Raw genomic sequence first — 72,089 nt, forward strand, 5'->3', positions numbered from 1 at the left:
AATTCCTTACATAGACAGATACAGCGCGCTGCACAGCGTTTTATGATATTAGAAGCATGCGGGCATGACGATATATGGGTTTCCGTAGTGTAGTGGTTATCACGTTCGCCTAACACGCGAAAGGTCCCCGAGACCGGGCGGAAACAGCTTTTGTTTAATTTCTGTTCCACGCCTCAGACGAACTTTTTTTCCCTAGAAGTTTTTTTTACCTAAAACTACTATTAGTATTAATACTTTAATAAGCAAATGGACTTAAGTACTGGGCTCAGGCCCCTCTAAGCCACTGCTTAATTTGTAAATAATAACTTGCCGGTGCCAAAAGCCCTCCATTTAAACACGTGGCTGATGCAATTAAATGTGGGAACACTGAGGCAGCGTTATCCTGAAGCCAGTGCTTTAAATGGAAAAAAATAAGTGCAGGTACTCACCAAAAAGAGTGGTGGACTGGGGTGGAGTTTGGGGTGGGCATAAGGGTGGGTCTAGGGGCGGTGCAAGGGGCGGGGCTAGGTTTTTGGACATTTTAAGCTTTGTATGCCAGAAATCTGCATGCACTGTGAAAATGAATGATGTATCTGTCCATGAGTTATTACACTAATGGCCATTTATATAGTACTTATATAGAAGTGGTGATTATTAACCAAGTAACCAAAGTAATCCTTCTTTAGCAGTCTTAGAATAACAATGTATTGAGGAAAAAACAGCAACATTCCCAATGTATGCCTTGCTGTTTTCATGTATTTCCTTGATACAGGTTCATGAATCATTAAGCTATATCCCAAGGATTTTAATGGCAGGTAAGACAAGGATCTCTGCAGCAAAAACAATAACCAACTGAGCTACCTACATAAACAAATCTGTGATCTGCATGTTTCATTCTGCGCATTATGGCAGACACTTTGATCCAGCCTTCCAGGGGGGCCTCTGATAGAGCCAGCTCTGTTCTGGAGAGAGTCTCGCCCTGATGACCTTGACTAATTCTTAAACAGATTGTTTTAAATAGTGTTTTCCTTTAGTATATTTTTAATGTAGGTGATGTTTGCATTTTACAGGCAAGTGTTGTGTTTATGTTTAATGCAACCTCCATAAAAAAGTTTATTGTATCTCAAAACAGTACCTCACACATGAGAAAAGGAAGGGTGTCACAGACATTATAGTAATAGGGAGCTGATGCTGTGTTACAAACTTAAAATCACGTCACTTTCCCAGAATACTAAATGTAAACACATTTAGAATTTTGCCGAGTGTGTCTGTGCACTGACAGTGTCCTGGCCAAAGAGGGCACAAAAGAGCTGAAACTGGATCATAAATTCAAAGCTGTTCCAAACAGGGGCACCTTAACCGGTTCTGTGCCTTGGACGAGATGATCTCGTCCAAGGCTACAGTTCCCCTGTGCCTTGGACGAGATCATCTCGTCCTAGGCACAGGGGAACTTGGGGGAGCGCTAGCGCGCCCCCCGTGCACCCCCTCCCCCCCTAGGCGGGGATGGAAGGGGAAGACCTTCCCCTTCCACCCCCCCCCCCACGGCAATCCGATGACGTGTGCGCGCGCTGACGTCATCTAGTGTTGCCGGGCGCGCTGGAAGCCATTTGCTTCCAGCGCGTCTTAGGAGAAGGACCCTAAAGGTGAGTCCTCTCCGTTTTTGGGGGGCGGGGGGTGGTGAAAACAGACACGGTGGGAAAGGAAAGGGTTTTTCCTTTCCCCCTGTGTCTGTTTTCACAAGATTCCTGCTCCACGATCGCGGGCAGGGCCCACGATCGTGGAGCAGGAATCTCCACTAGCCACCAGGGATTTTCTTTTTTGGTAATTTTGGGGGCGACCCCTTGGGCAAGGGTCGCCCCCCCCCGGGGGCAATTTTTATTTGTATTTCGCCCCCCCCCTGGGGGCAGATCCGCCGATTTTTCGGCGGATCTGCCCCCAGGGGGGGGCGAAAACCACTAGACACCAGGGATGTTTATTTATGTGTGTTTTGGGGGCGACCCCTTGGGCAAGGGTCGCCCCCCCCCGGGGGCAATTTTTATTTGTATTTCGCCCCCCCCGGGGGCAAATCCGCTGATTTTTCAGCGAATCTGCCCCCAGGGGGGGCGAAAACCACTAGACACCAGGGATATGTTTATTTATGTGTGTTTTGGGGGAGACCCCTTGGGCAAGGGTCGCCCCCACCCGGGGGCAATTTATTTTTGTATTTCGCCCCCCCCCCCTGGGGGCAGATCCGCCGATTTTTCGGGGGATCTGCCCCCAGGGGGGGGGGCGAAAACCACTAGACACCAGGGATATTGTTATTTATGTGTATTTTGGGGGTGACCCCTTGGGCAAGGGTCACCCCCCCAGGGCCATTTTTTTTTGTATTTCGCCCCCCCTGGGGACAGATCCACCGATTTTTCGCCGGATCTGCCCCCAGGGGGGAGGCGAAAACCACTAGACACCAGGGATATGTTTATTTACTTGTATTTTGGGGGCCACCCCTTGGGCAAGGGTCGCCCCCCCCGGGGGCAATTTTTTTTTGTATTTCTCCCCCCCCCCCCCCCTGGGGCAGATCTGCCAATTTTTGGGCAGATCTGCCCCCGGGGGGGGGGGGGGGGGGGGCGAAAACCACTAGACACCAGGGATTTTGTTTTTATTGTTTATTTTGGGGGCAACTCCTTGGGCAAGGGTCGCTCCCCTGGGGAGCTTTTTTTTTTCTGTTTCGGCAGACAGCCATTTTTTGGACGATCTGGCCCAGGGGGGGGGTGGAAGCACACTAGGCGCCAGGGATTGTGTAGTGTGTGTGGTGTGTGTTTGGGGGCACCCCTTGGGCAATGGCCGCCCCCCTAAGGTGGGGAAAATTTGTATTGGCCATCTCTGCCCGTAATTTTGTAGGCCCATCTGCCGGCAGGGATTTTTTTGTTTTGTTTTGTGTTGTGCTGGGGGTGCCCCCTTTGGGAAGGGTCGCCCCCTGAAAGGGGGCACAGAGGTGTTGCCCATTTCTGCCCCCCTTGGGGGCAGATTGGGCAATTTTTTTACGCCCATCTACCCCCGAGGGGGGCAGGATCCATTTAGGTACCAGGGACAACTTCTAAGTTCTTGGTGGTGGGGTGTTTGTCAACTGGCAAAGTATTTGTATTTGTGATTATAACAATTTATTTCTTCTTTTTCTTCTAGTTCAACGCTTTTGCTTCCTTTGCTGTGGATCTTTGCGGTTTTGGCAGTAGTTGTCCTGTGGTTTGCATAGTTGCATGTTTTAGGTAAGTGAAAGCAATTTACTCCAAAGGAGTATTGTTGACATGTTTGTAGGTGGTGTACTAAATGCAGTATTGTGTGTTTGACATTGTCCTTAGATTTGAGCACAGTGATGTTTGTGTTGTCATATGTCTAATTTTCTTTTTTCTTTTTTCTTTTTGGTGGGATATCATTGGTGATTGCTGTCTGTGCAGAGTAGTTGCATGGTGAGTAGCTATTTCAGGCAACTGAGTGGTATAGTTTTTTGTAGTACATAACTCTTTGTGATAAAGCTACACTTTGTTTATTACTTATTTAAGTGCTAGTTGTTGTTGGCAATCCATTTGTTATTAGGATCATGGCAAGCCGCAAAGTGACCGCTCAGCAGGTTGTTCGCATGCTCTTTGAGTCGTCTTCAGACCATGATTACGACACTGACTCTGCATCTGAGGCAGAGGAGGAAGCAGGAGATTCTGGAAGTGAGTTTTCTGTCCGAGAGTATTCTTCTGATGAGGAAGCTACTCTCAGTGCAGATGAAGGGCCTGTGTTAGAGGAGGACATTGATGTGCCAAGAGTGCAGAAGCCTGGGGCTGCAGGGTTTCCCATTGGAAAACCTGACACCTGGATTGCCCCAAACATGGAGCAGCCACAGTTACCTGCATTTACTGGTCTCCCAGGGTGTAGAGTTAATACGGAAAACTTTCTGCCTGTCCATTTCTTTCACTTGTTTATGGACGATGTATTTTTGGAAGAGATTGTGGAGCAGACAAATGTGTATGCAGAGCAATATTTGCGGGACAACGCTGCCAGACGTAAGCCTCAGTCTAGAGCTACTCATTGGGTTCCCACATATCTGGAAGAGATGAAAAGGTTTTTAGGTTTGTCTTTTTTGATGGGGTTGATCAGGAAGCCGTCACTGGCTTCTTATTGGTCTACTAGTCCCTTGATGGCAACTGCTATATTTCCTGCAACTATGACACGTAATCGGTATTTGCTTCTTCTTCGTATGCTGCATTTTGTAGACAATGCTTTAGCTTTGCCACGAGATCACCCTGACTGTGACCGCCTTTTTAAGATTAGGCCTGTCCTTGATCATTTTGTGGATCGTTTTTCAGAGGTCTATGTTCCAGGCAAAGAGATAAGTGTGGACGAGTCTTTGGTCCTTTTCAAGGGGCGTTTAGTTTTTAAGCAGTACATTCCTAGCAAGAGGGCACGGTATGGGATTAAATTGTATCTGCTGTCAGAAAGCAGTACAGGATATGTGTATAATTTCCGGGTCTACACTGGTAGGGATTCCAGTATTGACCCTCCTGGTTGTCCGGCCACTTTTGGAGTTAGCGAAAACATTGTGTGGGAACTTGCTAGACGGCTGTTTAACAAAGGTCACCATTTGTACGTAGATAATTTCTACACTGGAGTGCAGTTGTTCAAGGAGTTGTTTAGGGTGGACACTGTTGCTTGTGGCACAATCCGTTCTAACCGGAAAGGCTATCCAAGGGAGCTTGTCTGTAAAAAACCTGAGAGGGGACAGTGCAGTGCCTTGCGGAATAATGAGCTGCTAGCTCTGAAATTGTCAGACAGGAGGGATGTGTACATGCTATCGACCAGGAGAGTACTTCCCCTGTGGCTGTTTGGGGTCAGGTTGCGGAAGTGCGCAAACCTGCGTGCATTTTGGACTACAATAGGCACATGGGTGGTGTTGATAGAGTAGATCATAGGTTAGAACCTTACACTGCTCTTCGTAAGTCATATGTGTGGTATAAAAAGTTGGCCCTACATTTATTTCATTTGGCAACTTTTAATGCCTTTATTGTATACAAGGATTGTTCACCCGAGTCAATGATGACATTTGTTAAATTTCAGGAGTCGGTGATAGAAAGCCTTATTGTGGTGGAACCGGCAAGAGTTCCTAGAGTAGAAGTGGTGGAGGATGTGGCTAGATTGAAAGATCGGCACTTTCCAGATCACATTCCTCCCACTCCCAAAAAAGACATGCCCACAAAGAAATGAAGAGTATGTGCCCGGAGATTAATCCGGAGGGAGAGCCGGATGTACTGCCCCGAATGCCCTTCAAAGCCTGGGCTGTGTGTTCCCGGCTGTTACAGAAGTTACCATACCCCAAAAAAAATCTGGGAAATACCTTGAGCGTAAGCTGTCTGTTTTATATTTTCATATGTTTCACGGTTGGCATCTCTGTCATGTATTTAGTTAGAGCTTTTGTGTTTGTAGTTTTGTGCTTATTTTGTAATTAGTGGTTTCTTTGTGGTTTATAAACAAAAAAAGTGATGGTGGTGTGCTTGGGGTGGCGCTTGGCTGGCGGTGTGCGTGGGGTGGTGCTTGGCTGGCGGTGTGCGTGGGGTGGCGCTTGGCTGGCGGTGCCAGCCAAACGGCAGTCCACACTCCCATCAGCTGGTGTGATTCTTGTATCAGGCATGTGGGCGTAGGTAAGTGATGGGCCCTTGAGTGGCGCGGTCTGTCGATGTGAATGTTGTAATGTGCTGGGCCCGTGGCTGGCGGTGTGAATGGTCTTGTGCGTGTCATGTATGAAAGGTGTGTGAATGGACTGTAAAGCGGTTGGTGCCTTGTCGTGGCTTTACAGCTCACGAGCTGTGAGTCATTGGTTCACTTTTTTGCCTTTCAGTTATTAGCAGTGCATTTCATTTTTGTGAAATCTCTTGTTAATAAAATTTGATCCACTGAACCATCACTCACCCTCGTGCCAAATCCAACCAGTATGTGTTGTAAAAAATGACAAAACCTGCTCCGCTGTAATCAGGCGTCGCAGCACACCTGTGACACGCTAGGTGCCTCGGCTGGGACCCCGATGATGAAGCATGCCACCAACTTGGTTGGTGGGTGAGGGGTCTTCTTCACATAACCTAAGTGTGTTTCTTTTCACAATTTTAGTGTTTGGCACATCACGGACGTATGTGCACACATCAAAGTGATATATTCCAAAAATACCTGTGTTTGGGGGGGAGGGCCCACCTATGTTTTTGGTCCTGGGTGCGGCCTTCATGTACGGAAACCTACAAAACCCAGAAACTTTTTAAAACTAGGCACCCCAAGGAGTCCAGGGAGGTGTGGCTTGCGTCGCTCCCCCTCCTCTGTAAACCTCAAAATTTGCATAAAAAAGCATATTTTCCTGATTTTTCTTAGTAGGATCACCGCTCCAGCACAAAATTCCTACTCCCCAGTTTTCCCCTCAGTCTCCCAAGTAAAATGACACCTCACTTATGTGGGTCCCCAAAGCAGAGTCAGTCTAAAGATGTATAAAAGAAAATGCCCTTATAAACTTGCTGTGCTATCCCTTCTATCCCTTCAGGTTTTCGGCCTTATTCTGTTGCAGGCACCTGGCCCACCCACACAAGCGAGGTATAATTTTTATCGGGAGACTTGGGGGAACGCTGGGTGGAAGGAAAATTGTGGCTCCTCTCAGATTCCAGAACTTTCTGCCACAGAAATGTGAGGAACATGTGTTTTTTTAGCCAAATTCTGAGGTTTGCAAAGGATTCTGGGTAACAGAACCTGGTCCGAGCCCCGCAAGTCACCCCTCCTTGGATTCCCCTAGGTCTCTAGTTTTCAGAAATGCACAGGTTTGGTAGGTTTCCCTAGGTGCCGGCTGAGCTAGAGGCCAAAATCTACAGGTAGGCACTTCGCAAAAAACACCTGTTTTCTTCCAAAATTTTTGATGTGTCCACGTTGCGCTTTGGGGTGTTTCCTGTCGCGGGCGCTAGGCCTACCCACGCAAGTGAGGTATCATTTTTATCGGGAGACTTGGGGGAACGCTGGGTGGAAGGAAATTTGTGGCTCCTCTCAGATTCCAGAACTTTCTGCCACAGAAATGTGAGGAACATGTGTTTTTTTAGCCAAATTTTGAGGTTTGCAAAGGATTCTGGGTAATAGAACCTGGTCCGAGCCCCGCAAGTCACCCCTCCTTGGATTCCCCTAGGGCTCTAGTTTTCAGAAATGCACAGGTTTGGTAGGTTTCCCTAGGTGCCGGCTGAGCTACAGGCCAAAATCCACAGGTAGGCACTGTTTTCTTTCAAAAAATGGGATGTGTCCACGTTGCGTTTTGGGGCGTTTCCTGTCGCGGGCGCTAGGCCTACCCACGCAAGTGAGGTATCATTTTTATCGGGAGACTTGGGGGAACGCTGGGTGGAAGGAAATTTGTGGCTCCTCTCAGATTCCAGAACTTTCTGCCACAGAAATGTGAGGAACATGTGTTTTTTTAGCCAAATTTTGAGGTTTGCAAAGGATTCTGGGTAACAGAACCTGGTCCGAGCCCCGAAAGTCACCCCATCTTGGATTCCCCTAGGTCTCTAGTTTTCAGAAATGCACAGGTTTGGTAGGTTTCCCTAGGTGCCGGCTGAGCTAGAGGCCAAAATCTACAGGTAGGCACTTCGCAAAAAACACCTCTGTTTTCTTCAAAAATTTTGGACGTGTCCACGTTGCGCTTTGGGGTGTTTCCTGACGCCGGCGCTAGGCCTACCCACGCAAGTGAGGCATCATTTTTATCGGGAGACTTGGGGGAACGCTGGGTGGAAGGAAATTCATGGCTCCTCTCAGATTCCAGAACTTTCTGCCACAGAAATGTGAGGAACATGTGTTTTTTTAGCCAAATTCTGAGGTTTGCAAAGGATTCTGGGTAACAGAACCTGGTCCGAGCCCCGCAAGTCACCCCTCCTTGGATTCCCCTAGGTCTCTAGTTTTCAGAAATGCACAGGTTTGGTAGGTTTCCCTAGGTGCCGGCTGAGCTACTGGCCAAAATCCACAGGTAGGCACTGTTTTCTTTAAAAAAAATGGGATGTGTCCACGTTGCGTTTTGGGGCGTTTCCTGTAGCGGGCGCTAGGCCTACCCACGCAAGTGAGGTATCATTTTAATCGGGAGACTTGGGGGAACGCTGGGTGGAAGGAAATTTGTGGCTCCTCTCAGATTCCAGAACTTTCTGCCACAGAAATGTGAGGAAAATGTGTTTTTTTAGCCACATTTTGAGGTTTGCAAAGGATTCTGGGTAACAGAACCTGGTCCGAGCCCCGCAAGTTACCCCTCCTTGGATTCCCCTAGGTCTCTAGTTTTCAGAAATGCACAGGTTTGGTAGGTTTCCCTAGGTGCCGGCTGAGCTAGAGGCCACAATCTACAGGTAGGCACTTCGCAAAAAACACCTGTTTTCTTCCAAAATTTTTGATGTGTCCACGTTGCGCTTTGGGGTGTTTCCTGTTGCGGGCGCTAGGCCTACCCACGCAAGTGAGGTATCATTTTTATCGGGAGACTTGGGGGAACGCTGGGTGGAAGGAAATTCGTGGCTCCTCTCAGATTCCAGAACTTTCTGCCACAGAAATGTGAGGAACATGTGTTTTTTTAGCCAAATTTTGAGGTTTGCAAAGGATTCTGGGTAACAGAACCTGGTCCGAGCCCCGCAAGTCACCCCTCCTTGGATTCCCCTAGGTCTCTAGTTTTCAGAAATGCACAGGTTTGGTAGGTTCCCCTAGGTGCCGGCTGAGCTAGAGGCCAAAATCTACAGGTAGGCACTTCGCAAAAAACACCTCTGTTTTCTTCCAACATTTTGAATGTGTCCATGTTGCGCTTTGGGGTGTTTCCTGTCGCCGGCGCTAGGCCTACCCACGCAAGTGAGGTATTATTTATATCGGGAGACTTGGGGGAACGCTGGGTGGAAGGAAATTTGTGGCTCCTCTCCGATTCCAGAACTTTCTGCCACAGAAATGTGAGGAACATGTGTTTTTTTAGCCAAATTTTGAGGTTTGCAAAGGATTCTGGGTAACAGAACCTGGTCCGAGCCCCGAAAGTCACCCCATCTTGGATTCCCCTAGGTCTCTAGTTTTCAGAAATGCACAGGTTTGGTAGGTTTCCCTAGGTGCCGGCTGAGCTAGAGGCCAAAATCTACAGGTAGGCACTTCGCAAAAAACACCTCTGTTTTCTTCAAAAATTTTGGACGTGTCCACGTTGCGCTTTGGGGTGTTTCCTGACGCCGGCGCTAGGCCTACCCACGCAAGTGAGGCATCATTTTTATCGGGAGACTTGGGGGAACGCTGGGTGGAAGGAAATTCATGGCTCCTCTCAGATTCCAGAACTTTCTGCCACAGAAATGTGAGGAACATGTGTTTTTTTAGCCACATTCTGAGGTTTGCAAAGGATTCTGGGTAACAGAACCTGGTCCGAGCCCCGCAAGTCACCCCTCCTTGGATTCCCCTAGGTCTCTAGTTTTCAGAAATACACAGGTTTGGGAGGTTTCCCTAGGTGCCGGCTGAGCTAGAGGCCAAAATCTACATGTAGGCATTTCGCAAAAAACACCTCTGTTTTCTTCCAAAATTTGGGATGTGTCCACATTGCGCTTTGGGGTGTTTCCTGTCGCCTGCGCTAGGCCTACCCACGCAAGTGAGGTATCATTTTTATCGGGAGACTTGGGGAACACTGGGTGGAAGGAAATTTGTGGCTCCTCTCAGATTCCAGAACTTTCTGCCACAGAAATGTGAGGAACATGTGTTTGTTTAGCCAAATTTTGAGGTTTGCAAAGGATTCTGGGTAACAGAACCTGGTCGGAGCCCCGCAAGTCACCCCATCTTGGATTCCCCTAGGTCTCTAGTTTTCAGAAATGCACAGGTTTGGTAGGTTTCCCTAGGTGCCGGCTGAGCTAGAGGCCAAAATCTACAGGTAGGCACTTCGCAAAAAACACCTCTGTTTTCTTCAAAAATTTTGGACGTGTCCACGTTGCGCTTTGGGGTGTTTCCTGTCGCCGGCGCTAGGCCTACCCACGCAAGTGAGGCATCATTTTTATCGGGAGACTTGGGGGAACGCTGGGTGGAAGGAAATTCATGGCTCCTCTCAGATTCCAGAACTTTCTGCCACAGAAATGTGAGGAACATGTGTTTTTTTAGCCAAATTCTGAGGTTTGCAAAGGATTCTGGGTAACAGAACCTGGTCCGTGCCCCGCAAGTCACCCCTCCTTGGATTCCCCTAGGTCTCTAGTTTTCAGAAATGCACAGGTTTGGTAGGTTTCCCTAGGTGCCGGCTGAGCTACTGGCCAAAATCCACAGGTAGGCACTGTTTTCTTTAAAAAAATGGGATGTGTCCACGTTGCGTTTTGGGGTGTTTCCTGTCGCGGGCGCTAGGCCTACCCACGCAAGTGAGGTATCATTTTAATCGGGAGACTTGGGGGAACGCTGGGTGGAAGGAAATTTGTGGCTCCTCTCAGATTCCAGAACTTTCTGCCACAGAAATGTGAGGAAAATGTGTTTTTTTAGCCACATTTTGAGGTTTGCAAAGGATTCTGGGTAACAGAACCTGGTCCGAGCCCCGCAAGTTACCCCTCCTTGGATTCCCCTAGGTCTCTAGTTTTCAGAAATGCACAGGTTTGGTAGGTTTCCCTAGGTGCCGGCTGACCTAGAGGCCAAAATCTACAGGTAGGCACTTCGCAAAAAACACCTGTTTTCTTCCAAAATTTTTGATGTGTCCACGTTGCGCTTTGGGGTGTTTCCTGTTGCGGGCGCTAGGCCTACCCACGCAAGTGAGGTATCATTTTTATCGGGAGACTTGGGGGAACGCTGGGTGGAAGGAAATTCGTGGCTCCTCTCAGATTCCAGAACTATCTGCCACAGAAATGTGAGGAACATGTGTTTTTTTAGCCAAGTTTTGAGGTTTGCAAAGGATTCTGGGTAACAGAACCTGGTCCGAGCCCCGCAAGTCACCCCATCTTGGATTCCCCTAGGTCTCTAGTTTTCAGAAATGCACAGGTTTGGTAGGTTTCCCTAGGTGCCGGCTGAGCTAGAGGCCAAAATCTACAGGTAGGCACTTCGCAAAAAACACCTCTGTTTTCTTCCAAAATTGTGGACGTGTCCACGTTGCGCTTTGGGGTGTTTCCTGTCGCCGGCGCTAGGCCTACCCACGCAAGTGAGGTATCATTTTTATTGGGAGACTTGGGGGAACGCTGGGTGGAAGGAAATTCGTGGCTCCTCTCAGATTCCAGAACTTTCTGCCACAGAAATGTGAGGAACATGTGTTTTTTTAGCCAAATTTTGAGGTTTGCAAAGGATTCTGGGTAACAGAACCTGGTCCGAGCCCCGCAAGTCACCCCTTCTTGCATTCCCCTAGGTCTCTAGTTTTCAGAAATGCACAGGTTTGGTAGGTTTCCCTAGGTGCCGGCTGAGCTAGAGGCCAAAATCTACAGGTAGGCACTTCGCAAAAAACACCTCTGTTTTCTTCAAAAATTTTGGACGTGTCCACGTTGCGCTTTGGGGTGTTTCCTGTCGCCGGCGCTAGGCCTACCCACGCAAGTGAGGCATCATTTTTATCGGGAGACTTGGGGGAACGCTGGGTGGAAGGAAATTCATGGCTCCTCTCAGATTCCAGAACTTTCTGCCACAGAAATGTGAGGAACATGTGTTTTTTTAGCCAAATTCTGAGGTTTGCAAAGGATTCTGGGTAACAGAACCTGGTCCGTGCCCCGCAAGTCACCCCTCCTTGGATTCCCCTAGGTCTCTAGTTTTCAGAAATGCACAGGTTTGGTAGGTTTCCCTAGGTGCCGGCTGAGCTACTGGCCAAAATCCACAGGTAGGCACTGTTTTCTTTAAAAAAATGGGATGTGTCCACGTTGCGTTTTGGGGCGTTTCCTGTCGCGGGCGCTAGGCCTACCCACGCAAGTGAGGTATCATTTTAATCGGGAGACTTGGGGGAACGCTGGGTGGAAGGAAATTTGTGGCTCCTCTCAGATTCCAGAACTTTCTGCCACAGAAATGTGAGGAAAATGTGTTTTTTTAGCCACATTTTGAGGTTTGCAAAGGATTCTGGGTAACAGAACCTGGTCCGAGCCCCGCAAGTTACCCCTCCTTGGATTCCCCTAGGTCTCTAGTTTTCAGAAATGCACAGGTTTGGTAGGTTTCCCTAGGTGCCGGCTGAGCTAGAGGCCAAAATCTACAGGTAGGCACTTCGCAAAAAACACCTGTTTTCTTCCAAAATTTTTGATGTGTCCACGTTGCGCTTTGGGGTGTTTCCTGTTGCGGGCGCTAGGCCTACCCACGCAAGTGAGGTATCATTTTTATCGGGAGACTTGGGGGAACGCTGGGTGGAAGGAAATTCGTGGCTCCTCTCAGATTCCAGAACTATCTGCCACAGAAATGTGAGGAACATGTGTTTTTTTAGCCAAGTTTTGAGGTTTGCAAAGGATTCTGGGTAACAGAACCTGGTCCGAGCCCCGCAAGTCACCCCATCTTGGATTCCCCTAGGTCTCTAGTTTTCAGAAATGCACAGGTTTGGTAGGTTTCCCTAGGTGCCGGCTGAGCTAGAGGCCAAAATCTACAGGTAGGCACTTCGCAAAAAACACCTCTGTTTTCTTCCAAAATTGTGGACGTGTCCACGTTGCGCTTTGGGGTGTTTCCTGTCGCCGGCGCTAGGCCTCCCCACGCAAGTGAGGTATCATTTTTATTGGGAGACTTGGGGGAACGCTGGGTGGAAGGAAATTCGTGGCTCCTCTCAGATTCCAGAACTTTCTGCCACAGAAATGTGAGGAACATGTGTTTTTTTAGCCAAATTTTGAGGTTTGCAAAGGATTCTGGGTAACAGAACCTGGTCCGAGCCCCGCAAGTCACCCCTTCTTGGATTCCCCTAGGTCTCTAGTTTTCAGAAATGCACAGGTTTGGTAGGTTTCCCTAGGTGCCGGCTGAGCTAGAGGCCAAAATCTGCAGGTAGGCACTTCGCAAAAAACACCTCTGTTTTCTTTAAAAACAAATGGGATGTGTCCACGTTGCGTTTTGGGGCGCTTCCTGTCGCGGGCGCTAGGCCTACCCACACAAGTGAGGTATCATTTTTATCGGGAGACTTGGGGGAACATAGATTAGCAAAACAAGTGTTATTGCCCCTTGTCTTTCTCTACATTTTTTCCTTCCAAATATAGGAGAGTGTGTAAAAAAGACATCTATTTGAGAAATGCCCTGTAATTCACATACTAGTTTGGTCACCCCGGAATTCAGATATGTGCAAATAACCACTGCTCCTCAACACCTTATCTTGTGCCCTTTTTGGAAATACAAAGGTTTTCTTGATAGCAATTTTTTACTCTTTATATTTCAGCAAATGAATTGCTGTATACCCGGTATAGAATGAAAACGCACGTCAGGGTGCAGCTCATTTATTGGCTCTGGGTTCCTTGGGTTCTTGATGAACCTACAAGCCCTATATATCCCCGCAACCAGAGGAGTCCAGCAGACGTAACAGTATATTGCTTTCGATAATCTGACATTGCAGGGAAAAGTTACAGAGTAAAACGTAGAGAAACATTTATGTTTTTTTCACCTCAATTTCAATATTTTTATTTTTCAGTTGTTATTTTCTGTAGGAAACCCTTGTAGGATCTACACAAATGACCCCTTGCTGAATTCAGAATGTTGTCTACTTTTCAGGAATGTTTAGGTGTCTGGGATCCAGCATTGGTTTCATGCCCATTTCTGTCACTGACTGGAAGGAGGCTGAAAGCACAAAAAATTGCAAAAATGGGGTATGTCCCAGTAAAATGCCATAATAGTGTTGAAAAATTGGGTTGTCTGATTCAAGTCTGCCTGTTCCTGAAAGCTGGGAAGCTGCTGAGTTTAGCACCGCAAACCCTTTGTTGATGCCATTTTCAGGGGAAAAACCACACGCCTTCTTCTGCAGCCACTTTTTCCAATTTTTTTGAAAAAAACGAAATCTTCACTGTATTTTGGCCAATTTCTTGGCCTCCTTCAAGGGAACCCACAAAGTCTGGGTACCTCTAGAATCCCTAGGATGTTGGAAAAAAAGGACGCAAATTTGGCTTGGTTAGCTTATGTGGACAAAAAGTTATGAGGGCCTAAGCGCGAACTGCCCCATATAGGCAAAAAAAGGCCTGGCACAGGAGGGGGAAAAGGCCTGGCAGCGAAGGGGTTAAATACGCTTGGCCAAGGGCCATGAAAACCTTAAGATGTCCCTGACTTAAACATCCATTTCATACTCTGAATCACGTTCAGTTTCACACAAACACAAGTTCCACATTTCATTCTCACAGGCATAACTGTGCTTGCAAACTCGCACACTTTTGGCTTTTAATTTCTATCTCTCACATGCTTTCTGCTTTCTCCCATTGAGAAGCATTTTCATTTTTCTCTTCCTCCGTCTTTCCCATGTGTCTTATGCTTGCAGTAAATTCTTGAGGCAGAAAAATAAGTAGCGGCCCTCAAAAATAAGTGCCGGTGCTCAGCACCGGAGAAGAAACCACTGGCTCAAATTAAGCACTGCTCACATGTTGTCTCTATACACATACTCTTCCGGACAGCAGCAGCTCTCAAAAATGTTGTAGATCCTGCACCATCAGCAGTGCCCTGAAGGATTCAGTATTCACCATAAAAAATACCAAAAAATGGTCATTGCTGATCTTTGTTCTATGCATAACGTGTGTGGACTCCCACAAAATATGTGAGCAGAGGCTGGTAGTTCCAAGTGGCCTCCTATGTAACATTTTAAATCCATCCCTGATTTTTACAATACATGCTTTATTGCTGAGATTTGTTTAATCTCTTGCGTAGAATGAAAAAAAGTACTACAAATCTCAGAATGCACAGGTTTGGCGTCTAAATTAAAAAAAAAATGAAAATGTCACATCTTCCATGGAACATCTTTCATGTAACAATTGGTTTGGATCTGGTTTTCCATCTAAAGCAAGAGGTTGCCACTTGTAGAACGCTAAAACAAATCATTTATTTTGCCTCTAATGTAGTTTTTCTTTGAGGTTAATCAGGAAAGATGGTGGAGAGGGCAGGGATTTTCTTTCACGCAAAGGCCTTCACTATAAACGCTGATGGGTGAAAATGTGCAGGCATTTTAAACAACGGGCTTACTAAACAAGCTGCCCTGAAAAATGCTTGCCACACCCCTGCCCCTTAGGTTTCACAATCACCTTGGAAGCTAAAGATAGCGCCCTGCAGCCCTCCCCTGGTAACTTCCACAGCAGCTCAGGTAGCTCACTAAGGCCTACACACAAGAGCCGCTGCTCCGGCGCTCTTACAGCAGCTCAGCCCCGGCTTCCACCCTCTGAGAGGCATTCAAAACTGAGACTGCTGCCGAGGCAGGAATTCATGAGCAGCACCACTTGCGTCAAAGCCAGGACCCCCGTGAGTACCGGTACTCTCCTTTTCAGAGGAAAAGTTCCGGTACTCAAGGGGAGAAAATAAAAAGGTGCCGGTACTCCGTACCGGGTAGTACCGGCCCATTTAAAGCACTGCCTGAAGCCATCTCGGGACTCTTCAATCCATTTAAAGCCACTCCCTGCCCCTTCAGCTCACTCTAGCAGCTTTCTGCTTTCTCCCATTGTAAAGCTTTTTCGTTTTTGTCTTCCTCCGTCTTTCCCATATTTGTCTTTTGCTCGCAGCAAACGCTTGAGGCAGAAGAATAAGCCCCGGCCCTCAATAATAAGTGCTGGTGCTCAGTACCTGAAACAACAAGCACAAATTAACCACTGCTCTAAGCACTGGCTAGTCTCTTCTACATTACAATGGTATGTGGTCAGACGCTCCTACTGGAACATAGAAGGTAATTTACTGTAAAGTGACAGTGTACTGATAAATAGGAAAGCAATGTGACAACATAGTATAGAACTTTATTTAGACAGATAAAAGTATTTTTACACATTTCAAGACAGTAATAGGTAATAAAAATGAGGGGTGGGTTTCATTTGTGTAATTCAGTGTAGCGTAATTGCGCAGAATTACCTAAATATTACATAAGATTCCACTTAAATGACGAGAAAAGAGTAATTTTGCATTTAGCACTATTTCTTAGCGCAAAATGCGTCCTTGTGTCCAAAATGGACACAAGGATGCATTTTGTGCTAAGAAATAGTGCTAAGTGCAACACAACCAACAGCAAACTGAAGTTACCGCTCACGCTTGCTAAATGTGCCCTAGCATTTTTCCCCCAAATTACTCTTAAACACGTGTGGAGTAATTGTATAATTATCAGTAATTTCACTTCAAAGAGTAACGTGAAATTGCAGAAATTTCTCAAATAGCACAATCAATCAATCAATCAATCAATCATTCAATACATTTGTAGAGCGCACTACCCACCCATAAGGGTCCCAAGGCGCTTGGGGGGGGGTGCTGCTACTGCTCAAATAGCCAGGTTTTGAGGTGCTTCCTGAAAGTCAGCAGGTCTTCGGTCTGCCGTAGGAGCAAAGGAAGGGTGTTCCAGGTCTTGGTGGCAAGGTGGGAGAAGGATCTGCCTCCGGTGGTTGCTCTTCGGATGCGGAAGATGGTGGCGAGAGCGAGGTCGGCTGAGCGGAGTTGGCGGGACGGGCTGTAGAAGGTGAGTCATCTGTTGAGGTAGGCTGGACCGGTGTTGTGGAGCCTCTTGTGTGCGTGTGTGAGGAGCTTGAAGGTTATCCTTTTGTTGACGGGGAGCCAGTGTAGGTCTCTCAGGTGGGGACTGATGTGGCTGTGGCGGGGTGCGTCGAGGATCAGGCATGCAGAGGCGTTTTGTATGCGTTGCAGTCGTTTGAGGAGTTTGGCTGGGGCTCCTGCGTAGAGGGCGTTTCCGTAGTCAAGTTTGCTGCTGACGAGGGCCTGGGTGACTTCTTCTTGTACCTGTGGGGATCCATCTGTAGATCTTGCGGAGCAAGTGGAGGGTGTTGAAGCAGGATGAGGAGACGGCGCTTACTTGCTTGGTCATGGAGAGTGCTGAGTTGAGGATGACGCCCAGGTTGCGTGCATGGTCAGTGGGTGTCGGGTCTGCTCCCAGAGCGGTCAGCCACCAGGAGTCGTCCTAGGCTGAGGGGTTGGCGCAGAGGATAAGGACCTCCGTCTTATCTGAGTTTAACTTCAGTTTGCTGTTCCTCATCAATTCGGCGACAGCCTTCATTCCTTCATGGAGGTTGGATTTGGCAGATAGGGGGTCCTTGGTGAGGGAGAAGATCAGTTGGGTGTCGGCGTAGGAGATGATGTTGAGGTTGTGTAGCCAGGCAACGTGGGCCAGCGGGGCCATGTAGATGTTGAATAGTGTAGGGCTGAGGGACGATCCTTGGGGACGCCGCAGATGATCTTGGAGGCTTCGGATCGAAAAAGGGGGGAGGCGGACGCTCTGGGTTCTGCTGGAGAGGAAGTAGGTGGTCCACTACAGATCATTGTCCCGGATCCCTGCGTTGTCGAGCCATGTACGTAGGGTGCGGTGGCAGACGGTGTCGAAGGCGGCAGAGAGGTCCAGGAAGATGAGGGCCGCGGTTTCGCCGTTGTCAAGCACGGCCCTGATGTCATCGGTGGCGGCGATGAGGGCAGTTTTGGTACTGTGGTTGCTGCGGTACACTGACTGGGATGGGTCCAGAATGTTGTTTTCTTTGAGGTAGTGGGTCAGTTGTCTGTTGACGATCTTCTCGATGACCTTGGTCGGGAATGGGAGCATGGAGATGGGACTGAAATTCTTGAGGTCTCTCGGGTCCGCCATGGGTTTATTGAGTAGGGGATTGATCTCAGCTTCCAGCTCTCGGGGTAGGTCGCGGTCTCGAAGGAGATGTTGATGACTTTGCGGATATGGGGTGCGATGGTGGCACTTGCTTTGTTAAAGATGTGGTGCGGGCATGGGTCTGTCGGTGATCAAGAGTGGATAGTGCTCATGGTTTTGATTGTGTCGTCTACGTTCATGTTGGCCCAGATGAGCAGGGAGTCGTAGTTGAAGGTGGGTGGAGAGTCTGAGGAGTTGGTGGTTGACGGGGTGGTCTGGCTGTTGAAGCTGTCATGGATGTCTGTGATCTTGTGGTGGAAGAAGGTGGTGAGAGAGTTGCACAGGTCTTGTGATGGTGGGATGTTGTTTGTGATGGAGCTGGGGTTGGAGAGTTCCTTCACGATGTTGAAGAGATCCTTGCTGTTGTGTGCGTTGTTGTCAAGGCGGTCTTTGAAGGAGGTTTTCTTGGCAGATCTGATGAGGTGATGGTGTTTGTGGATGGCGTTCTTGATGGCAGCATGGTTGTCTGGTGTCTGTTCTTGGAGCCATTTTCTATCCAGTTTCCAGCAGGTTTGCTTGGAGGCTCGAAGGTCCGAGGTGAACCAGCTGACTCTTTTGCTGGCACCTCGGTTTATTGAGTGGGGCGAGAGTGTTGGCGCAGTCTTTGATCCACAGCCCGAGGTTTCAGGCTGCGAGGTCGGGATTGGTGGGTTCGGTGGGTGGTTTTAGGGCGATGCTGGTGCTCAGCTGTCTTGGCTGACTTTGCTCCAGTTGCAGCGGGGGTCTGTTGGGTGCGGTGGTGCACGGTGGTGCGCGGTGGTTTTCCGGAAGGTTAAGTGGATGCAGCGGTGGTCGGTCCATGGGAGTTTGGTGTGGCTGAATGTGACATGGGGGCTAGCGGAGAAGACAGGGTCCAGGGTGTGGTCGGCGGAGTGTGTTGGTGGAGTGACGAGTTGTCTAAGTCCGAGGTGGCGAGGTTGTCGATTAGGGTGGTGGAGTTGGAGTCGTTGTTGTTCTACAGGTGAAAGTTCAGGTCGCCGAGGAGGATGTAGTCGGAGGAGGCTAGGGTGTGCCTGCTGACGAGGTCAGTGACGGAGTCGCAAAACTGAGGCCGTGGTCCGGGGGGTCTGTAGATGAGAGTTCCTCTGAGGGTGGTGTTGGGGTTGGTGTGGATCTGGAAGTGCAGGTGTATGGCTGTGCCAAGGGTGTCATCAGTACAGGTCGTGACCCTGATGGTTTTCTTGTGGACAATGGCGATTCCGCCTCTGACTCCGTTGGTGCGATCCCTGAGGGTGATCTTGTAGCCATCCGGAATGTCTATGGCGATGTCCTGGGCCAAAGAGGCGGTCATCCAGGTCTCCGTCAGGAAGGCGACGTCTGGGGTGGAGGTGTCGAGCAGGTCCCAGAGTTCGACGGCGTGTTTGCGTGCGGAGCGGGTGTTTAGTAGGATGCATCAGAGGTAGTTGCTGTCTGACTCAGCGGGTAGTTTGGCGATTTGGAGGCTGGTGAAGCTCCAGTTCCGGCAGGTGAAGGGTCCCTGGGTGTGCTTCGGGGAGGCCAGGAAGCAGGCATGTGATCGTCCGGTGTCGTCCGGTGTTGAGTGCGAGGAGGGTGCTGGCAGTGTAGTGACGTTGGTTGCTGTGGCAGTCTCGGGGACCAGAGGTCCTGGCTCTGGGCGCGGTACGGATGCGGACGGGCGCAGACGGGCACGCCAGCGATGCATCTGCTGCGCGACCGTGCAGCGGCTGCCATATAAGGGGAGGTGGGAGGGAGGGGCAGCTGAAAGGTGGGAGTGGGGCAGCGAATGGGCAAGCAGGGGGCGGGCCGCAGGAACGCAGCGGCGGGAAACAGGAAAATTCAAGCAGAGGGAGGGGGCGGGGCCACACGGATGCAGCGGCGGGAGACAGAAAAATTCAAGTAGAGGGAGGGGGGCAGGGCCACCCGGATGCAGCAGCGGGGAGAAACGAAGCCTGGAGCAGCGGCAGACCAGCACAAGGTGCAGGGGAGCGACCTGCCTGAAAGCAGGGTCAAGGGTTGCTCCCTTCACTGTGCAGCGGATGCCATATAAGGGGAGGTGGGAGGGAGGGGCAGCTGGGAGGTGAGAGCGGGGCAGTGAATGGGCGAGCGGGGGACAGGGCCGCAGGGACGCAGCGGTGGGAAACAGGAAAATTCAAGCAGAGGGAGAGGGTGGGGCCGCAGGGGCGCTGCAGCAGGAGACAGAAAAATTCAAGTAGAGGGAATGGGACGGGGCGGCAGAGACACAGCGGCTGGGAAAACTGAAGACTGGAGCAGCGTCAGAACGGCACAAGGTGCAGGGGAGCGACCTGCCTGAAAGTGTAATTGAAATTCTACCCAGACCTAATACAAATACACTGAGAACTAAAGATGCATAAACAAACACACATTTTATTGCTTTTTAGGTTAAATTCTTATTTAGAGATACATTACACTGGGAAACAACTATCACACTATAGATAAAATTGTTTATTTTTGAAACACTACTTAAAACACAAGTGTAAGTTTACTAGTTTTCAGTATTCACAAAGGTAAAATTAGACTAAAAGTCTAATTTTACTACTTTTCAGTATTCATAACGGTAAACTTAGACCAAAAGTCCAACTTTATTACTTTTCAATATTCACAAAGTTAAACCTAGACAAGAAGTCTAACTTAAGCCAAAAGTCTAACTTTACTCATAGTAACATACCTTTGTGAATACTGAAAAGTAGTAATGCTAGACTTTTGGTCTAACTTTACCTGTATGAATCGGGCCCTGTGAGGGTACTACTTTTTGGTATTCACAAAGGTAAGTCACTACAATTAAAGTTAGACTTTTGGCATAAGTTAGACTTTTGGTCTAAGCTTACCTTTGTGAATATCAAAAAGTAGTACACTTACACAAATGTATAAGGTTACATTTGTGAATTGGGTCCAGGGATACTTTCCATGAGGTAATACTTGGGCCCATGGTATCTCTGGATTAAATAAAAGTCCAGAGTGGTAACTAATCTACTATGGATTTTGATGTGCCCAAGTCATTAAAAGCATATCAGAATAATTGCAGACAAGCAAAGTCCGCTCATTTCATTGAGAAAATCACAGAAACCAAAAACTGTCCTAAGACCGTCTATAACTTGGTGAAGTCATTGGCGGACTCGTGTAAGCGAACCCCCAACATCTCTCTCTCACAATCACAATGCAAGGAGAAATCTGACTTTTTTGTCAATAAAGTTGAGGCCATTAGGAACACCTTTTTATCCACAGGAAAGACTTATGATTTTATATTACTTTTTAGCACCAGCACTTTCATAACTCATTTTGAGCCTATTGATGTATCATTTGTACTGCTTGCATTATTAACCTTGAAATCAGGCTCCCCCCTTGGATACCTGCCCTCATGATATCCTAAGCAAGCTCTCACAACAAAATCTAGATCCAATTGTCCATCTACTAAATCTATCGTTATCCAGTGAGGAAGTTCCTAGTTGTTGGAAAATAGCTTTTGTCACCCCGTTGCTGAAAAATCCTAATGCCGACCCATTGGTTTGGTCCAATTTTATCCCTATCTCCCTTTTATCTATTTTCCCCAGATTGTTAGAAAAACATGTGAATCTGCAATTAATAAGGCTTATAGATTTGAATGACTAACTCCACCCCTCTCAGTCGGGCTTCTGAACAGTCTGTGAATGATTTCCTCATAGTCTTGCGCTAAGCAACGACCAGTTATAATTTTGTGGATTTAGAGTTTTTGACTCATGAAATTACTTGACTATAAGATAGGTAGGCACATTTGTAGAAATATTTACTTACTGGTTTTAATTTCACTGTTATGAAATGTTTAGTTTATTTGTTCATTAATATGCACTTTGTACTTTCACAAATCACATTTTATTTTTTTTATTTGCCTGGGTCAGACCTCTGGAAAAACGCATTTTGCTTAATAAAGCTGCTTATAGTAACAATACATTTATACCATTACTAAATATCTTATAAAATACATAAACTAAGAAGTAAACTGAGCACAGTGAACTTCTGAAACATTTTTCAAGGCCAATGGAGACACACATCAAGTACTACTGAACAATGCTTTCGTGTGGAAGGTTACAATCAACAGACACATCGTGTTGTCTGTCACAAATGAAGGATGATGTTATGAACTTCTACATGGAAATTTTGTCAGAACAGAAAACAAAAACAGAAAAAAGAGAGAATATTATGTAGTGAACATTTGGCTGAAGAAAAAAAACTCAAGAAATAGTATTTGAATGGGATTGTACTTCTATTTGCAATAGACAAAAAAGATCCAGGGGAAAGATAAGGCTATTTCTGATGACATTTAGAAAATCAAGACTAAGCAAGACAATTAAAATGCTACAGAGCATAGATCTTTGCCCATCTAGACTCATTACTAACTTACAAGGCCATTCCTTATCTTGTCTGAAAAATAATATGTGTGGCACCACATTTATTCTCATTGAGATGAATTCTACACATCATTCAACAATTAGAAAACTGGTGCGCACATTATACTTTGAAAAAATACCATCATTACAGTTAGAGCAAATAAATTATGTTATTGAACTCTAATGCAGTGCAAGTCAATACATTAATAGACTACATACAGGATACATACATATGAGACATTTCTGAAAATAGTGTACACCCCCAGGTTGTTTTCAGTCTTAGTGAACCACAAAAACATTTAATGGACTTCACTAATTACCAAATTAATATTATACAATTTCAAGACAAATTATCAGAAATACCAAATAAGATTGGCTTTTGGTGCTGAAGAACTCATTATAACAAGCAAGTTCAAATTATTGATCTTGGTGACAAAACTGAAAATGAGGACAAGATTCAGAGGAGAAATATCACACTCTATGTATGGAAGGAAAATATAATATTTGTGAATATCAGATTTTGTGCAATTACTGGGTAGTAAAACTAGACCATAACTAGACCAGAACTGGATGCCTTCATGTGGGATTCACAACAATTTGGAAGTCTATGCTAATTCATCAGAACAAAGACAACTTAATTTGTGTAAAAGCAAACCATTCATGCTTTCCAAACTGTTCTTAAATTGCAACCTCAATCAGGAATATTCCAGCCACAAGGAAGGGTGCAGTCTATGTTAAAGGTGGGACATGACTTATGTATTTTACATGTCTTAACAGTGAAATACTGCCATATTCGTTTTTCACTGTTGCAAGGCCTATCTCTCTCATAGGTTAACATGAGGGATGCCTTTAATTATCTTTCAAGTGCTGTTTCCCTTTGGGAGCAGATAGAAATGTGGAGTTTAGTGTCTCTGAACTCACAATTTAAAAATACATATTTTGGTAATGTTGATTTTTAAATTGTCAGTTTGAAAATTGCATTTTCGTGCTTAAACAATTCTGTGACTCTGCCTGCTTGTTTATTCCCTGTCTCGGTCAGACTGACAGTTGGGCTGTTTGTGAATCCCCTCTAGACAGTGACACAAGGGATCTGGGGTGTAGCCTGCAAATCTTGATGGGCCATCTGAGCTAGAGTGGAGGGAGGAGGGGTTACACATTGCAGTCTCCAACCCCCTGGTCTGAGTCTGGAGCCAGGCCTGGGCAAGGCAGTATCTTGTGAACAACAGAGACTTTCTTTTGAAGTTTGCCTACTTCAAAGGCAGAAAGGGGTATTAAGTAGCGGACCCAAAACCCCTGATTTTTAGATTACTTCTGGAATCAAGAGGAGCCTCTGACAAGGAGAAGAGCTGAAGAGCTAGAGGAGGAGGACTGATCCTTTGCATGTGACTGTGCTTTGCTGGGTTGGCCTGCAGTTGCTGCTTCTGCTTGAAAGAGGACAAAGACTTGACTTTGTGGTATATTCCTGCTTGTGAAGAATCTCCAAGGGCTTGGATTGAGCTTCCCTCCTGTTTTGAAGTCTCAGGGCCATCAAAGACTTCCCCTGCCAGCACCTGGACTCTCTGCTAAGACTCCTGCCAAGCAGTGCCCCATCCAGTCCCTGGGCCCTTGAGAGGTGAAGTTGGCAAAACAAGGACTGAAATCCACATTCAGAATACCGTGTGAGGACAATTTTGACACACTACCTGCCACGTGGCTGAAAAACAACACGCCGCACACTTTGCAGCTAAAATCTACGCTCCACCTGCATCGCGACTGGGAGATTGATGCATCGCGGCTGGAGAAATTATGCAACACCCACTTGTGGCTGCTTATAGTGACGCAAACCCCACACAGCACGATTTTCCAACACTGTGCAGCCGGATTCATCACACATCATTGCTGGGCATCAACAGTCAACGCAAACCTGCGCAGATCAAAGGTGCCTGTCCGGAAATCGATGCATCTCTCTCGTGCGGGGGAGAAAAACGATAAATACCCGACCGGACCAGAGAAGAAATGAAGCGCTGCCTCACTTGCGAGTAAGGCATCGACGCATCACTGACTTTTCTGCGGCTTTATTTTTTATGGAAAGCAGGTACTTTGTGTAAAATCAACATTTCCATTGTTTTTTATGGAGTAAGACTCTTATTCTTTTGAAAATTCATTCTTGACTTGTGTATTTTGGATTTTTGACATTTTGGTCCTGTTGGATTTAGATAAATATTCCCTATTTTTCTAAACTGGTGTGGTGTCCATTTTGTAGTGTTTTCACTGTATTACTGTGTGTGTTGGTACAAATACTTAACACAATGCCCTTAAGATATGCCTGACTGCTTGTGCCAAGCTACCAAGGGGGTGAGCAGGGGTTATCTTAAGCGTGTACCTCCATTACCCTGACTAGAGTGAGGGTTCCTGCTTGGAGTGCAAACTTACTGCCAACCAGAGACCCCATTTGTAACAGTGGGTGACTGTCTTTTGGGGTGGTGACTGCAGGTATGGTAGATGTGGTGCATGTAGGAGTGTCAGTGTTTGTGGTGTCTGTGGGTCTGGTGACTGTGGTGCATGTCCAAGGGTCTGCTATTGTGCTGACTGTGGGTAGAATAAGTGTGGTAGCTGGATCTGGGAATGTTGGTGTGGTGTCTAAAGGTGTTTCAGGTGTAGTGTCAGTGATGGTGGTGAAGGTATCAGGGCAGGTAGTGACTGTTGCTGTGTCTGCATCTGTATGTTGCTTGTGTGCATGCCAGTGGTGTGTCTTGTGGTACCTATGTTTGTCTGAACTACAGTTGGATCTTGAGGTGGATGCATGCCTGTCTGTCTGTGTGCTTTGGCCAGGTTGGTGAAGGGGGGGTTTGAGTTTAGGAAGAGGAAGGTGGAGGGGGACAAAGGGTGATTGGCCGCCGTCAATGTGGAGGCCAGAGCCTGAAAGGATCTCTGTATGCCAGCCAGTGCACTGTGAATGCCCTCCAGGAATGCATTACTCTTTTGGACTTGAGTTGCTAGTCCCTGGATGGCATTCACTATGGTCGACTGACACACAGAGATCAACCTCAGGAGTTCAATAGACTCCTCACTGAGGGCAGCAGGGGTGACAGGGGCAGTGGTACGTGTGGCAAAGGAGATGCCCACCCTCTTGGGTGAGCGGGCACAGCCAACTGGGTGGGGAGCTACAGGGAGGGCAGTGGTAGTAAGGGGGTGGTGGACTTGGATTGTGCTGGGGTGGTCCCAGATGGGTCCACCACCGCCAGAGACTGTCCACTGGAGGCGGATTCTGAAGATGAAGAACAGGATCATGTCTCCCCTGTGGCACTCCCCTTGCCCTCCGGGCCTCTGGATCCCTCGGTGTCAGTGGTATCATGACTTCAGACCCCATGGCCAGCAGCTTCCTCACTCAGCTGTGCCCTGTCTCCTTCACCTGCAAATGCTGATGCTGAGAAAGAGAGGTAGGGTCATCACATTATTTACATACACATACTTTACACCATACACAACAGCAACATCACATCTATGTGTAAAACACCTCCAGGTAGAAACAACATACTTTCCACAACCCTATTTGACAAGAATGTCACACACAATATTAGCCAAGTATCTGACCACTATATGACCATCCTATCAGTACAACTACAACACAAACTATACCTGCACAAGACGATTTGTCAACATTAAAAGTGTGGCCCTATTCATAGCATCACTGTGAAACAACAATCCATCAATGGGAATTAGTGTTTGCTTTGATATCACATGCATACATAGTCCAAATCTACACTTGCTCAGTCTGTTACCTATGTCATGTCCTATGAAAGTTACCTCATCACATTCCAATTACAACACAGCATCATGTTCCCAATCGCATTCATAACTTGTAACTGTGTCTATAACAATTACAAAGGCAAAAACCACAGATGCACCTACTCCATTTGGTAACTCCAAAGTTGGAGTGTAATACATTTCAAATCCATTTCAATAACACATGTATCAATAATGTTTTTACAAAGGATGATACATACTTTGTGGACCTACTCATCTTAGTAAGTATCACATAGTAAACAAAGTCATGTACAGCAACAGGGGCCTACTCAGCACATAGGATTTACCCACAGACAACCCTGTGGACCATACCAACACCTTCAATACAATGGACATCTGTCATGTGCATGAAGGCCACAAACAGTTCTATTAATACTGATGATGATCAACCTCACATCAATAATATCAAAATCCCAACATCACTGTCAGCACTTCAGACATTAGTAACCTTACATCTTTGGAGTAAAGGTACACTGACATAAACAACCTCTTAAGTGACCATGATTGAAACATACATCTAGAGTGCAGCAAATTGACTGATAACATAAACCATTCCATCAACATATTAATGTCAACTACACAACGAGCAACACAATGAAGTCAGTGCAAATTGAGCTTAGCCATACTAACATCCATCTAAGCAGATTCAGAATACCAAAAGTAAGATTGCCAAACTTGGATCAGAATGCTTGAAAATGGCAGGACTACCAATGTACACATGATGTTGGCAAAAAAACAATGTATATTGTACCATTAAGGAGATGTCCTGACCTATGTAGCATGTATACAATACATTGGCTAAGGAAATAGCAGGCTAGCCACTTACCTTCATAATACCATGTACATGGGACAACTAGTCTGAACTTGCATTTCAATGACATGTCTTGCACTTGGAATGTAGAAATACCACCATGCTTTTCATCATTTAGGATGTCTACCCTGATTATACATCAAAGTTTTCCAATGTACAGTCCACACTTAACAATGGGGACACCTCTGACTAAGTGTAGCAAGTATGCCATGTGAAATTTCAGATTGAGATCACACACTCACATGAACTTTACATCTAGTTCTATCACCATCTTTCACAGAGACCAGGGAAGATTTTTTTTTTTCAAAATAAGAGGGTGTGGGTATTGCCATACCCCCACCCCAAAGAAATGGGGCCAAAGTTGTTCTGCTCACCAGTGAGCAGATGGGGCAATTACCCACGATCCACATCCCAGGGGGGCAGAGAGTCTACTAGATGAGAGGAATTAAAAAAAAATAAAAAAAATAGTGTGGTGGTGGCTACCAACCAGTATGGGCATGGTTATGTCCCCACCCCAACTGATGGGGGTAACAGTCTTTCAGCTCTCCCCCTGCATACTAAAATATCCTATCCCATGGCAAGCAAGAGGACATTTGATCATTTTGGGTTTTGTTTTGGGCCATGAGAGCTTGGCTAACTCTCAGAATCGTCCCACTTGGAATGGTGAGGGCTGCACTTTTTGGACTTTGGGACACTGCCATGTAGAAAAACCCACAAGACCTAGACACATCTGAAAACTAAACATCTGGGTGAGTCCAGGCTGGTGTGTTTCACGTGCACCCTGCACCATTTTCTCACCCACAATGCCCTACACACCTCCAACTTTGCTGGAAATCGCAATTTTTTCTTCATTTTTGTGATGGAACCTTCCGGAATCTGCCGGAATCCACAAAATTCCTACCCCCCAGCATTGTCTCATCTATACCGATAAAAGTTCTGCCCCACTTGTCAGCCTAGAAGTATTTTTTCAAACTGCCCTTTTGGTCCCGCTTTAGTTCCCCCTCAATTTCGACATGTTTTTGGCTCTTCCCTGTCACAGGCACTTGGCTCACCTACACAAGTGAGGTATCATTTTTATCAGGAAACTGAGGGGAACGTTAAGTGGTAGGAAATTTGTCCCGGTGCGGTGATCCCACACAGAAATGTGGGAAGATTTTGATTTTTTATCTAAATTTGAGGTTTGCTGAGGATTCTGGGTAAGAAAACACTGGGGGATCCACGCAAGTCACACCTCCCTGGACTCCCTCGGGTGTCAACTTTTCAGAAATGTCTGGGTTTGGTAGGTTTCCCTGTATGGCTGCTGAGCCCAGGACCAAAAATGCAGGTGCCCCCCACCACCGCAAAAACAGGTAGTTTTGTTTTTGATAGTTTTGATGTGTCCTGATAGTGTTTTGGGGCATTTCCTTTCGTGGGCACTAGGCCTACCCACACAAGTGAGGTACCATTGTTATCTGAAGACTTGGGGGAACGCTGGGTAGAAGGAAATTAGTGGCTCCTCTGAGATTCCAGAACTTTCTGTCACCGAAATGTGTGGAAAAAGTGTTTTTTGGGCCAAATTTTGAGGTTCACAAAGGATTCTGGGTAACAGAACCTGTTAAGACCCCACAAGTCACCCCATCTTGGATTCCCCTAGGTGTCTAGTGTTAAAAAATGCACAGGTTTGGTAGGCTTCCCTATGTGCCGGCTGAGCTAGAGGCCAAAATCCATAGCTAGGTACTTTGCAAAAAACATCTCTGTTTTATTTGGGAAAATGTGATGTGTCCACATTATGTTTTGGGGCATTTCCTGCACCGGGCGCTATGCCTATCCACACAAGTGAGGTACCATTTTTATCAGGAGACTTGGTGAAATCGTGGCAGGAAGGAAATTTGTGCCTCCTCTCAGATTGTAGAACGTTCCATCACCGAAATGTGAGGAAAAAGTGTTTTTTTGGCCAAATTTAGAGGTTTGCAAAGGATTCTGGGTAACAGAACCCTGGTGAGAGCCCCACAAATCACACCATCTTGGATTCTCCTAGATGTCTAGTTTTAAAAAATGCACAGTTTTGGTTGGTTTCCCTAGGTGCCGGCTGAGTTAGAGATCAAAATCCACATCTAGGCACTTTCCAAAAAACACTTCAGTTTTCTATGTAAAAATGTGATGTGTCCATGTAGCGTTTCCTGTCGCGGGCGTTAGGCCTACCCACGCAAGTGAGGTCAATTTTTATCAGGAGACGTCAGGGAACACAGAATAGCAGAACAAGTATTCTTGCCCCTTGTCTTTCTCTACATTTTTTCCTTCCAAATGTAAGACAGTGTGTAAAAAAGATGTCTATTTGAGAAATGCCCTGTAATTCACATGCTAGTATGGGGACCCCGGAATGCAGAGATGTGCAAATAACCACTGCTTCTCAACACCTTATCTTGTACCCATTTTGGAAATACAAATGTTTCCTTGATACCTATTTTTCACTCTTTATATTTCACCAAATGAATTCTTGTATACCTGGTATGCAATGAAAACCCATTGCAAGGTGCAGCCCATTTTTTGGCTCTGGGTACCTATAGTTCTTGATAAACTTAAAAGCCCTATATATTCCTGCAACCAAAAGAGTCCAGCAGATGTAAGGGTATATTGCTTTCACAAATCTGACATCGCAGGAAAAAGTTACACCGTAAAACGTGGAGAAAAATGGCTGTTTTTTTCAGCTCAATTCCAATATGTTTTCATTTTAGCTTTTATTTTCTGTAGGAAAACCTTGTAGAATCTACACAAATGACCCCTTGCTGAATTCAGAATGTTGTCTACTTTTCAGAAATGTTTAGCTTTCCAGGATCCAGCATTGGTTTCACACCCATTTCTGTCACTAACTGGAAGGAGGCTAAAAGCACAAAAAATAGTAAAAATGGGGTATGTCCCAGTAAAATGCCAAAATTCTGTTGAAAAATGTGGTTTTATGACTCAAGTCTGCCTGTTCCTGAAAGCTGGTGATTTTAGCACTGCTAACCCTTTGTTGATGCCATTTTCAGGGAAAATGCCACAAGCCTTCGTATGCAGCCCTTTTTTCCCATTTTTTTTTAAACTAAAGTTTTCCTGTATTTTGGCTAATTTCTTGGTCTCCTTCAAGGGAACCCACAAACTCTAGGTACCTCAAGAATCCCTAGGATGTTGGAAAAAAAGGACACAGATTTGGAGTGGGTAGCCTATGTGGACAAAAAGTTATGAGAGCCTAAGCGCAAACTGCTTCAAATAGCCAAAAAAAACGCCTGTCACCTGAGGGGGAAAAGGCCTGGCAGCAAAGGGGTTAAGTCAAATCTACCAAGCCATGGAACCCCACCTTGCGTGGCCCTGCCTGGCTTGGTAAATCCAGAGTAATGCAAGGCAGAGCAAGTTGTTGCCTTGGATTGCTCTACCTTGGGACGGTGTTTCATGTGTGGCGCGTGGGAGTTTCCTTGCATCCACCTATGGATGTTGTCACATTCTCAGATTTAAAGACACTAGTAAACCTGAGAATGCATCAAAATGCTATGCCTTCCCAGGGAGGAAGAGCGAGGTGAAATATGTGTATTTCTTCTTGTTTCCTCTTTCTATGTGTCCTGCATTCTGCAGCACACTTAGAAAGAGGAAAATGCCTCAGAGCATGGACAGCATTTAGGGGTCCTGTGACCCCTGGCATGCACTTTGTGGCCCCTGACCTCAGAGGTGGCAAATTCAATATAAGAAACACAGTGGCAGCTCGTCCTTATGGACATCAGTTGGGGCTCCGCTCTCTTTGTTTTCTTTCACTTTTTATTACACTAATAGTGAACAATAATATATTATTCACTATCAGTGTAATAGAAATGGAGTACAATTAGTTAGAATATGCCGTTTCCATGGCAGCGGAAGTAAGTAAAAATGTATTTAAATGTATGTTGCGTGCGTGCTTGGGGGTGTGTGTGTCTATTTTGTGAGCCTCTGTGCATCTCCCCTGAGTCCTGATACAGCCCAGTGTTCAAGGATTGCAAAAAGACCTAGGTAAGGAGCCCTGAGATTTTTCTGGGTAAATAGTATTATTTGTTCAAAAGTGTTTGTTTCAGCTACCTGTGTCTGTTTTACTGTGGACTCCCTGTGTTTCAGGCAGCTTGGCCTCTTTTAAAGTGGTGTTTTTTTTTATTCATTTTTGCCGTGACTGTGTGAATTGCCTTGCTAGTTTGTGGCACCCAACCCCCCACCCCTTTTTTCTCTTCTAAGTAAAAAGGCTACATACATCTTGCAGAGTGTGTTTTTAGGAGACTGTTTTAATCTGTTTCTGTGATTTAAATTGTGCTTAAAAACTGTCTGCCCCCCCTGTATTTTTGTCTTTAAAAAGCCCGATTTCAGAGTGCGCGCCCAGCAGTATTCCAGTGTTTGTTTCTTAAACAATCTCTCCCTTACCTGGAAAGTAGACTCTGCTAGCTTGGAAATGTGGATTCAGCCTGTCTGTATCCAAGGAGATTCTGAATAGAGCAGCAGTTGCCTTTCCCCCTGACCACAGGGACTGGACTTCAGTTAACTTGCTCCTTATATAAGTTCCTATTGGTTGTTGCATATGTTGTTGTGATAGGTTGTTGGGAGATGGTCTTTAATTGGTTGCTGGCTCCAGGGCTGCAGTTATGATTGGTGGATAGGGCTGGGAATCTGATTGGCTGTTGGTTCTAGGGCTGATATTCTGATTGGCTGTTGGTTCAAGGGCTGTGATTGGTGGATAGGGCTAAGATTCTTATTGGTTGTTGGTTCTAGGGCTGTGATTGGTTGATAGGGCTGAGATTCTGATTGGCTGTTGGTTCTAAGGATGTGGTTGGTGGATAGGGCTGAGATTCTTATTGGCTGTTGGTTTTAGGGCTGTGATTGGTGGATAGGTCTAGGATTCTGATTGGCTGTTGGTTCTAGGGCTGTGATTGGTAGATAGGGCTGGGATTCTGATTGGCTGTTGGTTCTAGGGCTGTGATTGGTGGTTAGGTCTGGGATTCTGATTGGCTGTTGGTTCTAGGGCTGTGATTGGTGGATAGGGCTGAGATTCTTATTGGTTGTTGGTTCTAGGGCTGTGATTGGTTGATAGGGCTGAGATTCTGATTGGCTGTTGGTTCTAGGGCTGTGATTGGTGGATAGGGCTGAGATTCTGATTGGCTGTTGGTTCTAGGGCTGTGATTGGTAGATAGGGCTGGGATTCTGATTGGCTGTTGGTTCTAGGGCTGTGATTGGTGGTTAGGTCTGGGATTCTGATTGGCTGTTGGTTCTAGGGCTGTGATTGGTGGATAGGGCTGAGATTCTTATTGGTTGTTGGTTCTAGGGCTGTGATTGGTTGATAGGGCTGAGATTCTGATTGGCTGTTGGTTCTAGGGCTGTGATTGGTGGATAGGGCTGAGATTCTTATTGGCTGTTGGTTCTAGGGCTGTGATTGGTGGATAGGGCTGTGATTGGTGGATAGGGCTGAGATTCTTATTGGTTGTTGGTTCTAGGGCTGTGATTGGTTGATAGGGCTGAGATTCTGATTGGCTGTTGGTTCTAGGGCTGTGATTGGTGGATAGGGCTGAGATTCTTATTGGCTGTTGGTTCTAGGGCTGTGATTGGTGGATAGGGCTGTGATTGGTGGATAGGTCTAGGATTTTGAGTGGCTGTTGGTTCTAGGGCTGTGATTGGTGGATAGGACTGGGATTCTGATTGGCTGTTGGTTCTAGGGCTGTGATTGGTGGTTAGGTCTGGGATTCTGATTGGCTGTTGGTTCTAGGGCTGTGATTGGTGGATAGGTCTGGGATTCTGATTGGCTGTTGGTTCTATGGCTGTGATTGGTGGATAGGGCTGAGAATTCTGATTGGTTGCTGGTTTTAGGGCTGGGGCTGTGATTGGTGGTCAGGAATAGGGCTATGATTGGTGATTAGGGCTGAGTCTCCTATTAGTTGTTTGAATCAGGGCTTGAAATTGGATTGGCTAGGGTTAGGACCATATTCTTATTGGCCAGTAGGGCTATAAAAGGCTAGGACTCAGGCAGTCTCAGGGACAGGTAGGGACTAAGGACTAGGACCAGAAATGCTGCCCAATTCTCAATTGACCAGGAATGGTTTCAGGCCCTACACATCCCTCAACATGCAAACACATATTCTACAAAGACATCCAACTCATGCATCACAAACTGACCACAAACAGATTGCATTGCCCAATCACCCAACACAATACCCTTTATACAACACACATACACATATCCCCCACAACTACTACAGTCAAACACCTGCATTCTCACAGCCAACACTACTCTGTCCACTCCCACTAACACAACCTGACATCACCCACACAATACAAAACTACAGTATACATTTCTCTCAGCCTTCCAGATACACACTCTCTGCTCATACTAACCAACAACACTATAGGCTGTTTGCTCCACACAGACCACCTGTCATCATAACAACGCCCAAACCCTGCCTTCAAACACACCATCTACAAACACTCTTCCCCTCTCTTCACCAATTACACACAACCATACAATCCCCACATTTCACTCCACCACACATATTACCTCTTCCAGTCATCGCAACTAATACTAACTCCCCTGACACACACCCATCACCTCTTACACACCTCGTACATTCATCTCCAAAACACATCAACACCACATCTAACACTCAAATTCCACTTACCAGCACTCACATACAAATCCCTCACCAAAAACAACTACACCAATATCCCTTCTCACTATTCCACAAAAACAATACCGACCACAAACATCAGCACATCAAAGCAACACAAACTTACATTACACTTATCGTCATACCTACTCCCACCCTCAGGACTACACAAAGAATACAAATTCCTTCCTATCTCCACCCCTACTTTCTTACTCTTCACAAACACCGCCCACAAGCACCCCAACCCAGCAACTTTCATTCACTTGCCTCTCCTCCATTGCACAATTTGACGCCTTACATCATGATCCACATGCTCCTCCCCCATCCATAACCCATACTCCATCCACACTAAACAAACGCAAACAAAATAAAAAACATGCCACTCATAGCAACCTTGCATCCCCTTGTCTGTTACATAATAAAACTACCCCACAAAAAACAGTACACTTCTCATGGCTCCCTCAGCCACCAAGTCCACCACCCACACACACAGACCCAACAAAATGCCTCCTTAACTTGCTGGAAGAGGAACACAATATTGAAAAGCAAGACTATTGTGAGCCTCAAACAGTTATCACTACTAGCAAAACTCCTGCTTCAAGCTCACATTATACTACTTACTGTTCTCCTAAACAAAACAACACTACCACTAACACATCTTTTCTAAACTGCCAGCTCGTAAATGCTCGGTCACTATAAAAAAACAAGCACCACATCTACGACCTGCTCACAGACACACAACCTGACTTACTATTCATAACTGAATCCTGGTTGGGAGATGACATGGCACCAGTGTTGCACAAAGCCGTTCCTCCGGGCTATCAAACCATCACTGAAAACCGTATAGGCAAGAGAGGAGGTGAACTAGCTTTTATATTCAAACAGGCATTGAACCTCAGTAAAACAGACAACATCTCCATACAAGGTTGTGAAGCCCTCCTTACCAGATGCCACCCTACTCCAACTTCCTCCTGTAACTTTCTCCTCCTTTACAGACCTCCACCTAACAACTCCCCATTCCCAGATGCTTTTCTAGACACAGTCTCAAACCTAATTACACTATACTCGAATCTATGCATTCTTGGGGATCTAAACATTTGGTTTGACAAACCCAATATGCCCCACCCAAAAGCTATCACCACTGGCCTAGTCGCATTGAACCTACATCAGATTGTACACAATCCCACACACATCGCTGGTCACATCCTAGATGTCATTTTTGCCAAGCCTGAACTAGTTACTATTCATAGCATCACGCCAATCACTTGGTCAGAACACCATATGATAACTTTCTGACATACAACTCCACAAATCAACACACCCCACAACTACTTACATACATACACCTATCGACCATGGAGCAAACTCAATTTGGATCACTTAGAAACACAACTAACAGCAAACACAGATCAAGATACAATTAATTCTGTGCCAAAACTTTATGAGTGGCTACAGGAAGCTTTTGATATCCTAATACCTCTCAGAAAAACTAAACACGACAAAAGAAAACCAACACCTTGGAGAAACACAAAACTTAAAAAGATAAAGCAACAAATCAGAAAGTTGCAGCGGACCTGGCTCAAAACAAACAATAGTCAAGACAAACTGCAGCTACACAAACTTAACAAAAAAGATACTACTCAGACAGAATTCAAAATGCTCAATCTACAACAAAGGAATTTTATAAAATTCTCAATGAATTTCGAAAACCTACATGCATGGAAGGAAGTCATCCCACTACTCAGGATTTCACAAACAAATTGGCAACTCACTGACAACCAAGGCAGACACATTGGACTCCTATTTAAATCAGAAGAAAACCATCAGCACCAACCCCTTTCCTAAAATACCATTTAAAAATAAACCAACCCAACCTCTACAGTCCTTCAAACAAATATCCCAGGATGAATTTATGGATTTGGTCAAAGCAAGCAGACCTTCTGGTTGCCCTTCTGACCCTTGCCCACCACAAATCTTCAAGAACATTCTTCTATCTACTTCTGCTGCCACACCTGTAAGAAGGATCATCAACTCTTTAACTTCAGGAACTTTTCCTGCAGACCTGAAAAAGGCGAACATACGACCTTTATTAAAGAAAACAAACCTAGACCTGCAAGACCCCAACAACTACAGACCAATCACAAATGGACCTTTCCTGGGCAAATTGATAGAAAAAGCAGCATTCGCCCAGATGTCACAATTCATTGAAGACAATTCCATACTTTCAGACTTCCAAACTGGATTTAACCCCCAGGAAGAAGCACTGAATCGGCACTCATAGCAATCTGGGATGATCTTAAAAACACCGTCGACCACAATGGAGTTGCTGCACTACTTCTCTTGGACCTCTCGGCTGCCTTTGATACGGTTGACCATGACACCCTGATTCAAAGACTCCACGAAGCTGGCATACAAGGGATTGCTCTCAACTGGATTACTTCCTATCTTCAAAAAAGATCTAATATCATCCACTCGCCCCCCTTCTCGTCCGAACCCTACCTCACAAAAGCAGGGGTCCCCCAAGGGTCAATCATCTCACCTTTGCTTTTCAACATCTACATGATATCTTTACCAGAACTGATCAATGATTTCCATCTCACATGCTACAACTATGCAGATGACACACAAATATTACTTAAATTAGAATGCCTCAAAAACATTGAAAACTCACAAATCTTCAGTTGCCTCAGAGCCGTTGATCAGTGGATGACCTGGAGCCATCTCAAACTAAATACCTCCAAAACAGAAATACTCATATGTGGTAACTGGAAACATTATGACCCTCTGTGCGTCTGGCCTGACGATCTCGGACCACCTCCTCAATTATCCAAGGAAGTTAAAAACCTAGGAATCACCATGGATTCCAAGTTAACTATGAATGCCCCAGTGGACAGATTAGCACGAACAAGCTTCATCACCTTGAAGACTTTACGAATCTTCCCCCACCTTGGATTTCCACACAAGGTGCAAGCTACTATCTTGCTTGTACTATCCAAACTGAATTATGCCAATGGCCTCTACCATGGATCATCTCTATCTATTATGAAAAAACTACAACGTATCCAGAATTCTGCAGCCAGGCTACTATTACATGTAAAGCCGCAAGCCCACATCTCCCCTGCCTTGAGAGCACTACACTGGTTACCCGTTGCCAGAAGATGCACTTTCAAGCTGCTTTGTATCACCCACAAAGCTATACATGGAACAGGACCGCTTTTTATCAGAAAGAAAATTACCAAATACATCCAACAAAGAACCCTCCGCTCAAGACTGGCACCCCGCCTTAGAACACCACCATACAAGAAAAAGACTATAGGTGGTACATCCTTCTCCGTCCAAGCAGCCAAACTATGTAATTCATTACCCCCAACTATAAGAGCCACAGATAACTTTCTTGTCTTCAGAAAACTACTCAAGAGTTGGCTCTTTCCTTCATAACCACCATATTCAAACAGCTATGAACTGCATATGTCTATGTGGATAAATATTCTTTCATATTATGTGTATATTTCTATTTATTTATAGTTTCTTTAGAAAATATGTATTGCTACTGTGTCATAACAATAAAATACACACACACTCTTTAAACCTGTTTGACTAAGTATTTTTACCCATGGTTCTTATTATGTATTGTATGTGCATATGTGTATGTATTCATGTGTATGTATATATATATATATATATATATATATATATATATATATATATGTGTGTGTATATGTTGTTTCTGTGCTTGCCATGTTCATAGGTCATTGCATGGCTCCTGGGTGGGTTGTTATACTAGATATCTATGAATTCCTGCTCTCATCTTATCACACTTATCTACTCATCATCATATGTCATGTCTCTAACAAATTATCCTCCATTCTCATTCTGACTCATCCCAAATCCCTTCTACTACTTTCATCTCCTAAATAACTCTGCCTAAGCTCTTCCCTCCGCTTCCACATCTAACGCACCAAACCTCACTACTACCATGACCTCCCACACAACCCTACTAAATTCTCCTGCATTCATCTCACCCTGCTACTATGCTCTCCCTAACCCTTCCACATACCCTTCTCCCCTCCACCCCCCTTTACTCATCCCAAGCCTTTGGGATGAGTAAATTAGGGATATACTCCCAATTAACACTTCTGGATTTCTTTCCCCCTCCACCCTTCCATTACTCCAGTCAATCTAACTAACAAACTCTCATGTCCGCGGCTCAAATTAACTCATAATAATACTAAAACTGTATTCATTATTTCCCGATACTAATCCATCACTAATTCTTGTTGGGTTCCAGAGTAGCGTGCTACTCATCGAAAAGCCGTTTGACGCCTCGGCAGGGGTAGTAAGCGCTATATAAATACGATTACAATACAATACAATACATGAGAGAGAGTGTACATAAGGGTACATTTGTGTGTAAGTATGTGTGTGTGAGTCAAAGTGGAGGTCAAAGGGCGTGTGAAGTCCCTTCTGCTACCCCTGGCATTGCGGTGACTTGACGTCCATGCTTCAAGGTGTGACTTCCAGCACAAAAAAAATCCTGCCTGCAATGCCGACCCCCTTACACCATGGAGCAAAGACACCTCCGTTAGCGCCCGCCAGCTGCTAGAGCGCCCACAGAGAGGGGGAGCAGGAACGCACCGCATCTTAGTAGATATCACGCATTCCTGCTCTCCACCTTTCACGTAGTGCGGCAGCTTCTCTTGCAGCATTGTGCTGCATTCAATATTGATAAAACTTCCCCTTATTGTGTAGGGTCGAGTTACTACAGAGATAGAAAGGGGACTGTTCCACTGCAGAGTCAGCTAACAGCCCTTTCTGGAAATAATTTAAGTAACAGATAATACTTTGTGGGGGAGTTGCATTTAATTACCCTAAATGCCTCGTTCTCTCTGCTTCCTAAGTTCTGTGCTCATCCGGAAATGCAAAATTGTAGCTCTGTTTCTGTGTTTGTGGAACGCCCCAGGTTTTTGTTTTATAAATCGGGTCACCTTATCGGAGAAGCACTCATTCATTTCCGTCTGGTAGTTTTTTTATGCTTTTATAACTTTGGTTTCCTATTAATTAAATTGAAAAATTGAATAACTTTATTGATTCCATACAATTCTTAATATACGATTCTTAATCGGGTTGTGCGATTTGGTAATTTTGTAATGTTTTTGAAATGTGTAAATCTGCGGCTATCACAGTTTCCCTGGACTTCACCCAAGTGCATCGGGATTGTCGTTCCGAGTAACAGATAAACTCCGATGAGACAGTAGGTGGCGCTCCTGAGTCTTAATCAAACACCTGGTAACAGAGGGAAAACATTATCAAAAAAAGACTGAGGATCCAAGAGTGAAAACCTGACATCTTATCGTTGCTAAGGAGGCGATAGGAAATTGTCGTCATAGCAAAGAAAATAAAAACTATAAATTATTGTATTTAAAATTGGAGATTGCGCCCGAACAGGGACTTGAACCCTGGACCCTCAGATTAAAAGTCTGATGCTCTACCGACTGAGCTATCCGGGCTCCCGACCAATTCCAAAGAATCAGTGATGATTGGGAGAGGTCTATGAGATTGTATGTGAGTTCAGTTTGTTTAGGTGTTTACACGCTATTGTCGCCTCAACTTCGCAACCTACCTTAGACTCCACCTTGGAGGGCTTTTAAGGATTTTTCTTCACTTTCAGTTTCTCAGGTGTCTGACCTCGAGCGCAGCAGTGAAACCAGCGCAGCAGTGTTTACAGCACAGCAGTGAAACCCAGGACACAGCAGCCATCTGCCCCTGGCCCCTGGGTTTGTCTCCTGCCCTCTCAGGGTCAATGTCCTCACTCGTCCACCCCCCCCCCCCAGCTCTGGCTCTCATTCCTTAATCCAACCCCTCTCCTCTTCACAGGTGAGCAGCTTCCGTCCCCCCTCCAATCTGGTACAGGTTGTGCTCTTTCTGTAATTACAGAGATGAGCAGCTACTGATAGTGCAGCAGGTGCAGTGGCACCCATGCCCAGAAGTGTGAGAGTTCCACTTCACCTCAAGTCGCACCTGATTTTTTTCTAGCCGGGGATGCATTAGGAGGACTCACTGTGCCTTTGCAAGACCTCTGCATTTACACCCTCATCTTCCACCTCGTTGTCAAGGGTGTAACAAAGGCCCCCGCAGCCCTCGCTGTGCAGGGGTTTTGGAGAGGTGCGAACTCCAAGGTCCCCCACGGCACGTTACGTGGCGTGAGTGAGTGCAAAGCCCGCCCTCCATGTTCTGTGTAGGGGGAGCTTCTAGTTTCGTTTCGCCGGGGCTCATTGTACAATAAAGTGCACAATTATCGAGGTCCGTGCAGGCTAGGTGGGGGCCTTAAACTGCCCTGCCTGGGGGAGGTGTGGGTGCATCAGTCACTTCCCGCGAGAACTCATCTGCAGTCATTGTATCGTTGAATAAGTAACTGGAAGTGGGGTGTATGTGTGTGTTGGTGGGGGGAGGGGGTGCTTCCTTAGTGAGAAGGTAATTTGCGGGGGGCGCGGCAGTTGCTAATGTCCTCACTGTAGGTTTGGTAAATTAATCTCTCCAGTGGAGGGACTGTCTTCATTTCTCTGCTACACGAGTTCTCCTGCTTTTGGCAAACCCGGTACCTATACATTCTAGCAGTTGCCAGCGGGTAGAGTGTTGGTCTTAAGCGCTATACACAAGACTGGACATGACATGTTTCGTGGCACCTCTGGTGTAAATGGATACTCTCTATAAAACAATCTGCCGCTCGGATCAGCTACCCACCCCCTCCCATCTAACTCTCAACACATGTGAACTGACGCCCATGGACTGACTTCCAACGAGAGCAACTCCAAGTATATTTTAGCTCATCAGTCCGCGAGGAGGGTGTTTATTTCTAGTTTCTGTGTCAAACCTGAGCAGCATCGGGCTGTGTGAGCAGCACTGTGAATACAAGACTTCGAAGCGCTTTGTTGCAGAGTATGTCTAGGGATGCTCAGCAGCATTCTGAGCTCACCTGCGCCAGTGGTGTAGGGGTATCATGCAAGATTCCCATTCTTGCGACCCGGGTTCGATTCCCGGTTGGCGCACTCCCTTTTAACTCTAAAATACTCATATTTTGCTATTTTACCGAAACCCGAGGAGGGTAGGTATCTGAATTTTGGGGAGACCAGTCATTCGCCAGCTAAGAGCGAGATTTTACAGCAAATTTCTCTCACACAAACTTTTTGAGTGAACGGAAAGTAATGACATATCTGGGACTGAGGGCTCTGGACGTCTTCTCTGGTCTGATTAAAACATAACCTTTACCTGAAGGGCAAATATAGAACAATATACTTTATGTGTAGGGCGGTGTTAGACGCTCTTGATTCGGGTCCACACTGTTGTGGGGTGACCAGGTGTCCCGGATTTGCCGGGACGGTCCCGGTTTTTCACCAGGTGTCCTGTAAGATTTCGGCACATTTCACTCATGTCCTGGTTTGCAGCGACGGTGACTGCACCGAGAACGAGGCAGGTTTATTCTGGGCCCGAAGCAGGGCTGCCTAGCAGTTTATCTGAAAGCAGTTTGGTTTTGGGTTTAAAACTTGCAATTAATCTACTCCCAGTGTGTTGTTTGTCTGTTTCTTTGATGATGAGCTCTGTCGTTCTCTGCCCCGCAGACGCTGTAAATTTGTATCCCTCTTTTATTTTTCTTGAAATGTCCCAGGCTTTTAGTTTCCAAAATCTGGTCGCCCCATAACTGTTGTAGCTTTCACAACCCCCTGCACGTCCCGAGCAGCACTGAACACAGACAGAATATCACCCGAAAGAGAGAGTCCTTGGCTGTGGGCAGTGGTGGCTGGCTACGGGGCAAAGTGGAGGAACGGGGGCAAAGGGGGAACAAAACCAAAGCATCGTCCCTACATTGGTTGGGGGAGGGGCTCTGCCCGCCTTGTGTCATGGGACACAGGCTATCCTCGTTAATGTCTGCTCCCCGAGGACACAAAGCGCTGAGAGGCGCAGCGCCTTGAGGCCGGTTTCAGTGAGCCAGCAGCCAGGCCCTCCAGTCGGATAATTTCTCAGCCAATGATCAGGGCTCAGGACCCTGAATTTAGCAAATGCTTGTCAGAGCTACGCAGGGACCCCATGTTCGAAAATAGACTGAGGTCAGAATCAATCAGCCTGAGGTATCTCATCACTTCCCCTCCACCCCCTCCCCTAGCACTGAAATCTGCATGTGGGGGCTCCAGAGACGGTGGTTCCATGGTGTAATGGTTAGCACTCTGGACGCGATCCGAGTTCAAATCTCGGTGGGACCTGAGGGTTTTAGTTTCTCAATAAATTCCACTTTACCCTTTTCAGTCATTTAAATTTAACAGCAAATATTAGCACCGCTCTTAACGCGTCATCTTGTCTATGTTTTAATCTCGCTCAAGTTGAACACGGCGTCTTTTTGAAGATGAGGGCTTTATGAGGGGGTGAATAGCGCTTCTGGGCCTCAGGTGTGATTTGAGAGGAATGAGGATCCTTTGGGGTTCAGTCAGGGTTCTGTGATTTCTAATGGTTTCTTCTTCGACACCAAAGCCTCCTGCTGGGCCCTTGACTTGTGGTTAAGATGCAGTAACGCCAGTTCATCCGCTGGAACACCTCCCCTGGGAGGGCCTCACAGGAGCAGTCTAAGCCAAGCACTGGCATCAGGAGATTACAAGTGATTTATAGTTTCATCTACTTCCGTCTCAACTTCCTCTGTCCGTTCTTCTTGCAGCCCTCCTCTCCCCCTCTATCCTCGCTCTCTCCATCCTCAGGGCCGACTGGAAACTAAAGCAACTTTAGGAAAAATGTACGAACCCGTCCTGCTCGCTCCCTTCCATCTCTCTAGTACAGCCACCCTCAGCTCTCACCTTCTCTCCGCCCAAATGTCCTCTCACCAGGGGACGACTAGACTCAAACTTTGGGGGTGGGGGGGTTTGGGGGGGTGGGGCGGTTCTACCTCCTCTGGCAGAGTCATCTTCAAAACCAAGTCAGAATTAGTTGGGGGGGGCTTCATGTTTTCTTGCAAGCTGTGTTCTATGTGTGGACTTTTCATGGATAGGGGCCGGTGGTCCAGTTTTAAGCCCCCTGGGCTCTGTCCGCACTCATCAGCACAACTGGAAAATTGCATTTGGCTCAGGTCAAAATATTCCACCTTCAAAAACATTTAAATCATATTCGGGATCCTTCTCCCAAAGGATGTTTAGGGACATTGATAGAAAATGGTGCAGATCAGGAACATTTCTTAATTATTCTGTTGGGGTTGCATTCCCGAGTGCGCAATCTCTTTACATTATTAGCAGAACAGCGCAGATATCCTCCTTCACGGGGAAGGATGCGTCGCTTCCAGGCTGTATAGCACATAGAATGCAGAAGCTTCCATCCATGGTATTACCTGGTGACCTGGAGTTCCTGCTTCTAATAGATATCCACAGTTTTAATACGCCTGAGACCTCCTGCGGCCTGAAGTGCCACCCTAGTGTAATAAGACAGCAGCACTTGTAACACACAACGCGTAGAAACTGAGCACAAAGAGTGATGATCCATGGGGTCCCCACAGTACAGGCAGTGTGCAATTACAGCCAGTCAATGTTAGAAGATGCTCGATCAGGGTAAACAGTCGGGCCCTCATTTATGGGGATTTGGCGTAGGCCAGAAAGTCTCCTTGCAGCGCTGCCTCCGTCAAAGTGAAAGGGGAGGAATGCACCGTATTTATCCAATAAAGTGCATTCTTGCCCCTTCCCCGTGCGCTGGCACAGTTTCGCAGCCTAGTGCTAACGCAGGCATGGTGCGAGGGGGCTTGTGTTGTCTGCAGGATCTTTGAACTGCAGGAAGAGGAACCTTCCTGCACAGAAACAATCCGTACAGGCACTTTCCTCTTTCTATGTGTGCTGCATAATGAAAGAGGGACAAAGGAGTAGAAATAATGATATTTCTTCTCGTTACGACTTTCCTGGGGAGGTGTAAGATTTCGATGCATTCCCAAGTACCGGTAAATCTGGGAATGTATCAAAACCCAAGGGAACTACGTGGGAACAGCCCCCGCAACATCCATGGAACGCCTCCCTTGTGCAGACTAAGGCAGCACAGCAATTTGTGCTGCGTTTCCTTACTCACGTTTTACGTGCCTATTCAGAGCCACACTATGGGGGTCATTCCTACCCTGGCGGTCATGGACCGCCAGGGCAGGCGACGGAGGAAGCACCGCCAACAGGCTGGCGGTGCTTCAGGGGCAATTCTGACCGCGGAGGTAAAGCCGCGGTCAGAAAAGGGAAACCGGCGGTTTCCCGCCGGTTTTCCCCTGCCCCAGGGAATCCTCCACGGCGGCGCTGCAAGCAGCGCCGCCTTGGGGATTCTGACCCCCTTCCCGCCATCCTGTTTCTGGCGGTTTTCACCGCCAGAAACAGGATGGCGGGAACGGGTGTCGTGGGGCCCCTGGGGCCCCCTGCAGTGCCCATGCCACTGGCATGGGCACTGCAGGGGCCCCCTAACAGGGCCCCATTAAGATTTTCAGTGTCTGCAAAGCAGACACTGAAAATCGCGACGGGTGCCACTGCACCCGTCGCACACCAGCAACTCCGCCGGCTCCATTCGGAGCCGGCTTCATCGTTGCTGGGGCTTTCCCGCTGGGCGGGCGGGCGGCCTTTTGGCAGTCGCCCGCCAGCCCAGCGGGAAAGTCAAAATGACCGCCGCGGTCTTTTGACCGCGGTACGGTCTTTTGCCGGTCACCGCCTGGCGGGCGGCGCCCGCCGCCTGCCGGGGTAGGAATGACCCCCTGTGTGTCTTCGTGTGGCTTCATAAATCTGACTCAGAGCTTGCGACATCATGTACCACTTTGTGTGGTGCAAACATAGCGCAAGGCTCTCATAAATAATGCAAGGCTCTTATAAATATGCCCCGTTGTGTCTCTGCCACTGTCCCTGTTTACCCTGGAAGCAGTGGCATAAAAAGACAATGAATGCAGATCTAGGCATCATTTGCCTGTAGCTGTACAGTGAGCAGCCATGGCCTTTGCAGCCCCTGACCTCAGAGGTGGCAAATTCAGTGCAAGAAACACAGTGGCAGCTCATCCTTATGGACATCACTTGCGGCTCCACTCTCTTTGTTTTCTGTCACTTTTATTACACTAATAGTGAACAATAATATATTATTCACTATCAGTGTAATAGAAATGGAGTACATTAGCTAGAATATGTCATTTCCATAGCAGCGGAAGTAAGTAAAAATGTATTTAAATGTATGGTGTGTGCGTGCTGGGGGTGAGTGTGTCTACGTGAGAGAGAGTGTATGTAAGCGTAAATGTGTGTGTATATGTAAGTATGTGTGTGAGTGAAAGTGGAGGTCAAAGGGCATGTGATGTCACTTCCGCTACCCCTGGCATTTCGGTGACTTGACGTCCATGCGTCAGAGGTGTCACTTTCAGCACAAAAACAATCCTGCCTGCAATGCAGACCCCCTTACACCATGGAGCAAAGACACCTCCGTTAGCGCCCGGCAGCTGCTAGAGCGCCCACAGAGAGGGGGAGCAGGAACGCACCGTATCTTAGTAGATATTACGCATTCCTGCTCTCCACCTTTCACGCAGTGCGGCAGCTTCTCTTGCAGCATTGTGCTGCATTCAATATTGATAAAACTTCCCCTTATTGTGTAGGTTCGAGTTACTACAGAGATAGAAAGGGGACTGTTCCACTGCAGAGTAAGCTAACAGCCCTTTCTGGAAATAATTTAAGTAACAGATAATACTTTGTGGGGGAGTTGCATTTAATTACCCTAAATGCCTCGTTCTCTCTGCTTCCTAAATTCTGTGCTCACCGGAAATGCAAAATTGTAGCTCTGTTTCTGTGTTTGTGGAACGCCCCAGGTTTTTGTTTTATAAATCAGGTCACGTTATCGGAAAAGCATTATTAATTTCCGTCTGGTAGGTTTTCTTATGCTTTTATAACTTTGGTTTCCTAATAATTAAATTGAAAAATGTAATAACTTTATTGATTCCATACAATTCTTAATACACGATTCTTAATCGGTTTGTGCGATTTGGTAATTTTGTAATGTTCTTAAATGTGTAAATCTGCGGCTATCACAGCTTCCCTGGACTTCACCAAGTGCATCGGGATTGTCGTTCGAGTAACAGATAAGCTCCGATGAGACAGTAGGTGGCGCTCCTGAGTCTTAATCAAACATCTGGTAACAGAGGGAAAAAATTATCAAAAAAAGACTGAGGATCCAAGAGTGAAAACCTGACATCTTATCGTTGCTAAGGAGGCGATAGGAAATTGTCATCATAGCAAAGAAAATAAAAACTATAAATTATTGCATTTCAAGTTGGAGATTGCGCCCGAACAGGGACTTGAACCCTGGACCCCCAGATTAAAAGTCTGTTGCTCTACCGACTGAGCTATCCGGGCTCCCGACCAATTCCACAGAATCAGTGATGAATGGGAGAGGTCTATGAGATTGTATGTGAGTTCAGTTTGTTTAGGTGTTTACACGCTATTGTCGCCTCAACTTCGCAACCTACCTTAGACTCCACCTTGGAGGGCTTTTAAGGATTTTTCTTCACTTTCAGTTTCTCAGGTGTCTGACCTCGAGCACAGCAGTGAAACCAGCGCAGCAGTGTTTACAGCACAGCAGTGAAACCCAGGACACAGCAGCCATCTGCCCCTGGCCCCTGGGTTTGTCTCCTGCCCTCTCAGGGTCAATGTCCTCACTCGTCCACCCCCCCCCCCCCAGCTCTGGCTCTCATTCCTTAATCCAACCCCGCCCCCCACCTCTCCTCTTCACAGGTGAGCAGCTTCCGTCCCCCCTCCAATCTGGTACAGGTTGTGCTCTTTCTGTAATTACAGAGATGAGCAGCTACTGATAGTGCAGCAGGTGCAGTGGCACCCATGCCCAGAAGTGTGAGAGTTCCACTTCACCTCAAGTCGCACCTGATTTTTTTCTAGCCGGGGATGCATTAGGAGGACTCACTGTGCCTTTGCAAGACCTCTGCATTTACACCCTCATCTTCCACCTCGTTGTCAAGGGTGTAACAAAGGCCCCCGCAGCCCTCGCTGTGCAGGGGTTTTGGAGAGGTGCGAACTCCAAGGTCCCCCACGGCACGTTACGTGGCGTGAGTGAGTGCAAAGCCCGCCCTCCATGTTCTGTTTAGGAGGAGCTTCTAGATTCGTTTCGCCGGGGCTCATTGTACAATAAAGTGCACAATTATCGAGGTCCGTGCAGGCTAGGTGGGGGCCTTAAACTGCCCTGCCTGGGGGAGGTGTGGGTGCATCAGTCACTTCCCGCGAGAACTCATCTGCAGTCATTGTATCGTTGAATAAGTAACTGGAAGTGGGGTGTATGTGTGTGTTGGTGGGGGGAGGGGGTGCTTCCTTAGTGAGAAGGTAATTTGCGGGGGGGCGCGGCAGTTGCTAATGTCCTCACTGTAGGTTTGGTAAATTAATCTCTCCAGTGGAGGGACTGTCTTCATTTCTCTGCTACACGAGTTCTCCTGCTATTGGCAAACCCGGTACCTATACATTCTAGCAGTTGCCAGCGGGTAGAGTGTTGGTCTTAAGCGCTATACACAAGACTGGACATGACATGTTTCGTGGCACCTCTGGTGTAAATGGATACTCTCTATAAAACAATCTGCCGCTCGGATCAGCTACCCACCCCCTCCCATCTAACTCTCAACACATGTGAACTGACGCCCGTGGACTGACTTCCAACGAGAGCAACTCCAAGTATCTTTTAGCTCATCAGTCCCTGAGGAGGGTGTTTATTTCTAGTTTCTGTGTCAAATCTGAGCAGCATCAGGCTGTGTGAGCAGCAGTATGAATACAAGACTTCGAAGCGCTGTGTTGCAGAGCATGTCTAGGGATGCTCAGCAGCCCTCTATGCTCACCTGCGCCAGTGGTGTAGGGGTATCATGCAAGATTCCCATTCTTGCGACCCGGGTTCGATTTCCGGCTGGCGCACTCCCTTTTAACTCTAAAATACTCATATTTTGCTATTTTACCGAAACCCGAGGAGGGCAGGTATCTGAATTTGGGGGAGACCAGTCATTCGCCAGCTAAGAGCGAGATTTTACAGCAAATTTCTCTCACACAAACTTTTTGAGTGAACGGAAAGTAATGACATATCTGGGACTGAGGGCTCTGGACGTCTTCTCTGGTCTGATTAAAACATAACCTTTACCTGAAGGGCAAATATAGAACAATATACTTTATGTGTAGGGCGGTGTTAGACGCTCTTGAATCAGGTCCACTGTTGTGGGGTGACCAGGTGTCCCGGATTTGCCGGGACGGTCCCGGTTTTTCACCAGCTGTCCTGGCAGGTTTCGGCACATTTCACTCATGTCCTGGTTTGCAGCGACGGTGACTGCACCGAGAACGAGGCAGGTTTATTCTGGGCCCGAAGCAGGGCTGCCTAGCAGTTTATCTGAAAGCAGTTTGGTTTTGGGTTTAAAACTTGCAATTAATCTACTCCCAGTGTGTTGTTTGTCTGTTTCTTTGATGATGAGCTCTGTCGTTCTCTGCCCCGCAGACGCTGTAAATTTGTATCCCTCTTTTATTTTTCTTGAAATGTCCCAGGCTTTTAGTTTCCAAAATCTGGTCGCCCATAACTGTTGTAGCTTTCACAACCCCCTGCACGTCCCGAGCAGCACTGAACACAGACAGAATATCACCCGAAAGAGAGAGTCCTTGGCTGTGGGCAGTGGTGGCTGGCTACGGGGCAAAGGGGGAACAAAACCAAAGCATCGTCCCTACATTGGTTGGGGGAGGGGCTCTGCCCGCCTTGTGTCATGGGACACAGACTATCCTCGTTAATGTCTGCTCCCCGAGGACACAAAGCGCTGAGAGGCGCAGCGCCTTGAGGCCGGTTTCAGTGAGCCAGCAGCCAGGCCCTCCAGTCGGATAATTTCTCAGCCAATGATCAGGGCTCAGGACCCTGAATTTAGCAAATGCTTGTCAGAGCTACGCAGGGACCCCATGTTCGAAAATAGACTGAGGTCAGAATCAATCAGCCTGAGGTATCTCATCACTTCCCCTCCACCCCCTCCCCTAGCACTGAAATCTGCATGTGGGGGCTCCAGAGACGGTGGTTCCATGGTGTAATGGTTAGCACTCTGGGCGCGATCCGAGTTCAAATCTCGGTGGGACCTGAGGGTTTTAGTTTCTCAATAAATTCCACTTTACCCTTTTCAGTCATTTAAATTTAACAGCAAATATTAGCACCGCTATTAACGCGTCATCTTGTCTATGTTTTAATCTCGCTCAAGTTGGACACGGCGTCCTTTTGAAGATGAGGGCTTTATGAGGGGGTGAATAGCGCTTCTGGGCCTCAGGTGTGATTTGAGAGGAATGAGGATCCTTTGGGGTTCAGTCAGGGTTCTGTGATTTCTAATGGTTTCTTCTTCGACACCAAAGCCTCCTGCTGGGCCCTTGACTTGTGGTTAAGATGCAGTAACGCCAGTTCATCCGCTGGAACACCTCAGCTGGGAGGGCCTCACAGGAGCAGTCTAAGCCAAGGGCTGGCATCAGGAGATTACAAGTGATTTATAGTTTCATCTACTTCCGTCTCAACTTCCTCTGTCCGTTCTTCTTGCAGCCCTCCTCTCCCCCTCTATCCTCGCTCTCTCCATCCTCAGGGCCGACTGGAAACTAAAGCAACTTTAGGAAAAATGTACGAACCCGTCCTGCTCGCTCCCTTCCATCTCTCTAGTACAGCCACCCTCAGCTCTCACCTTCTCTCCGCCCAAATGTCCTCTCACCAGGGGACGACTAGACTCAAACTTTGGGGGTGGGGGGGTTAGGGGGGTGGGGCGGTTCTACCACTGCTGGCAGAGGCATCTTCAAAGCCAAGTCAGAATTAGTTGGGGGGGGCTTCATGTTTTCTTACAAGCTGTGTTCTATGTGTGGACTTTTCATGGATAGGGGCCGGTGGTCCAGTTTTAAGCCCCCTGGGCTCTGTCTGCACTCATCAGCACAACTGGAAAATTGCATTTGGCTCAGGTCAAACTATTCCACCTTCAAAAACATTTAAATAATATTCGGGATCCTTCTCCCAAAGGATGTTTAGGGACATTGATAGAAAATGGCGCAGATCAGGAACATTTCTTAATTATTCTATTGGTGCTGCATTCCCGAGTGCGCAATATCTTTACATTATTAGCAGAACAGCGCAGATCTCCTCCTTCACGAGGGAAGGATGTGTCACGTCCAGGCTGTATAGCACATAGAATGCTGAAGCTTCCATCCATGGTATTACCTGGTGACCTGGAGTTCCTGCTTCTAATAGATATCCACAGTTTTAATATGCCTGAGACCTCCTGCGGCCTGAAGTGCCAACCTAGTGTAATAAGACAGCAGCACTTGTAACACACAAGGCGTAGAAACTGAGCACAAAGAGTGATGATCCATGGGGTCCCCACAGTACAGGCAGTGTGTAATTACAGCCAGTCAATGTTGGCAGATGCTCGATCAGGGTAAACAGTCGGGCCCTCATTTATTTGGCGTAGGGCAGCAAGTCTCCTTGCAGCTCTGCCCTACGTCAAAGTGAAAGGGCAGGAATGCACTGTATTTATCCAATAGGGTGCAGTCTTGCCCCTTCCCTGAGTGCAGGCACAGTTTCGCAGCCTAGCGCTAACTCAGGCATCCTTGTACCATGGTGCAAGGGTGCCTGTGTTGTCTGCAGCATTGTTGAACTGCAGGAAGAGGCACCTTACTGCACAGAAACAATCCGTACAGGCACTTTCCTCTTTCTATGTGTGCTGCAGAATGAAAGAGGGACAAAGGAGTAGAAACAATGATATTTCTTCTCGTTATGCCTTTCCTTTGGAGGTGTAAGATTTAGATGCATTCCCAAGCAGTGGCAAATCTGGGAATGTATCAAAAGCCAAGGGAACTGCGTGGGAACAGCCCCCCATGGAACGCCTCCCTTGAGCAGACTAAGGCAGCACAGCGATTTGTGCTGCGTTTCCTTACTCATGATTTAATTGCCTATTCAGAGCCACACTATGGCGGTCATTCTGACCGCGCCATGCGGTCACCGCCGAATGACCGTACCGCGGTCAAAAGACCGCTGCGGCCATTCAAACTTTCCCGCTGGGCCGGCGGGCACCCTCCAAAAGAGCGTCCGCCGGCCCAGCGGGAAAGCCCCTGCAACCATGAAGCCGGCTCCGAATGGAGCCGGCGGAGTTGCAGGGGTGCGACGGGTGCAGTGGCACCCATCGCAATTTTCACTGTCTGCTAAGCAGACAGTGAAAATCTTTGTGGGGCCCTGTTAGGGGGTCCATGCACTGCCCATGCCAGTGGCATGGGCAGTGCAGGGTCCCCCAGGGGCCCCACGACACCCGTTCCCGCCATCCTGGTTCTGGCGGTGAAAACCGCCAGAAACAGGCTGGCGGAAAGGGGGTCGGAATCCCCATCCCTGGGCCAGGGGTAAACCGGCGGGAAACCGCTGGTTCCCCTTTTCTGACCGCGGCTTTACCGCCGCAGTCAGAATAGCCCAGGAAGCACCGCCAGCCTGTTGGCGGTGCTTCCGCTGCCCTCCGCCCTGGCGGTTTCAAACCGCCAGGGTTGGAATGAGGGCCTATGTGTCTTCGTGTGGCTTCATAAACCTGACTCGGAGCTTGCGTCATGCATGTACCACTTTGTGTGGTGCAAACATAGCGCAAGGCTCTCATAAATAATGCAAGGCTCTTATAAATATGCCCCGTTGTGTCTCTGCCACTCCCCGTTTACCCTGGAATCCATGGTCATGGAAGCAGTGGCATAAAAAGACAATGAATGCAGATCTAGGCATCATTTGCCTGTAGCTGTACAGTGAGCAGTCATGGCCTTTGCAACACCTGACCTCAGAGGTGGCAAATTCAGTGCAAGAAACACAGTGGCAGCTCCTCCTTACGGACATCAGTTGGGGCTCCACTCTCTTTGTTTTCTGTCACTTTTTATTACAGTAATAGTGAACAATTATATATTTTTCACTATCAGTGTAATAAAAATGGAGTACATTAGTTAGAATATGCCGTTTCCATGGCAGTGGAAGTAAGTAAAAATGTATTTAAATGTATGCTGTGTGCGTGCTGGGGGTGGGTGTGTCTACATGAGAGAGAGTGTATGTAAGCGTAAATGTGTGTGCATGTGTAAGTATGTGTGTGTGAGTAAAAGTGGAGGTCAAAGGGCATGTGATGTCACTTCTGCTACCCCTGGCATTTCGGTGACTTGACGTCCATGCTTCAGAGGTGTCACTTCCAGCACAAAAACAATCCTGCCTGCAATGCAGACCCCCTTACACCATGGAGCAAAGACCCCTCCGTTAGCGCCCGGCAGCTGCTAGAGCGCGCACAGAGAGGGGGAGCAGGAACGCACCATATCTAAGTAGATATCACACATTCATGCATTCCTGCTCTCCACCTTTCACGCAGTGCGGCAGCTTCTCTTGCTGCATTGTGCTGCATTCAATATTGATAAACCCTCCCCTTATTGTGTAGGGTCGAGTTACTACAGAGCTAGAAAGGGGACTGTTCCACTGCAGAGTCAGCTAACAGCCCTTTCTTTAAATAATTTAAGTAACAGATAATACTTTGTGGGAAAGTTGCATTTAATTACCCTAAATGCCTCGTTCTCTCTGCTTCCTATGTTCTGTGCTCACCGGAAATGCAAAATTGTTGCTCTGTTTTTGTGTTTGTGGAATGCCCCAGGTTTTTATTTTATAAATCAGGTCACCTTATGGGACATGCACTCCTTCATTTCAGTCTGGTAGGTTTTTAATGCTTTTATAACTTTGGTTTCCTAATAACTGAATTTAATAATTTAATAATTGAATTTATTCCATACAATTCTTAATCGGGTTGTGAGACTTGGTAATTTTGTAATGTTTTAAAATGTGTAAATCTGAGGAATGCTTTTCTAAGTAGCTGATGAATTCCGAGAATGCGTTAGGTGGCGCTCCTGAGTCTTTATCAAACAGCCTGTAACATCACAGGAAAATATCCCTCCCCCCCAAAAAAAGACTGAGAGGATCTAAGAGCAAAAACCTGACAGATTGGTGTTGAGAAGGAGAGAATAGGGAATTTTCCCCATAGCAAAGTTAATCAAAAATACAAATGACTGCATTAAAATAATGGATGTTCCGCCCGAACAGGAACTTGAATCCTGGACCCTCAGATTAAAAGTCTGATGCTCTACGGACAGAGCTATCCGGGCTCCACTAATTGTGAGTGAGGTTTGAAAGACTCATATGGAATGTATGGAATGGGTCTGTGGGTGTGAAGATGGGTCGCATTTCTAGAGGTGTTTACACGTTATTGTTGCTTCAACTCCTCAAGCTCCCCTAGACTCCACCATTGAGCGTTATGCATAGTTTTTGTTCTCTTTCAGTTTCTCAGGTGTCTGACCTCGAGTGGGCTCCTCGCCCCCTGTTTACAGCACAGCAGTGGAACCCAGGACACAGCAGCCACCTGCCCCTGGCCCCTGGGTTTGTCTCCTGCCCTCTCAGGGTCAATGTCCTCACTCGTCCATCCTCCCCCCCCAGCTCTGGATCTCATTCCTTAATCCAACCCCTCCCCCCACCTCTCCTCTTCACAGGTGAGCAGTTTCCGTGGCCCCTCCATCCTAGTACAGGTTGTGCTCTCTCTGTAATTACACAGGTGAGTAGCTACTGATGGCACAGCAGGTACAGTGGCACCCGTGCCCGGAAGTGTAAGAGTTCCACTTCACCCAAAGTTGTCCCTGATTTTTTCTAGCAGGGTGTGGTACCGCCCCCCCCCTGCAGTACGTGGACTCACGGTGCCTTTGCCAGACCTCTGCATTTACACCCTCATCTTCCACCTCGTTGTTAAGGGTGTAACAAAGGCCCCGCGGTGCGAGGGCGGTGGGGGTGGGGGGGTGCGAGCTCCAAGGGCCCCCACAGCATGTGATGTGGCGTGAGTTGAAAGCCCCCCCCCCCCATATTCTGTGCAGGGGGGGGCTTCTAGTTTCGTTTCGCTGGGGCTCATTGTACCCAGTGCTTGAAATGGAAAAATAAAAGTGCAGGTACTCTGTGCCATAGTACCTGCTTGTTTCCGAGAAGTGCCGGTACTCTCCAATTAAAAGTATTACGTTTTTCTTAAGATGTGCCGGTACTCTCCCTCTCAAAATAAAAAAGTGCCGGTACTCAGTACCGGACAGACCGGCCCATTTAAAGCACTGATTGTACCATGAAGTGCACAATTATCGAGGTCCGTGCAGGCTGGGGGGGGGGGGGGGGGCTGAAACTGCCCTGCCTGGGGAGGTGTGGGTGCATCAGTCACTTCCTGCGAGACCTCATCTGCAATCATTGTATATCACTGTATAAATAACTTGGAGCGGGGTGTATGTGTGTGTTGGTGGGGGGAGGGGGTGCTTGCTTAGTAAGAAGGTAATTTGCTGGGGCGCAGCAGTTGCTAATGCCCCCACTATAGATTTGCTAAATTAATCTCTCCACTGTAGGGAATGCCTTCATTTCTCTGCTACACGAGTTGTTCTGCTTTTGCCAAACCTGGTACCTATACATTCTAGCAGTTGCCAGCGGGTAAAGTGTTGGTCTTAAGCGCTATACACAAGACTGGACATGACATGTTTCGTGGCACCTCTGGTGTAAATGGATACTTTCTATAAAACAATCTGCCGCTGGGATCAGCTACTCCCGGGTCCCTGGTCACGAGGCACATCTCAGTCAACTCTTCACAGATGTGAACTGACGCCCATGGACTGACTTCCAGGGATAGCAACGGGTTCAAGTATCTTCGGGACATACATACAGTGACACTCCTTGTTGGTGTAAAAGGTCATTTATTTTAGTGCAGGGTTTAAACACAACATCATTTAACATTTAACTGTATATCGTCCTTTTAAACCAGACCTTAACTTTTACGAATTCCTTTGCCTTCATTCTCTCCTCAAATAGCTCCCTTCAATTCTCCTACTGTATACGCTCCCCTATTCCTCCCATGCCTTCCTTGCTTGTAGCCTACCCCCCCCGCTCTGATCCTTCACCTCCTTGTTTTTCCCCCTGGAAGGGTGGACAAGCCCGCATCTGGCTCTCCACCCTCCCCCATCTCCTGCCATCCAGCAAAACCCAGGAGGCGTTTTGCTGCCCCACCCAAGGAAAAACAACCTTTTTCCGCGTCTGTATGCGCCCCTGCATAATTTTCTTCTTTTTTTTTTTTATTCTCTAATCCACAAATTCTCTCCCCATACACTTTCTAACATCAACCTTAACTCTGTTAGATAGTACGCATTTCCTATCTGCGATAAATGGACCCCGTCATCTCGAAACAAAGCCTTCTCTGCTCTTTTATGTCCCCGTGCCTTAAAACCTTGATCCCTTGGGCCCAGCAGAAAACTCTCATGACTCTATTCAACTTTTTCCGAGCCCACTCAATGGCTCCGTGATTGAGTGCCCCTCTCCATGCCCTTCTTGGCACAAATTCCGTCCATACCAGGCATGTCCCGCATAGTTTCTGCTTCAAGAGTTCCAAATCTCTCTGCATAAGCTGTACCAAAGTGAGCCCCGATAGCTTCACTAAATCATTTTCCCCAAGATGAATCAATAAAAGGTCCGGACATCCCCACTGCGGCAAGTTACCAGTGATAAATGGGAGCAGGCTCCCCCACCTCATACCACTCTTGCCCCACCAACGCACTTCATGGTGTCTGCTGGGCAGTCCCAATGATCTGCCGTAAATTTGTTTGTCCGCAAATTTCGCCGCCCAATGAACGAACGAATGGCCGACCAACCATGTCGTCATCTTGTCTGTCTGCGGCCCAGCCACACATCCTGCAAAGAAAAAACACTGTAAAGGCTGTATTGGTGAGCTGAACCCCCCCCCCCCCCCCACCTGCTTTGTTCTCTTCAAGGCCTGAAATACTGCTCGCAGCACCTAGATTTCCATCTCCCTATGGACTTGATCTTAGCCCAATCGCATCCTAAATGGTCTGCCGCAGTCTCTGCGCCAATCCTGAATGAATGCGTTCCATAATCCCCGGCACACTACCCTATCCGTCCAAGTGCCATTCTCATAACTTGTAACAGCTGATAACTAGTCAGCTTTTTCCCTGATGCATGCATAAAACCCCCTGAATCGCCTTCCCCAAGCCACCTTGCCTTGAACCTGATCCACTCTGCTACCGAGCATGCCACTTCCACGCCCCCTTTTTCCAGCCATACCCACTTGCCCTTGCCAAGCAGATCCGTCTTTGATCGCCTAAGCCATATCCCCAGCCTGTCCTTATGCATGCACACCTCCTTCCTCCTTACCCCAGTTTCTTTCCCCACCCCCAACAACTCGGACACTCGAAAAGCTCCAAAGAACATCCACACCATGCACAAACGAAATAAACCCACCTCGTACTCATCCGTACAACAAACTGGTAACACATGCACAAGCTCCAGGAGTATATCAAAAGTAATGGGTTCTCTTGCTGGTTTATCCCCACTGGCCCTGACCCAGCCCCAGCCCTTCAACATTTTACCCAATAAATCATTATTCGCAGGGTTATAACCAAAGAAGAGTTTCCCATAAAAAGAAACGCCTGCCAGTTTTCCCCTAATTGTAGCTGGAGATAAACCCTCCCCGATCAGAAAAAGCACAAAACGTCTGGTCTGTGCTTCAAGCGTTCGCAGGCCTTGCGCCCAAAAATTGCCCCCAAACGGCTCAAAAGATTGAAACTCCAAACATGCAAGCCTGTAATTTCGCCGCGTAGATACCGCTAATGACATCTCCACCAGCCCAGTGATCATCATGCCCCCCATTCCCAAATGTCTGCCGGGACCACAGTCTTGTTCCGTTCCGCTCCAGGTGCCAATTCGCAAAAACGCCGCCACTGTGAACGAGATAGGGAGTCTGCAATCTCGTTGTGAACCCCCGGTATATGTGCAGCTTTAAAGATAACATTCAAAGATAAACATAGAAGCATGAACTGCAGCAACAAGCGCAAAACTCTGAGGTCCCTTGCTCTCTGCCTGTTGACCAACTCTACCACCGCCATGTTGTCTACTTGAAAGATCACTGTCCTGTTGGCTAACTCCTGTCCCCACACTGCCAGTGCCACTAGTAGTGGAAAGAACTCCAGAAAGGTGATGCTTCTCCCCTGCTGCAACCAAGATGCAGGCCATTTTTCCGCGCACCACCTCCCATCCCAGTATAAGCCAAAACCCGACGCTCCCGCCACGTCCGAAAATATTTTGACCTGCCACACCGTGTCCGACTCACCAAAAGACATTGGTACCCCATTGAAATTTTTCAAAAAGATCTCCCATATTCTAATGTCTTCTCGTAAAGCCAAGGAAATTCGTATCGTATGGTGTGAAAGCACTGCACCTGACATGGACAGCCCCAGACGTCTACAGAAAGTCCGACCTCCCCTTACTACCCTACACACAAAATTGAGGTAACCTAAAAGCTTTTGAGCAATCCGTAGGTCTATTTTACGCAAAGTGTGCACCACTGCTAGGAAATCCAGTATCTCGCCCACTTTCGCCGCTGGCAATCTGGCGACCAACTCTCTTGCATCCAGCTCGATACCCAAAAAGGTCAAAATCGGCATTGGCCCTTCTGTTTTCTCCGGGGCCAGAGGTATTCCTGCCTGTTGAGCTAGCCTCTGAAAATTGTCCAAAGCCCACCTACACGTCCCGGATGCGGCTGCTCCTACAAATAAGAAATCATCCAGGTAATGAGTCACCGTCCTATGGCCGCTCATTCTCACAAAGACCCATTGGAAGAAAGTGCTGAAAGTCTCAAAAAGCGCGCATGATATCGCGCAGCCCATGAGCAGAACCCTGTCCACGTAAATGTCGCCGTCTAGCTGCATACCCAAGAGGTCAAAATCTGCTGGGTGAATGGGAAGCAATCTAAAAGCTGATTGAATGTCGCATTTCGCCATTTCAGCCATCCGCCCGCACCTCAGGACTAACTTCACTGCGTCATCGACTGACGCGTCAATTACCTTGGAGTCCTCTTGGGCAATGAAATCATTAACTGACGCACCTTCGGGCCATGACAAGTGGTGAATCAAACGAAACTCTCCCTGCTCCTTTTTGGGTATCACTCCCAAAGGGGATATCATCTGAGAATCACTTGCCAATCGGAAAAGGGGCCTGCTATTCTACCCAGGCCCACCTCTTTTGCTAATTTGTCGCGCACTATCTGAGGCAGTTCTTTTGCTGACCGCAAATTGTCAGCCCATCTCCTCTCTCGGGGACCTTGGTAACCTATTCTAAAACCTTCTCGAAAACCCCATTCTAGTAGACGTGCTTTATCCGTATCAGGATAAATGCGCAACCAAGGCAGCAAAAATTCCAGTCTAACTGGTGTAGGACCCCTTTGGTGCAGGAGCGCCATGCGATCCCCTCCCTCTTGATGCTCTCCACTGTTCAGCTGGGCTGGACAGGGAGAAACATGGAATGACTGGATTACAGCCCCCACACTTGGAGCAATCTTGTTTAAACCTGCACTGTGCTCTGGAACAAAAACCTTTGTTAAAGTTCCAGCAGGCCCCCGAAGTTGCCCCTGTAGTTTTTGTGGCTCCTGGGGCGGGGCGTGCCTGAAAGGGCTTATATATCACTGGCAGTCCACTCGCTGTATGAGTGGACGCTGCTGCATGCGCCGATGCCATCCATTGCATCCATAACTCTGGATCTACATCCCCCCAAGGTTTTTCAGGATTTACACTCACCCGAGCTCTGAACTCTTCGTCATAACTGAGCCATGCAAACCCCCCAAAATGCATTTGTGCCTTTCTAATGATGTCCATGTATTTAGACAGTGCAATGGCCCTGTCCGGGTATTTTTCGCAGTATATGCTAGCAAATATCAAAAAGGCCGACGTCCAATTGTCTATTGTGATAGGGACCCTGGGCCTGCGCGCTAACTCTCATTCCTCCTCCTTGGAACCCTCCTTGGCCTGTATGTCCCTGTGCAGTAGCTTAAACGCATCCACATATTTGTGTTTCCATATCCTAGCTTTTGTTTTTTCTGCTATGTGAGACCCGAGTGGCATAGCCAAACCCATGTATGGAAGACGTTTCTTATGGCCTCCCCTTCCTTGTCCTCTGGTGTTGTCTCTCCCAAAGCCGCTTTACTGCCTGTGGCTGTGTCTAGCGTGGCGGCGCCTTCCTTATCCTTGTTCTCGGTCAATCCTTGTACGGAACTAGTGTCTGGTATTTCTAAAACTGATCCGTCCCCTACCCCAATGGACCTACTTGTGCTTGCTTCCCTTGGTGTCACTCCCCCTTCGCCCCACACTGACCACCATCTCTTACCTCTGACATTATCTCCCAAGCTCCTTGGCACTCTCTTCAGATTTCTGCCGCGTGGCATGGCTTGCCGTCCCCCTGTGGGCCCTTCCGTTGGAATCGTGTCCTGTAACACAGAAATTGAAGAAGAGGTTGCGCCGCTCTTGCTCCCTCGCCCCCCCCTTTTTTGCCAGCACTCACCTCCACATCCCGAATCTCACCATCTTCCCATTCATCCCCTTCTTCCTCATAGTCCAGTTCCAATTCCTCCTCTCCTCCCCACTGGCCCATGTGTTGGGCGAAACCTCTTGCTTTGGTTGATGCAGTCTCAATCGCCTCCGTACCCGAATGACCCACACCATCGGGACGGTACCCGTGCTCCCCCGGGGTGGAGAAGGCAGCTGCAGACCCCTCCAATGCTTGGGCCGTATTGCATCCAGTTGGCGTAGCCCGTCTCCTGCCAACCGCGGCCATTGGCATTGGTTTACTTCTACCCCCGTGACCGAATGCGTCACCAGGTTTCCCCGCGCCAACTTGCCCTTTGGCCGCACCAGCCTCTTGTCTCTGATCCCCTTCTAACTGTGGGACCCAGGTTCCGCTTCCCGCCCCCTGCTGCTGTGCCCCTTTGCTCTCCCTGGCCTCTCTGGCCCTTTTGACCGCTTCGCTGCGAGCGTTCGCCTCCTCCCTGTCCTTGCACAACTGGGCCCACCTAGCCTCCGTCTCTAGGACAACCCTGCGTTGTTCCCGTATCCTGGCCTCTAGGTCCCAGGTCTCTGCCTGGTCCCAGTTCCCCTGCGAGGGTGGGGCCAGGGCCCCCGTGGGCCCGCTTCATCTGTTACCTTGGTTTTCACCATTCTGGCCTGGCTGGGAGCTGCCTTGGCTCTAGCCAACCCCCCTCTGGGTTTCCCCGCATACTTGCCTTTTTTCTTCACTGGGGCCCCAAAGCCCGCGAGGCTGTATCCCTCTCTCTTGTGGTATGACAAGTCTAGTGGTGCAGCTTCCCCGCTGGGTCCAGGCAGGGGCGCTCGATCGCCCCACCTTGTAATACGGGCCCTCCCTCACCAGCCAGTTGACCCTCCGCGCCCGAGGGGTCGGCCCCCGCTGACGCGCTATCTGCATCTGCGGTTCCCTGTCCCGGGTCCTGTGTGCCTTGGGCTTCTCCGCTAAACATCAGCGGGCTATGTGTGCTGGGAAACCCTTGCTGCCCGCCTGCGTCCTGACCTGGGGCCGCAGGCCCTTAATCCCTGTCCCCGTCTGAGTCCTTGGACTCACATGCCGCGATTGCCACTGCAACCTGGCTTGATGCAGCCCTAGTCGGGCGTGACATCCCCACCCAGGCCTGATCTAGTACTCCTGGTCTAAGCAGGTCCGCCCGTCCTGCCTCGCCTAAAACGCGGACGTGGCCCTCACTGCTTCTGCATCGTGGCTGGTTGCCATGGCGCCTCTTTGCTTTTATATTATATATATTATTATTATTATTTTTTTTGTGTGCCCCCCCATTTGTGGCCCTGTTGTAGTGAAGTAAAGCATAGGCCCTACTGGCCACAGGGGTGTGGCCCTCTGGGGCTCCCTCTGCAGGGTAACTGGCCTATGGCTTGTGTCCCCCCGTCCCAACCTTTGGTTCTGATGCCAGAAAAAAATGTATTTTTTTTTTGGGGGGGGGGCCGGGGCCCTCAGGCCTCTTTCTTCTTCACCCTTTCTCTCTTTTTTTTTTTATTACTTTTTACTTCGTACCCTTAAGGGCCCCCCCCGCTTAGCTGTGAGTGCGTGGGGCCACGGCCCTCCGCTGGGGTGTGACCGCGCTTGAGCCGGTGCTGGGCGTGCGCGTGTGTGCGCGGCCCAGCGCGACTGCTACACACGCGGCAGTGCATGTTGAAAATGCGGCCCTCCCACCGGCCTGCCTACGCTGAAACCGGCTCCTGTTACAAGAGCCGGCCTGCCCGAAACAATTGCCCCCTGCCTAGCCCCCCAAGGCCCTAACTGAAAACACGCCTTACCGCTATCCTGGCCCAAGAAAAACACCTGCACTACCTCCTCAAAACAGCTCCCTATCTGCCCCAGTCAGCGCGGAAAAGAGGCCGACCCCACCCCTCCACCCCCCTTATAAAACCTTGCCTCAATCCTTCCCCCACTCACCTGTCCACCAATAGGGCGCCTCTGCGCCACTTCCTTTGCCCCGAACGTACCCGCGGAGAGACTAGACCGGGTCTCTCTCTCCGCGGGCCCCTCCATGTAGCTCATCAGTCCGCGAGGGGGGAGTATATTTCTAGTTTCTGTGTCAAACCTGAGCAGCATCCGGCTGTGTGAGCAGCGCTGTGAATACAAGACTTCGAAGCGCTTATTTGGAGAGCATCTCTAGAGATGCACAGCCTTGTTTTTTAACTATCAGTGCCAGTGGTGTAGGGGTATCATGCAAGATTCCCATCCTTGCGACCGGGGTTGATTCCCGGCTGGCGCATTCACATTTTAAAATACTCAATAATTTGTAGGAACCTCCGGGACCACCACGGTTGTTGGATGAGTATTTTACGGAAACCAATTTGCAGCGAGGGTGAGTGAAAGACAAAGTCCGTGGCTGGTGACGGGGCAAAGTGGTGGGGGCAATGGGTAGTGGGTGGGGGGGAGATGAAACATAAGCAATAATAATAATTAAAAAAAAACTTACCTTGACCGCACCACACCGCCTATCTTCTCCAGGAGCCGCCGCTGGCTGTGGGTTTTGACTTAATTATCTTGTCTTGAATGAGAAGGTTTCTCAATGGGGTTTTAAATGGAAGCAACATGAAACAATCCAGTGGTTCATAACCTTTTAACCTCAGTTGACCCCCCTCGTAATAGTTACTGGATTCTGAGGACCCCCAGCGAATCATTATTGAATCCGGGGACCCCCATTGAGTCATTATGGGAATCTATGATCCCCACAGAGTCTCTATTGGAATCAGGTGACCCCAGCCCAAACAATTTTGAGGATCTGAACCGCAAAACAATGCACAATATATATAGAAACACTGATTCATCAAACAAATACACGTTGTAATATATTTTATTTAATTCAGGAACAAAAATTAAAAATCTAAACTTTCATTTCAGTGGGAAGGTTAGAGCTTTTCTAAATTCACATGAGGTTACTCACCATCCACACTATATTCTGTTTTATGCACGGCGCTCTGATTTCACAATTCAATATCAATAAACCCATTTAAATCTTATCCTCCAATTTCAAATTCCTTCTCATTTATAGAATATTTTATCATTTTCATCTTCACATTTAGCTTCTTTCTTTATATGCACATATTCATCTATTATTATTATTTAATGTTCTAAGCAATCGCAGACCCCTTGAGTAGGTGTCGCAAAAACCTTTGATTCCTCGGATAGGCTCAGTGTAGACCCAATATCATAGACAGTTTTGATAAACTTTATAGAGTTCACCTACCACTATTTCATAACCCTTTTATTATTATAATTGCCGTTTTTGCAACTGATGTATATTTAAGATTGTGTGTAGAAAAAGGTGATTGTTGAAGCATAACACAGTGAAAATTCCAGATTAGTTTTTCTTCTATGCTTTGTGAACACTCACACCTTTCCATTATTTTTGCATGCAAGAGACTGTTCATTTCAGCAGGTACCTGGAAGTCTGAAAGTGGTTATGTGCACAAAGGCATATCTTGCACCAGTGGCGGTTTGCAGGCGCAGAAGGGGCAGGGCGGCTCGTGGAATGGGGAGAGAAGGGGCTAAAAATTCTATAAAATAAAATAAAAATAAAAACCTTACCCCCTCGCAGCCTCTTCCGTCTGCTCCTCCATCTTCTTGGTGCGGGCACAGGCTCTCAGATTGCCCTGCGGCCAATCCTGACGCTGCTTAGAACAGCATCAGGATTGTCTGGGAGCGTCCAGCCAGGGCGCTCCCAGGCAGACCGGGAGCCTGTGCAGGCTCTCTAAAGCCCGGCAACTGTGTTGCCGGGCTGGAGAGAGCCCTGTGCGCATGTGTGTTTGGCAGGCCCAAGACGGCCAGCCAAACATACATGCACAGTGAGGGAGAGTGCTGTGCACTCCCCCTCAGTGCATGCCACCCCCGTGGCCTCACCCCTTTCAAAGAAAACAATAATAAACATAGTTTAATATCATTTTCTTTGAAAGGTTTTGCAGCTGTCGCTGCTGGCGGAGGACGGGGGGCATGCTCCTCTGCCCTTATGGAGGAGCCGCCCCTGTCCGACCTGCACACAATTTTCACACGAAAAGCCCCTCTGGCCCCTCAAAATGGACATAATTTTTGTAGGAAAAAAGCTAACAATTTTCCATGATTTACAAAAACTTGGATTTGAAAAAATGCAATTTCGCTAAGGACTGTGTTTTTTGTACATGGTGGTTATCTGTGAAAATTACATTCAACATGTTCACTATTTCTGTGTATGTGAATCATTCATTGAAGTAGATGGTAGCCCTATTCAACTAATAATGGCACTCTTCTTTACTGGGTCCAGCTAGGACTCAATAAACCTCAGCTTAACCTTTGGTAGCTGTAGCACAGGGCAGACAGGTTTAACTTTGGAGAAACAAGTGTACAACTTTTATTATTGCTGATACAGATATTAAGTAGAAAACACAAAAGAATGAAAATTACACTACAATTTCTAAAATATAGGAAATGATTGTATATATGTGAAGAAAGCCAGAGTTGTGGTCGGAACGCGACATGGCAGAAGAAAGTGTGCAATAAACATATGGCGTTATTCAATGAGTGGTCTACGCCTGGATTCTAGATTTACGGATCATTGGACAACAGAGACTATGGCCCTCATTCTGACCTTGGCGGGCGGCGGAGGCCGCCCGCCAAAGTCCCGCCGTCAGGTTACCGTTCCGCGGTCGAAAGACCGCGGCGGTAATTCTGACTTTCCCGCTGGGCTGGCGGGCGGTCGCCTTCAGACCGCCAGCCAGCCCAGCGGGAAAGAGGCTTCCACGATGAAGCCGGCTCGGAATCGAGCCGGCGGAGTGGAAGCTGTGCGACGGGTGCAGTTGCACCCGTCGCGTATTTCACTGTCTGCGCAGCAGACAGTGAAATACATGTAGGGGCCCTCTTACGGGGGCCCCTGCAATGCCCATGCCAGTGGCATGGGCACTGCAGGGGCCCCCAGGGGCCCGCGACCCCCCCTACCGCCATCCGGATCTCGGCGGTCCGACCGCCGGGATCTGGATGGCGGTAGGGGGGGTCGGAATCCCCGCGGCGGTGCAGCAAGCTGCGCCGCCGCGGAGGATTCAATGGGGCCGCGGGACCCCGCCAGTGGTGCCGGTCCGACCGCGGCTTTACCGCCGCGGTCGGAATCCCCATTGGAGCACCGCCGGCCTGTCGGCGGTGCTCCCGCGGTCCTCCGCCCTGGCGGTCAAAGACCGCCAGGGTCAGAATGACCACCTATGTGTGTGTATGTATGTATATATATATATATATATATATATATATATATATATATGTATATATACATTTTTATACTATGTGTACATATATATATATATATATATATATATCTATCTATATATATATATGTATATATATATATATATATATACAGTCCTTGTCAGCAAATGCGTAGGTCTACGCCCTGCACGGCAGACTGAAGCGGGGTCGCGAGCCCCCAATATAACTCCAGTTTGTTCCTCTCAACAAGGAAAGTGCTCCAGTCACACGATGTCGCTTCACAAAAGATATATTCAGGCAAAACAAACATCTGCCCAATTCGTTTCGGGAGACAGAGCTCCCTTGTTCACGGGTTCCCAACAGAAGACAGCCAAACAACTGTCAGTAACGCCAGTGCAGTCATGGCATCATGGACCGCGGTAGACACCTGCAGGCCGGCGGAGACCATGTTTCCGCCGGACAGATTACTAGGCCGCACCACCATGAAAACTTTGGCGGAAACCAACTCTATAAAAGGAGACACCCACCTTCAGGAGCACATACCTGTCTGTAGCCGCCATGGAACCTTAACTGCAAGAACTCCCACTGCTCGCACAACGACTCCGGAACCAGCGACGACAACAACAACTGAGATTACAAACACCTACATGACACTGTAAGGAAAACCCAAAGTGCTCACGCACACACAACATTAACATCCAGGATGACAGGCGACGGCGACACACACATGTAACCACACGCCCAAAGACACACACCTACCCATTCACATACACACATGCACACCCATACTACACACACCATGGCCAACACAAATGTACAATAAACACACCAACCCACAGACACACAGCACCGGCACAGTCCAACACAACAATACACAACACCACTGATTCACACAAATACACCACAACTGCAACAGCACAAACACTTCAGCAAGCGAACACGCTACAAACCTCCATATGACACTACATACACACAACAACACGGAACAACACCTGACAACCAATATACGCAGTCACAGATCCACACAATTAAAAACACAAGTCACAACACTTCTGACATACACATCACCACACACACTCACATACACACACACACACAGCAACCACACAAGGGCACAAAACACCACCATTACCCATGTCAACACAAACAATGGACAAATTACCAAAATGCATGCATGTTCCAAACACAGACATATCCTACACACAATACACAGCCATCACAGCAGGACAAATGGCAGGGTCACACCCAGACATGCTGCCCAGACACAACAATCAGCACAAACATCACACACACACGTCACTGGTTGACAACTGGTTGGCCCAGATATAAGAAATACATATACATATGACAATAAATATATAACTAAGTACAAAGAGAAGGCCATTGGTCAGTCCAATTTTCAAAGTGCCAAAGGAACAAATTACACTTCTGTGTGAGCCTACATGACTCCTGGCTGTCATATGACCTCCACAGGGTAGAAGCAACAAGGGGGTAGCAGGCACCTCAGGGATTAGGGCAGGAGGAGGAGGGGGGTTTGGGTTTGGGAGGGGGGTCCTTGGGCTTGGACTTGCGAGGGTTAGACTTTTTGGCAGGGGGAGGGGCATGGGTACTAGCAAGGAGGGCAGAGGAGGACTTGGAGATGGAAGGGCTGGACTTGGTGAGGGACACATACCTTTTCGGGGTATCACAGGGTGGGAGAGGAGTAGGGAACAGGGAAAACTCAGAGAGGAAATGCTTCTCAGACACACTGGTGCAGTCATGTCAAAAAGGTTTGGGACTGGAGGTAGATGGAGTGGTTGCAAGAGGTGTCTTGGCGAATGTCTTGGGTGCATATGAGGAATGCTTGCGGGTGCTTGGTGTCTGTAGGGTGGGTGAGTGTGGGTGTTTTTGTGTCTTCGGAGGAGGGAGGAGGAGGTGCTGGGAGATACCATGCTGGATGGGTGACTGGTGGGATGGTGTCTGCAGGTATGGAAGATGTGCTGCATGTGGGTGTGTCTATGGCTCTGGTGTCTGAGGATGTGTTGACTGGGGTGGATGTCTGCGGGTCTGAAATTATGTTGACTGTGGGTAAGATAGGAGTTATGGCTGGATCAGTGAATGTTGGTGTGGTGGCTGCATGTGTGTCTGGTGTAGTGTCTGTGAAGGTGAGGGTGGTGGGGGAGTCCGTGCAGGTAGTGAGTGTTGGTGTGTCTGCAGGTGGGCGTTGTTTGTGTGGGTCTTGTGGTGCTTTTGTTTGTCTGCGCCACCCTTGGATGTTGAGGTGGATGTATGCTTGTCTGTCTGTGGGGTTTGGCTGGGTTTGGGAAGAGGGGTTTGGGAAGAGGTAGGTGGAGGGGGAATGGAAGACAAAGGGTGACTGGCTGCCATCAGTGTGGAGGTCAGAGCCTGCAAGGATCTCTGTAGGCCAGCCAGTGCACTGTGAATGCCCTCCAGGAATGCATTGCTCTGCTGGACCTGAGCTGCCATTCCCTGGATGGCACTCACGATGGTCGACTGACCCACGAGATGGACATCAGGAGGCCAATATCCTCCTCACTGAGGACAGCAGGGCTAACTGGGACAGGGACAGAGCTGCCTGTGGTGAAGGAGATGTCCATCCTCTTGGATGAGGAGGCACAGGCAACTGGGTGTGGGGGAGAGGGAGACAGGGAGTGCAGTGGTGGTAATGGGGGTGGCAGTCAAAGATGGTGCTGAGGTGATCCCAGAAGGGTCCGTCACCAACAGGGAGTGTCCACTGGAGGAGGATTCCAAAGATGACATGGAAGATCCGGTCTTCCACATGGCACTCCCCTCGGCCTCTGTGCCCCTGCGTCCCTCACTGTCGCTGGTAGTAGCACTCCGGGTCCTGTGGCCCGCACCATCCCCACCGGCGCCCCTTCTCCTTTACCTTCCAATGCTGATGCACACAAATAGAGAGAGAGAGGGAGACGGGGAGAGATAGGGTGAAAGAGGGTTAACATATACCTCACATACACAAATACAAACAAGTAAACATTCACATCTGTGAGTATACATATTCTAGCTGGTCTATCTTAGGTGCCAATACGCATTACCTACATCATGTCACAACATGTCACTACAACCACCCCTGTATCCCAACCCTCACACCTACATCTACATCCAAGTAGGCCAGCACGCCTGGAGTCAGCCACATGATCACCACCAAAGCCATGTTTGCATGCACATTAGCCTTGGTTGAAGTATTAATGACCCCTGAGTTCAAAAACATACCTCTCCGTACTCCTATCAGCTACTGGAAGTGAAGCTGACTGAACAAAACACACCAGGCCTGTACAGTTACAACAGATGATCAGTCCATGTCCCTTCTGAAATATCCATGACAGTGAAGACTACTCCACTCACAAACCACACAGTATATGCCTGTCACTCCTAACACTCTGTACGGTAATGCCTATATAGATATGATAACTGAATTACCCACTACAAGGTAGACACCCATACAGGTGACATCTGATGTGTACAATACAAGTGTGGGGTATAGGCATTTGATTAGTCTGACCTAATCACAGAGTAAGATCTGCAGATACCAAACACATATATAACACAACTAATCATATATCTAAGTGCATCTGCAATGGCCCATATTGCACATATCACACATCCATACTCAATCACTAAGTGCAGTGTCACAACTGATGAACTTCAGGAACACACATATGACATCATGGTCCACATACAATACCACCACACATGTTTCACCAGTAGGACTTCACAACATAATAATACCACCCTCGCTCACGCCATTTCATATATGTGAATACCTGTACCTGAGTCCAGACAACACACATTTCAGAAGGTAAATATATGTAAGCATTATGCACACCTAGAAAGCAGCAGCACTGTCTTTGCACTGACAACACATCCCACTACAACATAGGGCAGCCTCAGAAAAGAAAATACAACATTAAATTCACATTAACATCTCATGAGTCATACAATACCCAATCCTGCCCTAATCGCCCACTTCAGCCAGGCCAAGGGTAGCAGACATTGTCCCACTCCATCAGATGTGCCCCCAAGTAACCATTGAAACATGATGAAAGCAACAACTTAGCTATGTTTCTCTGTACCTGCTAGGGCACTGGCATACATGGCATTTATATTGCATATTGACAAAGATGAGGTCTGGCTAGGGAATCACCACCTCTGGTACTATCCGATTGGATTCAAGATTTAATCCCCACAAGTCTAGCAGCTAGATTTGCATGAGATTGCAATCAAACCAAATGAAACATACAGTTCATATCATCCTACTTTAGCAACCTTCACATACCCTATAGATAGCAGATGAACAATATATGGGGATACAACTATCAAACCATTAGTCCAGTCCTATACAGGCCATATCTGTGGTAGAAATGTAATGGCTTCCTCACATGGAGTCAATACCATTACCAGTACTTGATGTATATTTTCCCTGTGATGAAACACAAGTCACATAGTTGCTTATACAGGTGTGCTACACAGATGGGAGTGGACTGACACCTTACAGCCACAAATGCTCAAATGCAGATAGAAGGAGCAGGTCATACTCAATGGGTAGGGTGATATACCAGCTCACATCCATAGTAAAGGCAGGATGGAGTCACACATGTTGCAATATCATTAGACCATCTCCACAATGCAGACATGGAGATGTCTTGATATGGGAGATGAATATCCACTGACAACAAAGCATCAAAACACACCTACAACTTATACTCTGGCTGGGAGGTTACCACCCATTCTCACTAGTCTACATACATGTTGCATTGACTTCATTGTCACATTAGCTACAGTGAGGCAGCTAATCCCATACAATCTGAGCCAAGTCGCAGGATACAGTCAATATTCACCCCCTTGTGGCTACTGTGCTGCCCTCAAATTCCCATCCACCTTAGAGTAGGCCACTGCCAAAATGCGGGCCATTAGGAGGGTCAGGGTCCGACGGACACCGCTCCCTCGTTGGAAGGACATTCCCAGCGGGGCCTTCGCTGTCTTTCAGACCCAGAGTCTCAGGTCCTCCCACTGCTTGCGACAATGGGTGCTCCATTGGCTGTGGACCCCCAGGGTCTGCAGTTGCTTGGTGATGGCACGCCAGATCCCTTTCTTCTGATAGGCATTCACCTGCATGGATGACACAGACAAAAGGAGAAAGTCATGTACACTGGCACCATACCAACTGGAGTGGCCTATTCACATCTGAGCCACCAAGGGCCCACACATATCCATCCTCACTGCTCACACGCCTACAGTTTATGCCCTCTGCATTCCTTTACTCCCTCACCAGTACACTTGCCAAATTCACCATCAAACACACCCCCTATCACACATGGTTATGGCATTGGACTCACCTGCTCCTCTGGTGCGCCATATAGCTGTTCATACAGGGGTAGGGCACCCTCCACAAGCTTCTCCAGCTCTTCTGGGGTGAATGCTGGGGCCCTATCACCTGCAGGATGTGGCATGATGGCTCCCAGAGACAGTACACAACAGCTCAGGTCGTGGGGGTCTTGCTAGCAACAGTGTCAGGAGTCAAGTGAGCGAGGCTGTAGAAAATGACGGTCACGGCTGCAACATACAGGACCGTCATTGCCGTGGTCATTACCATTGGCCTCAGTGCAGCATAGGCAGCAATGTTTACCAATGACAAGTAGCACGGTGGTTGCGACCGCCCACCGATATGACGATGTACGCCAGCGACTTAGGTCACTTCAAACTATCCAGTTTAGCAGGAGAGGCGGCTGCCATTTTGTGCACATATCATGCATTGTTGTGCCTAAATGAGTGCTCAATACACATATTCACGCAAATGGCAGAATAAGCCTATGTTGTGACATCATGGTACTGCAAAGAAATATGACATGCATGACACAATGACATAATGTGGCAGTATTTCTGATGATGGGCATGTTTAGATACTTGGAGCACATAGGCGGTGGCATTGTATTGGTACATCCCATAACTATACTTTTGATAAGTGCAGGACAGCTCAGTCTACCATATATGGTCCATTACACATGGGAGATGTGCCTTATACGACTTACATGTATACAGCAATGTGCTCCACGGATGGTGTTCAATGCGCTTCAGCATGGCCATGCTGCAGCGCAGAGAAATCCTAGCTATTATCTCAAACCAAAATAGTGGATCTCGCGCTTTAGGCCGATGGACCGACATGACATTGATTAAAGAGGATGTCAGCAGTACATGTCAAAATCATCACAATAAACATCAATAAACAAGAAATTTGTAATCTGATTACACTACAATGTCCACACCAGTTTATTAAGAAGGCTTGTAAATTTATTTCCCTATATTAACAATGCTAAAGTCACGAAAATAATTCTCAAGCACAAATGATACATATAAAGAATCATCATTGGTTGGTTAGAACGCCTTATATATCTGAGTTTAATGAAAGCAAGTAAACAAATCAACTTGAGAGTTATGACACAACTTAATAGCACCAAAATCTGTGCCAGTGAGATAATATACATTGATGCAATAGATCAAAGAACGTGAATATGAATCATGAGCATTTAAAGACAAAGCCCCTCACTAACCATTAATTACCATCAATATGTTGGGCATGATGTAAACGTTTTAGAAACACAAATTTAGGAAAACATACTAACTTGTTTTATAACATAAATATTATTATTATGCAGCAATTAATTCACAAGTTGCAGCTGGTACCTGTGAAACAAAACACCCACATAACAATTCACAATTTATACATTACCCATAATATCTATGAATAACAACAGGAATCACTTCAGTAAGGGGACACCATCAGTAGGAACAATCTGAAGATCTCTCAAGTCTACATGACTGCAAAACTCCCTGATTAATCTAATTTAATGTCTCCTAAAGTCTCTCAAGTCTGACCCAAAGAATAAGTGACAGAATGTTATATTAATTTTCACAAAGCTCATGATTGGTCCTCACATGGGGTGTTGCACATTCAGCCAATAAAACTACTGTTAGATAACTAAAAGTCACACATTCATAGTACATTAAGTTGTAATTTTTCCATGGCTTCATTGACGAAATCATTATCTAAACACAATTTATAACAATTTCTTCTTCTCTTCCGTTTCGTTTGTGGCTCCATTGTTCCATCTCGTCAAAATCTCAGGTCCAGGAAGAAACTTCTAACAATGTTGCATCCACTTCCATCCTCGAGGAAGAAACCACACGTTAGTGACATTTTCTAAACAATAGGACACTCAAACTCTGGCAATGACCTAATAAATCTAACCTTGTAAGGCATAACACAAAATTCCACGAGGGGTAGCTGTTTACACATCTATCAACTATTAAACACACTCTTTCTGAGTAAGAATTGAGCTGTGAAAAACAACTGCATTATTAGTTAAAGCTAGCATAAATAGAAAACATTATTAATCACAAATGTCATCAGTAAAATCTCTGCTCTCACAGCCATATTAGTAATGTCAGCAGTCTTACACGTACCCTACAGTGTGAGGTGTGTTTTATTGTTACATGTGCTGCTTACATGTGTCAAATGCTATTCTCAATTAACATTCTCCCCTCTCTACCTAGGTATTCTGCCATGAGGAGATTGAGACAACCACCAGTGTACCGTCCACTAGTTGACCTTGCAACCATGGAGGACAGGTGTATCATCCACATCTATCGTCTGAATCGTCAGACCATCATGGATCTATTTACACAGTTAGAGCCTGATCTCTTACCAGCCACACGCAATCCCTATTGCATCTCTCCCACAGTACAAGTCCTGTCAGAGCTACACTTTCTTGCCACAGGCCCCTTTCAGAATACAGTGGGCTTGACAGCACGGATGTCTCAGCCCATGTTCAGTCTTGTGTTGAAGGCTGTACAGTGTGCATTGTTGAAGCACCTGGACAACTACATCAGGTTTCCCCAATGTGCAGAGATGGCCTATTTGAAAGCAGATGTTTATGATATGGGATACCATTTGGGGCCATTGATGGCACCCATATAACCCTGGCCCCTCCCAGTGCCAATGAACAGGTGAATAGGAACAGGAAGAAATACCACTCTATTATTGTATAGGGGGTGTATCTGGCAGACTTGTACATCTCACAAGTCACAGCCAAGTATCCAGGATCTGTGCATGACTCATACATTTTTAGGAACAGCAATGTCCCACACATGATGGAATGACTACACAGAGAGGGCCTGGCTCC

The 72,089-nt window shown here is 47.4% G+C and overlaps 5 non-coding genes across 5 annotated transcripts; 2 read left to right on the forward strand and 3 right to left on the reverse strand.

Moving 5' to 3' along the window:
* Window positions 1-38,707: 38,707 nt before the first annotated feature.
* On the reverse strand, window positions 38,708-38,780 carry TRNAK-UUU (transfer RNA lysine (anticodon UUU)). Its single transcript has one exon. It is a non-coding gene; the product is annotated as a tRNA-Lys (tRNA).
* A 1,468-nt stretch (window positions 38,781-40,248) lies between these two features.
* TRNAG-CCC (transfer RNA glycine (anticodon CCC)) lies at window positions 40,249-40,319 on the forward strand. The gene has a single exon. It is a non-coding gene; the product is annotated as a tRNA-Gly (tRNA).
* Window positions 40,320-45,571: 5,252 nt separating this feature from the next.
* Window positions 45,572-45,644, reverse strand: TRNAK-UUU (transfer RNA lysine (anticodon UUU)). Its single transcript has one exon. It is a non-coding gene; the product is annotated as a tRNA-Lys (tRNA).
* Window positions 45,645-47,124: 1,480 nt separating this feature from the next.
* TRNAG-CCC (transfer RNA glycine (anticodon CCC)) lies at window positions 47,125-47,195 on the forward strand. The gene has a single exon. It is a non-coding gene; the product is annotated as a tRNA-Gly (tRNA).
* A 5,159-nt stretch (window positions 47,196-52,354) lies between these two features.
* Window positions 52,355-52,427, reverse strand: TRNAK-UUU (transfer RNA lysine (anticodon UUU)). Its single transcript has one exon. It is a non-coding gene; the product is annotated as a tRNA-Lys (tRNA).
* Between the last annotated feature and the right edge of the window lie 19,662 nt (window positions 52,428-72,089).

The sequence above is a fragment of the Pleurodeles waltl genome, unplaced genomic scaffold (assembly GCF_031143425.1).
Source record: "Pleurodeles waltl isolate 20211129_DDA unplaced genomic scaffold, aPleWal1.hap1.20221129 scaffold_70, whole genome shotgun sequence".
Lineage (NCBI taxonomy): Eukaryota > Metazoa > Chordata > Amphibia > Caudata > Salamandridae > Pleurodeles > Pleurodeles waltl.